At 33.0% G+C, this 72089-nt stretch overlaps 2 protein-coding genes across 2 annotated transcripts; one reads left to right on the top strand and one right to left on the bottom strand.

The window, feature by feature from the left end:
* Positions 1-2021: 2021 nt before the first annotated feature.
* LOC134680937 (26S proteasome non-ATPase regulatory subunit 10-like) lies at positions 2022-2945 on the bottom strand. The gene has a single exon (XM_063540251.1). It carries the CDS (start codon positions 2935-2937, stop codon positions 2269-2271), a length of 669 nt encoding a protein of 222 aa, XP_063396321.1. The 5' UTR covers positions 2938-2945; the 3' UTR covers positions 2022-2268.
* A 9297-nt stretch (positions 2946-12242) lies between these two features.
* Positions 12243-48160, top strand: LOC134680935 (tRNA (uracil-5-)-methyltransferase homolog A-like). Its single transcript, XM_063540249.1, has 22 exons — positions 12243-12329; positions 16252-16310; positions 17632-17752; positions 19106-19232; positions 19610-19698; positions 20659-20734; positions 21450-21504; positions 21958-22009; positions 23043-23097; positions 23448-23560; positions 24348-24396; positions 25095-25158; positions 26180-26286; positions 27003-27149; positions 27849-27952; positions 28702-28750; positions 29244-29304; positions 29892-30013; positions 40084-40159; positions 40809-40925; positions 41477-41573; positions 47971-48160. The coding sequence occupies exons 2-22, from the start codon at positions 16292-16294 to the stop codon at positions 48131-48133; spliced, it is 1863 nt and encodes a 620-aa protein (XP_063396319.1). The 5' UTR covers positions 12243-12329; positions 16252-16291; the 3' UTR covers positions 48134-48160.
* The last annotated feature ends 23929 nt before the right edge of the window (positions 48161-72089 follow it).

Below are 72089 nucleotides of genomic sequence, written 5' to 3'. Positions count from 1 at the left end.
AATGTATATTATTTTTCGAAAGGTGCGAGTCAAGTTCTGTCTCTCTGTGATATGGCTGATAAATAAACCCGGAGAAAATAACTAACAAAACACAATCTAGAGCTCCCCAATGATTTAAAAAAATCCTCCGTAAGGCAAGTTTGTAATGTGCTTTTTATCGACTGGTGCAAGTTCTGACTCTGTGTGACACGGATGCTCCAAGAAAGGAGTAATTTACAAAGGATAGAAGAGAACAATCTAATTATCAAACAAATCTCTCCGAGTTTGTTATATTTTGTTTTGTTTGAGTGGTGCAATTTTGATAAAGTGATGCAAGTTGTAATAATAAGTGAGAGTGTTTGAGTAGTGCGAATAGGTCGTGAACCGTGTCGTCATAAACTCAATACAAAACCATTTTCGCCTTCTTATAAAACTTTTAAAAAACCGGCTACTGAACTTTATCAGAGCGTTAATTAATTAAGCTACGCTAATCAAAACGATAACTACATGAAGTTATAACGATTATTACATACGCTAACTATTTATAACTGTACATTCAGAAATTATTTCGTGCATTTATTATTGCATTCATCTCAAAAGCTACCTTTAAAATATTGATTCACTTATAGGGCCCGGGTCTTTGCATCGGAAATATTCACATTTATTCCAAAACCAGTTGTTTGCATGATACGGGTTATGTTCTTCTCATATATTTTATGTTGGTATGATACTAAACCCCTATTGTGCAAGATAATCATATGATGAAGTAATACTCTTTCAATCAGTTTATTTGAGGTTAGAGGTGGCATGTCAGTAACTGCTAGTAGTCCTTTGTTAGTTTGAATTTCATTGTCATTGTGTTCAGTTTCTTTATTTACTTATTCTGACATAGGACTCGAACTTCTTTAAACTGATTTAACTGTGCTTATTTCTTTGTGTTGTGTTTTTTCTGCAGTGGCTAGATGTAAAGGGAGGGGAGGAGATCTCCAAAGTCAGGAGCCTGTGACCTTTGTAAATTTTGTATGTTTTTTAATATTGTTTTCGTTAATATATCTCGGTGTTTAGTATGACGTTCAATGTCACTTAACTTGTTCACATTATTTCACGCTTCCGGATGCGTGATTTTCTTGCTGTATTTAAGAACCGTTGGTGGGCATTCGGCTGTTTTCTGCTCTTTGGTCGGTTTGTTGTCTCTTTAATACTTTACCCGATTTCATTCTCAATTATACATTCTGATCTTCGTTTCTGGGATGAGATATTTGATGAAAATTTGAGATTATGTCTCTGATTCCAATGTCTTTTTTGTATAAGATTAAGATGTTAATCAGTTTGAACTACCAATGCTATATGTTTTAATCAAAACAAAAACAACTTCAGAATAACCAGCTCTACGTACTATATGTAATGGGGAAAGTTTCCTAATTGTGCGCTATTAATGTCCGCGCCAATTGTAATCAGAAACGATGCCATTTCTGTAAGATTATTATAACTTGCCAAATGCAGTGGCGTGGAACCATTCATATTGATATTGTGTTCAATCAATTATATTTTTGGTATAAAATTATATGAAAAAAGTGGGATTAATTATTTTTAATTTGTGAAAAAATCCTTCGATGTTTGAGATAAATTACGTGCATATGATGGTCCTTTTGAGTCAGTTGACAGTTTCTTCTACACTTCCACACAATCTCATCAAACACAAGTCTTTCTATGTAATTAATGGTTGTTCGGTTAATCTGGTTTGCATTTTTGTTTGCTGCAACTCATATCAAGATTTTTTTCTCTCTAATGAGTAAGGTATATATGATAATTATTCTTACTGAAGATGTGATGAAATAATTAGAGCACTTTATTTTCTCTTTGCCTACATTTATTTGCGTTTCGACAATTAGATTTAACGACAGAAAGTCAATGTTCATATGGGCACCAATGATAATAATGACAATAACACTGAAAACCTAAACAAAGACTCACAAATCCAAAAGACATTACATCAACAGTTATAAATAATGAATAAGAAACAACACGAACTCGGGAGTTAAATCAGGTTTTCCAGAAGGGTAAGTGTTTCCTGCACCATAACGGCACCGGTCGTAAAAAAAGGATAACGCATGTTTAACCTTTAGGATGTCATAGTTCAAAATTACAAGTTAACTGACGAAAATATTCAATGATAGATAAATATTTACAAAAATAGTGATGTAAAAGTAAGATATGACACAACGGCATATATAATTACAGCAAACGACAAAAGCATTAACACGTAATTTATAGTTTCATACTTTGTTTTTAAGAATGATCTATTGTCTTTAAAATTGAGATTATTTGTTCAAATTTATTTTCCTCTGCATACGATAACGGTGTTCGTCCACATTTATCTGGTAAATTTACCAATGCTTTATATTTACACAATAGACTTACAATTTCCGAGTTCCCATATCTACAAGCAACATGTAGTGGTGTACGTTTGTCTAATTTAGCTTTATTGACATCTGCTCCATTTTTTATTAGCAACTCAGCCATTTCCGTTAGATTATTAAAACTTGCCAAATGCAGTGGAGCGGAACCGTACTTATTGATGTCGTTGACTTTTGCGCCATTTTCGATCAGAATTCCAACAATATCAATGCGGTTTTCATGAGTTGCTAAATGTATCGGTCTCGATTTTATGATGTTTCCAACATGTACATCTGCTTCGTGCTGAAGCAAAATTCTTACAATGTCTGTATGGCCATTGTTGGATGCAAAATGTAATGGTCTTGATTCGGTAATTTGACCATTATTCACTACCGCAGTTGCCCCGTGACTTAGTAACAGTTCCACTATGTTTGTATGACCTTCCTTGGATGCTAAGTGAAGTGGTGTATTACCATACTCGTTTACCTCGTTTACTGGTAAACCTTTTTGTATCAACGAATGTACCGATTCGTAATTTCCAACACTACACAATTCATGCATTGCTGTTCCTAAGTCTGTATAATTAAAAAAAAAAAAGGACAGAATACTACATTCATTGTTTATTCAATTTATAAAATGTCTATATAAAATTGAGAATGGAAATGGGGAATGTGTCAAAGAGACAACAACCCGACCAAATAAAAAACAACAGCAGAAGGTCACCAACAGGTCTTCAATGTAGCGAGAAATTCCCGCACCCGGAGGCGTCCTTCAGCTGGCCCCTAAACAAATATATACTAGTTCAGTGATAATGAACGCCATACTAATTTCCAAATTGTACACAAGAAACTAATATAAAAATAATACAAGACTAACAAAGGCAAGAGGCTCCTGACTTGGGACAGGCGCAAAAATGCGGCGGGGTTAAACATGTTTGTGAGATCTCAACCCTCCCCCTATACCTCTAACCAATGTAGAAAAATAAACGCATAACAATCACTGTTTAATGTTTGGCGAATAATTCCTTTTTATGTTCTAGAAATGAATTGCACATGTTGGTGTTCGTAAAACCGTAGTATTGCATCTTAGGGTGTATTGTATGTACTGTATGTCTTTTTGTTTTACGATTATCGTTGTCTGCTGAAAATTAATTTAATTGATTTTGTTTAGTTTTGTTACACGCTTAAACTCATAGAGATAATAAACATATGTCAAATATCACCATTCTAGAAGTTGAAATTACAAGCAAAAAATACATATTTAATAGATGTGCGTTGAATTCACGAGATAAACATATATTTTGAAAAAAAATGATTTGTTCCTAATTTGCATATTTTTAATTAGTTGATATGCGTGTCAAGCAAACGAATAAAAATATTCTATAAATGACAACTAAAGCAAATGGTCCTCGGCGTAAACAGCTTCCCAAAACATTTAAATTACTTAATTATTAATTTGAAATCTATAATTGCTTATTAATCAATATTTCTGTATATAAATGAGGGGCGACAGATATCAGAGGGAAAGTCAAACTCAAATTCATGTGTGTAAGAACATTCGTATCAATATAGAAAACCTTGTGTTTTATCATAAACTCGGCTGTATTTTACATTTAATTTGATATATATTATTCCCATTGACACAGATTGACGATTTCGAAATTAAATCTATGAACGAATGTCAACTTTCAAATTTTCGGCAGAAACACATCTTAATTGAAGAAAGTTTACACATCTCAATTTATCGCTGATGTACTTCATTAATGATGATTCATTAGTGCACTAACCAAGCGAGTATTTTTATTCTATCTTCACGATAAAATTGTTTAAACTTACGTTCATCAAACGATCCATTCCTTATCAAATCACAATCCTTCCCTAGTGCTGGATTTAATTTAACAACGGCCTGAAACAATAATCCTGATAATTAGAAAAACAAGATCAAAACACACATTTCCATGTTAATTGAAGCCACAAAACTGGCAGACATTGCACACATTTCAATTAATAACATATATTTTCTCGTGTGATTATTTAATGATGTTTGTCCCATTTTATCTAAATGTAGGGAAATCGAACATGATGTTAAAAAAAACATTGTCATATATAAAAAAATATCTGAGATAAAAAAAAAAACCCAAACAATGTCATAAAGGTTTGACTGAGATACAGAAAGCTTTGTCATAAAGGTTTGACTGAGATACAGAAAGCTATGTCATAAAGGTTTGACTGAGATACAGAAAGCTATGTCATAAAGGTTTGACTGAGATACAGAAAGCTATGTCATAAGTCATAAAGGTTTGACTGAGATACAGAAAGCTATCTCATAAAGGTTTGACTGAGATACACAAATCTATCTCATAGAGGTTTGACTGAGACACAGAAAGCTATGTCATAAAGGTTTCACTGAGATACAGAAAGATATGTCATAAAGGTTTGACTGGGATGAAGAAAGCTATGTCATAAAGGTTTGACTGAGATGAAGAAAGCAATCTCATAAAGGTTTGACTGAGATACAAAAAGCAATCTCATAAAGGTTTGACTGAGATGAAGAAAGCTATATGTCATAAAGGTGTGACTGAGATGACGAAAGCAATCTCATAAAGGTTTGACTGAGATGAAGACAGCAATCTCAGAAAGATTTGACTGAGATGGGAAAAAAGCAATGTCATAAAGGTTTGGCTGCTGATTTGCCTATGTCAGTCTCCATGTAAATTAAATTCTTCTACATCACTGAATCTAGTTCAATGTGACAATGCCAGGATAATTATATTCGAGTAGGAGAATATGACAAATGTTTGAAGTTGTTTTGTTTGCAAAATCCAAAGAACAAATCAAAGTTATTCTTACCAATTAAACCTATATGCTTATTTCTGATTGACGTTCACCGATTTTTATTTGTACTTTCACGAACAAAGCTATAGTATTGCAATAGGCATGTTTTGGTGTGAATCAAATCATCATTTAAAAATCACTCCGGTCACATAATGTTTTGAAGAATTTCATCGCTACGTCCTATCACAGTTCATATTCACAATTTTTTTAGCTACCCTACCCATTAAAATCAATAAACTGAGTTGCATTCATTAAATAGATACCAACCTTAGTCAAGGCATCGATCGTTTCGTTGAACATAACATCTGAAACAGAGCTAGTGGGAAAATGCATAAATTTGTTTCTATAAAACCTTATTGTAGACATCGCAGTTTCATTGCTACAGTCAATGATGTTGACATATGGCAAACGTTCATCAACGGTAAGGTCTGCCAGATTTGTAAGCAGGCATATCATTAGTGTAATATCAAGATCAGCGGACTGCAGATCTGCAAAGAGTAAACAAAAACATTTTTATCGTAAGAATTTATTGAAAATAATCATATTTCAACTTGATGTACTAGTAGTTTTCATTTTGGTCACGACAAATCATAATTTGTACACAGTCGTTCTAATTGGATCTTATTAAAAAAAAACGAACACAATATATTAGGATTTTTATTGACAAAACGTGATGGAAATTAATGATGTTTTCACTAAACTGAGCACATTTTAACAAGTGTTTGCATATCATATGTTCCAGCGTTGATGTTAGGGTTGGTAATCAAATGTGTTAATCGCCCAGGTCTTTAGTGTTAGGGTTGGTAATCAAATGTGTTTATCGCACAGGTATTTACCCTATAAGAGTTTGTGCAATTAGTTTGTTTGCATAATGAATATACAAGTTTCTCTTTTTCCCTTAGTTTCTGACCCTTTATAGATACAGATGTTAGAGAAATTTACATCTTTATTCAAACGTTTACGTAGAAATAGTTCTGCCTTCATATAATTAATATTTAAGTTAAATTACTACATTCTTGATTAAAGTCATATGAAACGAGTGAGTGGTGAAAAATAATGTTTGTCCAATTCTTGAACCAATGCATGTATATACATCATAAACTTAGTTCTCTGTGCACGATTTTATCATTATTTTCGCAAATATATCATATAATCGTCATTTTTTTTCTCTCTGTTTGTTATGATTTAATAAATATGGCTGCTCATTAAATGCCGTGTTTTGAAGCCGAGTTTTACCGATTGTCACCTTATAGTAAACAAATCACAAAAAGCATGGGTATTGAGCACGTGTTTAATATGTATAATCAGATATTTGTTTATTTCAATGACAGATCCATGCGTATTGTGGTCACCGGATTTTTACGAGGAGTGTTACGCTCGGATCACTATGCATACGGAAAATATGTCGGCGAATTGCTTCCTGGAAGCAAGCAATTAAAAATAAGTAAACTTCTTCAAGTGTGGACAAATTAAAGAATTTTCCTCAGAAAAAAGTATATGTACATAAGTTGTATGATGAAAACTATCCATTTAGTTATAAAAAACATACCCATATTTTTTTTTTTAATTTGAGGTTTATTATGACTTTAAAAATTATCTTTTATTTATGTTTCCTTCAATTGCATTCAGAGATACATAACTGATTGTTTGCTCATTTCGTAAATGTCTGAAGTAATCAGAAATCAGGAATGAGATAATGTACTCGAAGGGAATTTGGGTCTTTGTCAAAAAGATTTTCATATTTGATAATTATTAGAGAAACTTATTTCTCATGCTTAACCCCGCCACACTCTGCATGTATGTGCTTGTCGTAAGCCAGGAGCCTGTAATTCAGTCGTTGTCGATTGTTGATATGTTATCAACTACGTCTTATATTATAGTTTAATATCTTCATGTCGTCTTTCTCTCAAAGCAAGGGACCTATTCCCGAATATGACTGGTATTTTGTACATCCAACTTCAATGTTTTTCTTTTAAATGTTTCTGTTATGGTTTCGGTTGGATAAAGTGTGACGTCTTATCGTATGTATTGAAAAATAATTAGGAAATTGCCTTCCAATAGGAACATAGTCAGGAACATTGTATTGACTGGTATTGGGAAAATAATTGTATAAAGTCCGATATTTCATGTTCGTAACGTTACGTAAGTACGTACGTCATTGTGTGTGGTGTAAGTCGTTGATGGAAGATGTCATACATGTAGTTGTTATTTTGTGTTTTACTATATTTTGTTCGTACGTTTCTCTGTGATGAGCGTTCTTGCGTGTGTTTGTACTGTACGTCCGACTCGTTGAGTTGTCATTTTAAAGATATTTTTTTAATATTGTCATTTAAATCGGAAGGTTTGCCTAGAATTAATACCAGGCTCAACCCAGTATTTTTTTCTTATTAAAAATGTAAGTTTGTTTTACTTCATTGGCGAAATCCTGCTCGGACACAGATGAAGTTAAAAAAATTCTGAGTACACTTACAAGAATGTATTCACACTTTTCTTTTACTTCTATACCCTGTTATAAATAAGTATTGAACAGATCAATCAAATAGATCAATCAAATTAACAATTTATTGCTTTTTATACCCCGGTATGGTGTGATTTTTCTTGTGAAAAATTCACGATTCAATAAGATACTGAAAAAACGGAGAGCAACATTCAACAGAAGTTAGCTATTTATATACTCGAGTTGAACACTGAAACCCTAGTATACTGATTCTCAATATGGATAAAATTGGTCCGTGAAACAAACTGAAAAAGACAGTACTGTAAAAAACGGTTGTTTGCAACCTGAGGTGCCGGGTAATATAGATTATATTCCGACAACTAAACCAATCATTCAACATTACAATATGACCATGTTTCTGTTCAGTAATTATTTACAAGAAGGTAGAAAAGCACTAGAAAAGTGTGAGTAAATGCTTGTTCATAAAGCAGCTACAGGGTCTCGAACATCAATTTTTTTTATATATATATATAGCTGCTAAGGTGAGGAACATTAATTATTTCAAAATTAAAATCGTATTGTATGTAACAGATACTAGTACTGAGGTAACTGATTTAGTCAAATTCACGGTTATTTGTCTAGAAATGAGACAGAATAAGCTTTATCCATGGATAACTTAATCTCCAGGAATATAACGGACCAACTCAGAAGTTGTGGATTTTTAATATAAAGAACATCATATGAACATATTTTTATGTGAAATGACATGATTTAACGTCTTTGTTTATATCAAAGTTTGTTCCATGTGATATCACTATTTTGTCTTATTGTTAAATATAAAATGCTGGTTACACTAAACATACTTGGTGACTTGAGTGATGTCAATTGTGATGCTGTGATCAATTTTTTCTCCCGTAATTCACACAGTTTTACCCATCTCGTCTTGATTTCGTTGTTTAGCATATCTGGACAAAACTCTTTGTCAAAAACAAATTTAATGGCCAATCGTGATGGATTATACAAATGAAAGATAAGCTTCAGAAAATTTTTGTCTTCCTTGGAACCAAGATGCCTAGATGCCATAATTCTGTTAAAAATGGAAAAAGAAAATATTATTAGATATACAGATGCATAAGTGACAAGTTGTCTCGACACTTACACACACAACCTTTACACATACAAATTATCAACCAAACCGACATAGCAATAGCATCAAAAGCCGTCATCAATTATTTCAAGGCCAAAACAACGACTATCATTTAAGAAATTGGGATGGTGATACTCGCGGGGACGAAACGTCCACCATCAGTGGCATCGACCCAGTGGTGTAAATATTTATCAAAGGTACCAGGATTATAATTGATCATAATTTAATACGTCAGACGCGCGTTTCGTCTACATAAGACTAATCAGTGACGCTCATATCAAAATAGGTATAAAGCCAAACAAGTAGAAAGTTGAAGAGCATTGGGGATTCAAAATTCCAAAAAGTTGTGCCAAATACGAGATGCAATAAAAATGTTATATTTCGTTTTGCAAAGGTATTATTCTTATTTCGGCTGACTGATATATTGCAAAGTTCAATTTCAGACAGAGACTGAGTCAATGCATTTTATCATGTTTATGAAACATATTCTACTAAAGTCCCTCATTATGTACTTCCTTAAACAAAGGCAATCTGGGATAAAAGTTTTAAAACATCAACAAGGTTCTCAAATATTCATGAATTTGATCAATTATAGCCAGCATCGCCATTGTGATCAAAAGACGGAAAAAATATTTTGAAACTATTTCTTTTATAAGTTTTAATATATATGTTACTTTACTGGCTACATTTTGTACCTGAACTTGTCTTCGTTCATTTTATTTTTTTATGGATTATCTGGTGTATAAGTATTTATGTTTAAACGTATTGACTTTTAAAATTTGTGTGTTCTCTAAAATATAAATAATCATAGAAGACAACTTTTGAAGTTCTGCAGATGCACTCAAAAGAATTACCTTGCAGTTCAGTATTCCACCACTGGTCTTAGTCAACAATGATATGGAAAATACACTCGATTCAATACCGTTCTTCCTGGTAACATGTATTTATTGACTTAGGCACAACACAAGCAATAAATCTTAGTGAAATCATACCACCACCCTGTTTATTGTAGACTATGAAAAAGTCGATCACATGTTTTTTGTATGAATACTTCATCAAAAAAAAATATTGATTTAAAATTGTCTACAGTTTTAAAACACAAATAGATAGGAAGTAAAAAAATGTCTGTTATACAAATGTTCACTACGTACTATACAATTGAACATCACATTAAAATGCTGCAAATCAAGATGCAGTATATTTATTATTATTATTCCTGCATATTACACTGTGTTTGACATCCAACCTTTTATGAAAAAATATCAAAACAGTTATAAATCCACAAACTACTCATAAAATTTATTAAATGTAAGACATCGGTATAAGGATATCATTCGTAAATAATCAATAAGCAGACATCTCATACAATCAGGTATGTCACATCCAACCTTTTATGGCTATATTGTTTACAAAGCACAAACACGTCGTCGTTCACCTCAAAGGCTAATTTGTGTTATTGAGAAGGGATATATAGTTATCAAAGGTCCAAGACTTATAAAGTATTTGCTACTGGACATTTTACAACCTCTAATCAAACAAACTTCTTTGCATATCAGTCAACTTTGAATCAATTTATCTAAAAACAAGGATGGTAATATGTGTCTCTTCACATGCACGGACTCACTATAAAATCCGGGAAATTATTAGTTTCTAGTCTTTCTTCATATAAATAAGAGATCATAATAAAGTAGTAACGACCCTCGGAGTATTTTTATGAGGTCGTTTTCTGAGTTTTTCGTTTCTGTTCTCCAACTTTAGTTTGCTTTTACAAAATGTTATAAAATTTATTCATAATGCTTTATAATGTTTCATGTTTATGTAAGAGGGGGCATCATCAGTTTCCCATGGACACATTATCCATTTATTCCAAGCACTCTAACATATTATTTCTTTGTGAAATGCATTATAATCGTAATAATATAACTGTGGTTGAAGAGAAGCCATGATCAATTTTGATTTGACGGTCGCAAATTTCTGTTTTACTGTCTTCCCTTCGCGTGGACAGTAAAACTGTATTTTCGAACATCAATGACGATGGGGATTCCTCAACTACAGTGCCGTTACTCCTGTGAACTTTATTGAACTGATTATAATTTATTAAAATGTGGAAGATTTTCATATTACAGGTCTACATAACTGCATTTCTTATTTTAAATATGAACAATACATATAGGGCTGGTCATTTGTATTCCAAGGCCATCGTCTGTTTCGTCTTTCATCATGCACAAGAGCATGTAGTTTGTTTGTTTGGTCAAAGACTCCAAATCTGAATATCATGTGTAACAATTAGACAAATCATACCAGTAATCTATCTTTCTCCTGCAAGGCTTTCCCCTGCTTAGTCATAAATATTTGATCATATTTGAATAACATTTGTTGATGTCTAGATTTAAATGAATGGAATAAAGACGGCTGCTGTAAATGACTTTACTATAGTAAAAACTGATGTCTTTTCATCCAATTGCTGCATACAAACAATTTACCAAACATGGTGCAATGAAGCAATTTTCATTATATTTTGGGCCTTTGGATAACATATTTCTAAAAAAAAAGTGTTATTGACAATGTATTATATGTCACCAGTAATTAATTTCGTGACCACTCGGATTATACCAGGAACATATATTTTGACGTATATTTTGATATACTGATCCCAGATTATATATTTATGCCATTATAAGTACATGTGCAATTTGGACTTTTGGACTTGAAGTTGTCAACAATAAAGATTGCATAAAAAGGATAACAAAAAGTCAACAAAAATACTGTCAAAAGTAAAATTATCATACAAGCTAGATGATCATACAATAGATCACCAACCACCACGACCTACGTTTTCAAGAAAAGTTTCAGTTTTTGACAACAGCATAAACAAAGTCGACATTTTTTTCATTGTTTCACTTTGATAAAGGATTTTTTTTTAAATTCACTGTATATATATATATGATGTATAGCACAAATCCAAATCCTTATTTTTTTTTGTCTAAATTTTAAATGCGCATCCAAAAGTGGACTTGACTGCAATAATCAACTTATTGGTGGTAGCCGCGCATTGGTAGACGTAAAAATAGAAGGATATATACAATATATGGTTTATGTCTATGGTATGATCATGGAAGAATTCTATTGACACTTTCATTGTATGATCTAAAGTCCCAGATTAAACAGAGCCCCCCCCCCCCCCCCCCCCATAAAAAAACAACAAAAACCAAACCCCAAACTGAAACGGATTGCAATGTGCACCTGCATGATTACCGTGACTTGTTGCTTTTATTTGGCGAGGATGGTATGTTTGTTTAGTCTTTCTATAATTGCAATAAGTTGTGTTATATTTTTTTTGTAAATATAATTGCATTTGATGTGTTTTTATGTTAAATTCGAAATGAGGTGCTCCATCGTGGGAAAAATATAAATCAACAGGGGAAATTTCATACACTTGTCACTAGTATCATTCCCCAATACCATATTGAACTCCTTCCCGTGCTTTCTTAGATAATTTTCAAACGTTTTATTCTGTTGGCCTTCATCGTTACAGGTAAGAATTTATTAAAGATTTCAGAAATCATCATACCTGCCATCTGTCACTATTTGCTGGGGATTTTACCCTTGAATGCTCCGGTAACAAGACATATCGGCACCCAGACAAATCGGCACCCAAGTCCGAAGACATTTCGGCATCGAATTTGGACATTTCGGTATCCGCACAAATCGGCACCAAGACAATCCGGCACCTTGTTTTTAAAAATAAATTTATTATAAAAAATTAAAGAATTGTTGCATAGATATTAATGATATTATAATTTGTATATAAAATATGCATCACAAAAAGAATAATCATCATTTAATTAAGCTCTTAAAGATTATGTATGAATAAACATAATCTAATTAAATCATAATTGATTGTTAGATATGTTGTTGATAGTTGTTGTTTGAATAAACATTATTAAATTGAATCATAATTAAATCATAATTAATTGTAGTTATGCATCAATCAGTATTTTATGTTTAAATCTAACAATTCCTCAATAGAGACTATATCTACAAGACATGGATACGTAACAGTGTGTTTGACGTAGACTACTGGTGTGTTTTCATGTCCTCCATCCGTACCAACAATGATGTCGAGGGGTGGCATAACAGTGTCAACATCAGAGTATGCACCAGAGTACCAGTGCCTTTCTATTCCTTGGTTACCGAGCTGTTTAAGGAAGCGTCCGATATTCCTCTACAGCTGAAGTTAGTGTCTGAAGGCAAGCTCCAAAGGTACCAGCACAAACAGAGTAGACAGACCCAGGGCCGTCTTTTTGCTTTGTGGGACGAGTATTGCAACAACAGCATCTCCGCGTCTAGACTACTTAATTAGTGTGCCAGTGTTTACGGACCACCACCAAAGTGACTTTGAGTGTTAAGACTTATAGTGCTATTATATATGTTATGTTATTATTTCAGTACTTAACCTTTGTGTTCATACCTATAGTATGCTATGACCTAGTTTATCATGCTTATTACAACCATGAACCATGCTTTTAGTGCTTCATTTAGTGCTGTGTATTATGTGTTGTATTGTTAAAAACGTTTTGTTTGTCGGTTAAAAATATACTTTGCCGACTCTAAATAAAGGTTATTTATTATTATTTATTATTATTTACTATTTATTACATTTATTACATGTATGCATAAACTGTTGAATATAATAGATATAATAAATAAATATTATTAATATCCTACATGTGTTTTATTGATTATGGATACAATGGTAACAGAATTAGGGATTACATTAAAACTAGTACATGCACATTCCAAGTACATGTGTGGTAAAATCTATAAAGTCAGAATGTTCATTTTTTCAGGAAAAAGAATTCACACAAATAATACACCTATCAAAATGACTAAGCTGCAGTACAGTCTTGTGTACAAACAAATAACTAAAAGGAATATTACCACTTAATAAGATACATATATTCAAAGATTTGTCTGAGTGCCGAACAAATAACTAAACGGAATTAACCTCTTAATAAGATACATATTTCGAAGAAACAAATTGATGTACAATATTGACAAATTAATAATGTTATAAATAGTGCAGGAGACAAATACATAACACTCAAACATAATTGCTGTCTATTAACACTGAACACCAAATTGAGTTCATGCCCTCATACATAAACAGTGCCAGGAAATTTTATTTTTTGGTTCACTATATACTGATCAAAGATAAATAATTTATAAGGTGTCGATTTGTCTATGTGAGGTGCCGATTTGTCTAGGTGCCGATTTGTCTGGGTGCCGATTTGTCTTTCACGGGTGCCGATTTGTCTATGGTAGGTGCCGATTTGTCCGGGTACCGATTTGTCTGGGTGACGAACGGTCTAGAATTCGAATGCTCCCAAATGTGCTTATAGTCACCGTCAGCTGAAATTCGTAGCGGTTATCGGTAAAAATAATCTTTACTATCAACCGCGTTCTCTCGAGATATAGTTTTTCTCATTCGATTCATAAATCGCGAAAAGAAAAACCACTACTGACCTACCTTTTAAGTGATCGCACTGTAATAATCCCAACCTTCACATTTTCCAGAATGTTTTCCGTTGTAATTATGCCATCTTCGTTTCTATGAGGATCATTTGTTTACATGTGAAATTCGTCATTTACGCAGTTTCCTGAAATGTTCTTTTCATTGATGTGATACGGTTTCCCGCGCTTTATGCAAATGTTATGAAATTGAAATCCAGGGGAACACTTCTGGAAAAAACAATGGCGGATTCCACCATTCAAAATAGTCTTGGAAAATGTGAAGGTCAGGATTATCACAGTGCAATCACTTAAAAGGTAGGTCAGTAGTGGTTTTTCTTTTTGCGATTTATGAATGGAATGTGAAAAACTATATCTCGAGTGAACGTGGTTGATAGTTTAGATTATTTTAATTGATAACTGCTACGAATTTCAGCTGACAGCGACTATAATGGAAATTTTAAAATAGCAATTAGGTCCATAATTTTAAACAAAACAGTTATTTTGACAATTATTATACATGTATGTTTTAAAAAGTAAGGAGAAACAAAAAAAAACACATTAAGATACATCCTTGGAGGTTTTTTCAAGACTGAAATAGCCATCTTGTCTTGTTTTATAGTAATTCCGTTTTATAGGACCACCTCCAGTAACCTGAGTAAATAACATGAATTATGGATTCACAAATTGTTCTCTTTAAAATGTTTTTTACAGATTTTTTTTTTTACAGAGGGGTGGCTGCCCTTAAACCCTTTCTATTGCTAATAGGCAAAGTGTTCAGAATGTTATTTCTGGCTTCGTGCAAAGAAAAGCATGGTCTACGGCTAAGTTGTTCTAGCAGGTTTAGTTTTTGCTTACAGTTACATTCACAATCACAACCACAAAATACAGCACTCAGGTTCAGATTAAATAGTGTATCTACTGTTTTATTATTGGTGGAGGACTTAGTCATGTTAGTACACACAGACATTTGGCCCGACAGCATGGACAATGAAATTAAATTGGATACTAATAGGTAGTGTCAACATGGTCAAGTCCTGTCAATGTATGTGTTCCTAGTCTTTCAGAAATGACAATATACACGTATTTAGTTTATTTTCTTCATTTGGTTTGGCATGTTTGGTAACTTTAGTTTGCTTACATTTCAAGTACATTGTATTCAATTTCTTGATTTGGACGCCCAATCTAGTTCAGATAATTACATGACATCTTGAAATGCTATTTTATTTTTTTCTGTGATGCCTTGGCTTCCTAGTTTATGTCATAGGAATGAAGGAAGGTGTTATCATGGTTGTAGAAAAAAATTGAAAAAGCCTTCTAAGACTTTTTTGTCTATCATGTCTATTTCAATGGGATTAATTATTTAAAAGTGTTTAATTTTGTGAGGTTCTATAAACCTTATATTTTTATTTCATATATTTTGGAGATTGATAAAAAAACAAAGAATGCAGAATGTGATGGGGTTAAACACGTTATTGGGATCCCAACCTCCCCTTAACCTGGGATTGTGGTGTAACAGCATGAACAGTCATTGTGACAGTACAACATATTAATGAAAAAATTATAAAAAATGAACTTTTGGGAAATTTTTTCTCATGGTTAAGTAGAACATGGTTTACAATCATGACAATCATGACAATGGTTTAAGTAAAAATTCATTTAAAAAATTGTATTCAGTATTCATTCTTATTATACATGTTATATGTATTACAAACTATTATGTCTGCAAAGTTGAAGATTTCTTTTCCAAATGATAATTTTAAAACCATGAAAACTGAAATTTCATCAACAGGCGTGATCCTTTTCTACAGCTCAAGTTAGCACATACTTGTGTATGTTGTGTATAGCAAGATTGAGCTCTTTTAGTTCAAACTATAGATATATGCATTGTCATGATTGTATTGAATCTTTTTTATTATTATTTAACTCTTTATTTTTCTTTACAGATAATCAGTGGGATACTGTAATTTTCTTATATAATAGAAAATGGAAACAGAAAATACAGGTAAAAGATATCTATTCGTTATTCTTAAATTAAACTAATCACTATTATACTACTTTCAACTCTCATTTATTACCATAACTTTTAGATCTCTCTTTTTAAGGATGATATCAAAATAGATTACAACAGTTAAGATAAATGATAATATCATACCTTAAATACAGTGTTTCCACTGATAAGCCATGTCTGCTGGTTCTATCATCAGGTGGTTTCCCTCTCCTTGACTGTTTCAGCACCCATACCCAACCAGAAGCTTCCTCTGCATGTTTTCCAACTTTTCCAACTAAGCTTCTTCTTACTGGTCCAGTTAGCCCTAAGGACCCTAAGGCTCTCCACAATGTTTACGAAACAAAGTCTCTACAGCCTACTTCCACTGGGAAATACCATGTCCTCCAATTCTTTTCTCATTACTTTTTCTGATTATTTCATTACCATATGATTTAGAAATGTAAGAAGATATCCAAATAATTCTACAGAACATTTGCAGAACAATTTCAGTTGGTGGTAAAAACAAGCAACAATTAATCTATCCAACGATAATATAAAAAAGAAGATGTGGTATGATTGTCAATGAGACAAATTTGTTGTATAAGTTTAAACCACTAAATTACACAAAAAGTATTCAAGAGCAAAAGCAGGATTCTTTTAGCCCATAAAATTTTCAATTCAGGTTGAGAGAATGCTTAATTTCAAAGTGTTTTAAGATTCTGTGGACTTCCAAAGAATTATCTCCCTTGAATTTTGTATACCTGAAAAATAGAATAAAATACATCATTTACATCAACTATATCTGAAAAATTGATATGATGAATGGAACTTTGAACTATCTCTTACATATTACTTATTAACTTTATTTGTGTATGAATGAAAGGAGGTTAGACGGAAATATTAGGTTAACAGATCTTGCACAACTTATAGTATTTAAAAGTTAATATCTTGAGGCCTCAAAGCCACCATCAACAATGAGCTAGGACAGTGTAGGACACACTTTCAAATCAACAGAAATTATCAATAGTTTCTAAAACAATCTTAGAGTATTTTACATATCTATCAATCAATCATAACAAAAAATAAAAAAAATAAACTATTTTTTCTGGAAATCTTAACCTAAACAAACAGTTTAGTGGATATTTGATTTCATGGTTTTTCAAAAGTCTGTATATATTCGTGCATACAGAAAACATGTTATTCATTCAACACTTAGCAGTTCTCCTGTACCTACAAAATCCACACAAGTTGATATCTTACGAATATAAATGAATCCACAGTTACCTTTGTGTTAAATGAATTATGCTGTGTAATGAATTGACATTACTTTTTCTAGCTGATGAGTTACCTGAAAGAAAACGGAAGACAGATGGAGATGGTTCACCTTCAGAAGTGAAATGTGAGGCACCTGAAAAGAAATTAAAGGCAGAAGGAGAAGATCCTCCTCCAAAAGAGGGGTAAAGTATCTCAACATAATATAATACACATATAATCAAAATGATAATGTAAATTGAATAAGTTAAAGCTTACTCTTGGTAGTATTAAATGAAAGGGGATTATTGATTGTGATTTGAGGTGTAAAATTTTGTGTCAGTCTTCACTATTGGCCACAGTCACAAACACAGGCTTCTTAAGTTTCTATTTATATAGTGGCCTGTTAAATGTCTGCTACAGACAAATAAAATCTTGAAATAATTACCAAAACTGGGTTAATTACATTGTTGGGGCTCCAACAGTTCACTGTGAAGACTGTTTGTTCATGTTTTTGCCAAACTGTGTATGAGATTTGTTGAATAGAAAGGGGGATATTAGAAGGAATCTTCCAACAATCACCAAAGTTTATTTTAGACTATATTGTAATTACCCCTAATAGGAGTTATTCCAAATATAATCGCAGTGGCAGATCCAGAAATTTTTTAAGAGTGCCCAACTGACTGCCTAAGACAATGAAAGAGTAGGCCTGCTCTATTCATATGCATTTTTCAGTGATTCCCTATATATACACCAAATTTTTTTTCCACAAAAGGGGAGGTCCAGGCCCCTGCCACCCCACAAATCTTCCTCTGAATCGCCTTGCATTTATAGTGACTGTGTACTTTTTGCCTAGTATCAAGAGGGTTAACAAATGTTTCAATTAAGAAAAACATAATTAAAAAGTTTAACAATTGAAGCATGGTCATGATAGTTAGCAGATGGATTCTTCTTTCAAGTTATTCAGGTAGCAAATTTAGTGTGTAACAACTTTTGTGGTTTAAGGGAGATCTTATTTTCCTGAATACTTGATAATAATAAGGTTTTACCAAAGTCTGATTTAAAGCTTATACAGAAAATTGGTACATATGTACTTTTATGTTCTCAAAAAAACATTATTTTTACAAAATTGGTATCCCGATAAATAATTTGCAATCCACATTTTAACAAAAAAAACAAAAAATTATTGAGATGTCCCAAAAAATCTAGTAAAAATTGATTATACCATTTATGTAAAACACTTATATTTTAACTGTACATTCTTTTGTCTTAACCAATTGAATGAGAAAAGGTTTGATAAAGAAAAGAAGAAAATACAAAGGTATAAAACATCCAGAGTCTAAGGAAGTTGTGAAAGAAATTCTTTATATACATGTATGCTTTAAGACTGAAGATTTAACGCCAACAGTGAACACAAAATTTCTCATCATCAAAGAAACTTAAAGAATAATCATTAATAATAAAAGACAACCTTTAACAACCTTTTAAATCAGCTTTGAAAATGTTAGAAATACAATACCATGTCTGCTATAATTGTATAATTATTTTTATTTTTATAGGGCAGCAGAAAATACAACAGAGGAAAAGGATGCTTCTACTGATCTATATGAGTACACAAAGAGAGAAGAATTTACATCAGAGATTTTTAAAATAGAAATCACCAACCTACCAAGATTTGGTTTTAAGGTAATTCTGAGTTTGAAAAAAAAACACAATTAAGGGAGACAACTCTGTATGAATTGACATAATACACTTTTCAAAGCAGACATCTCATATTTTTACAATTGAATATTTTTATGAACTGTTACATGTGTTAGTGACTCAAATTTGATTAAATTTAAAATTTGATTAAACAATCCCTGTTGATAAACTTAGGTGTCTTTTTTCAATTGAAGATCAGGAGAAATAGAAGAGAATATTTTTTGCAAAATTTATTTAGATTATGAGCTTCTCAAACTATGATTACCATTATTGTTGTCATAGAAGTGCTAGGTGAAAAAATGAAGTTATTAGAAATTGGAATTTTCTATACTCAAATTTAGCATTTCCCCCCCTTTTTTTAGCAATTGAAGAAAAGACTGAATGGACTAGATGTAAAACCTGTAAAAGTGAAGGCTGTTGACACACATACATTTGCATTTGCCACATTTAGGTATGTACTAGTTCTAGACTGTAAAATAATTACTTATAATGACAGTGTACATTCGCGGATCCAAGGGGGGGGGGGGAGGGTTCACAGGGTTGGAACCCCTCCCTTTTTGTTGGTAGATCAATGCATTTGAATGGGAACATATAGCTGGAACCCCCCTTTTTAAAATGACTGGATCCACCCCTGGTGTTAAATTGGGTCATCATGAGGTCATGGTTGAATTTAAACAAAACTGTCCATCACTTAAAAACCTGATTGTTCTCAATTTTTTGTTCAACCATTTCAGCAAGGTCTCCCCATACCTATACAAAATTGTCAGTTAGTTGGATATTTAAATTCATTGTTTATTTACTGTGGATTCATTATTATTCCTTGTATACTAATTTTCGTGGATTTCGTGAATATAGATGAACCATGAAATTAAATGTTAAACGAATGACAAATTTCCTAAAGGCTTGTATGAAGACTTTGGCAAAATCACAAATTAAATGTCCACTAACTTGCAAGTTTTCCTTCATCCATGAAAATTTATGCGAAAATAAATGAATCTACAGTATTTCTTTAAAATCCATGAACAATTGTTATCAAACAAATAATATATGCTGATTAGGATATACTTAATCCTTTTAGGTTATTTGACATCATTCTTAGTTATTTTTGAAATGATTATTTGGTCATTATTCATTGACTTTGAAAGTTATAAAGTTAAATTTTATATGATATTAAAAAAGGGAAATCATTTTTAGACCATATCATTTACAGATTTTCTGGTGGTACAAAACATCACGACTAAAATTTATTTGAATTGTTTAATTTTCATAAAACAATTATTTCTTTTTTTTGTTATACATGTAAGGTTTTAGCAAGAAACATTTTGTACAACAGGTCAGTAGAGATGATTTTTAATATTTTTTGTGCAAAATTTTTGATATTTTTTTGTACAAGATTTTTAATATTTTTCAGGAATGAGGAGGAAAGAGATGATGCAATAAAGAAGATTAAAGGACATGTATGGAAAGACAGAACATTAGATGCTAAGGTTTAAAATCCTATTTTACTTTAATCGTCTTATTTCCTCATTTTTATGCAGACATGTATTGTTTCAAAGACTGTTCAGAGTGGAATACGATACTCAGGGGGGAAATATGAAGTTTTGTTCAATGTCACGTGACAAAGTCTTGACCAATCAAATGTTGATATTTATCTACAGTGGAATGTATTATCCCTGTAAAATATAAATGACTAGCTATATATATATAGGGACCTCATTCATGCAATAGCTAGAACTGTATGTTTTTATGTTTTAGAGTTATAATCACTACCAACTTTTGGCAATGTAAAATATCTGAACAAAGTTTGCACAATGACCTTATTTTTTTAAGACATTAGATAATATGATCATTAATTTAAACATATTTATTTATAGTGGATTGGGAAACATGTTTTGCAACTTATATTAATTCCTTTCCACTTTGCGGGTGCGAGTGCTGCCTTGTAGCGGCATTAGCCTACTCTTTTTCGAAATCTACAAGGGTGTCTTTAACGTGCAAGAGATGTGGCTCTCTCGTCCTCTTCCGACGGACTATCATCGTTTCCTCAAGACCATACTCTCAAATGGTGTCAAGTGAGAGCCGAAAATTGAGTCCCTGAAATTTTCATCCCAGACGGGAATCGAACCATTGATCATTGATCATATTTGATATGATCATTGATATGATCATTGTTGATTTGATTTGATGATTTTTATTTGATAGCTAGCCAGTGCTGCAGCAGATCCATTCCAGAAGATAAGAAGTAAAGATAATAGAGGTGAGCCCCCTCATGGGTTTTTATGCCCCACCTATGATAGAAGAGGGGCATTATGTTTTCTGGTCTATTAGTCCATTCGTTCGTCCGTCCGTCTGTCCGGCTTCAGGTTAAAGTTTTTGATCAAGGTAGTTTTTGATGAAGTCCAATCAACTTGAAACTTAGTACACATGTTCCCTATGATATGATTTTTCTAATTTTAATACCAAATTAGAGTTTGTACCCCAATATCACAGTCCACTGAACACAGAAAATGATAGTGCGAGTGGGGTATCTGTATACTGGGGACACATTTTTATTAATATATGTTTCAAGAAATACTTTCAATTTTGCTTGTCACATCTGTTGTACTCGTTCTACATTCTGAACTTTCTAAATTGTTATCTTTTTGTGCAGAATTCTGTTGATTAAGATGAATACCCATAATTTTTTTTATTCAGTTCATCTTTTTTTCAGCTGAAAAATCAGCCAAACAAATAGCTGAAGAACAGTTACCAGTAGAAGAAAGGTAAGATACATATATTTAAAATTTGAACTTAATTATTTATTTTAAATTTGTAATCAAAGTTAACATCAATTGCAAAGCTTCCAATAATGTCATGTCCTTATGAATACCAGTAGTCTATAAACTACTACATGTATACTTAATTATATTACTAGTTTATTACATAAGATAAACAATTCCATATGTGATTTTTAATGCCCCACCTACTGTAGTAGAAGGGCATTATGTTTTCCAGTCTGTGCCTCTTCGTCCGTTCTTTCTTTCGTCCGTTGGTCCTGCTTCAGGTTTAAGTTTTTGGTCAAGGTAGTTTTTGATGAAGTTGAAGTCCAATTAACTTGAAACTTAGTACACATGTTCCTTATGATATGATATTTCTAATTTTAATGCTAAAAAAGAGTTTTTACCCCAATTTCACGGTCCACTGAACATAGAAAATGATAGTGCGAGTGGGGCATCGGTGTACTTTGGACACATTCTTGTTTCTTTTCTTAATTAAGTTTGTCCATTGTTCTCTATTCTTTACATATCAGCATCCAATTATTCTCTTTTCTAAAAAAATATTCTTCTGGTTTTGTTTACTCTTTATTCTGAACTGTTTGTCTCTTATTCAAGGTTATCTGAATACCATCAATGTTCTCTATAATGAATTAGCAGCAAATAATAGGACCTTAAACTATTTTCATGCCTGGTCATCTAAGGGACGACATCAAAAGTTCAATGTAGGATAAAAAAACTTAATTCACATATCAATAGGGATATATGTAAAAATCAATTTTAGATATACAAAACTTGTAGAATTTAAACGTTTCATTATATGTCATTCTGGTCATCTAAGCATTTTATTATATGCCATTGCTTGATGAAATTAATAAGATAGTTAAGCTTTTATGAATTTTATGGCTGTAAAATTTTAATATCATAGTTCAGTTTCCGCAATGGAGTCTTTTACCATATTTTCAAGTCATAATTTGTGGATCAACAGGAGACACACTTTGTTATTGTACATGTTTAGATGTTTATTGTTTGTCTATTTCAGATTGAAAAATTCTGTGACACCTTTATGGAATGTTCCTTATGAAGAGCAGTTAAAGGTATATAAAATAAGATATATAGTGAAACTTAATGATGAAAAATTACAAGGGTTTCTTCTTCAATAGTTTATATTGTAGATTAATATTTTATGACAATCTTCGTTAACTCTCCTTGTCTTGTTATATTAAAACATATATATATGAGGGTCTTTTTTGTCTGTTCCATTACCAGATTAGTCGCAGACCATCACTTTGAAATCTCAACTCTGTATGGGTGTCAAATACAGATAGAATGTAATAGAAATTTCAAAATAAAATATTTAACATTGTACAGAAAATGTTATGCAACCACAATAAATCTGAACAATTTTTATCATTAGAATTTTGTATGTACTTTGAATTACTTTCAGACTAAGTTTGAAGAAATGGAAGAAGCATTAAAAAATGTCTCCAGACAAGTTCTCAAAAATATACAGTATGATAAAACCAATACTGAAATGAAAGACTGGATAACTGGACAAAGGTAAATAATAAACAAGCACAAACTCTTAGCTTAGGCTGGAATAACAAATCAGTCACAGTTAAAATGATGTATATAGAAATAAATGATTTGCTTTGATCTAGAAGTAGGTCATATAACACTTAATTTTTTAAAGTGTATTTTGAAATAAATTAAACCTCTGTATATAAAAAAAAGAAGATGTGGTATGATTACCAATCAGACAACTTGTCCACAAAAGACCAAAATAACACAGACATTAACAACTATATGTTACCATACGGGCTTCAACAATGAGCAAAGCCCATACAGCATAGTCAGTCTGTAGTCTAGTTAAGAAGCATTATAAACAAGAAACAATTTTAGGGTTACAGATTCTTTATTTCAAAGTATATATATTGTAATCCAAAATATTACCCTGTAAGAACAATCCTTTATATAAATGAATGTAATCTAATTAAATAACAAAAATAAATGGTTAGATCAAATCAAAAGTAAAATCACAAAAATACTAAACTTAGAGGAAAATCAATTTCGGAAAGTCCATATTAACATGGAAAAATCAAATAACAAAACGCATCAAAACGGAAAGGACAAGAACTGTCATATTCCTGACTTAGTACAGGCATTTTCAAATGTAGAAAAAGACATTTCAGCATGTACACTCTTGTGTCTCTCATATATTCCTATAAGATATCATTTTAGTTTGAAATCAGAGCAATTTAAAAAGAGCAAAGCTAACAGCAAGCTAAGTATATTAAACATATTTTGTCTTAATCTTTTATAATCAAAAGATGATTTTACTTTGTAGAAAACTTTATGATGGGAAATGCTGTCCATTATTAGCTATAAAGCCTTCTGTAAGTTTTTCCATAGAAAATGTTTATTTCATGATGTATAATGAGAGCATGTGAAGTTTGACCACTACATTAATGTATATTTGATTTGGTGGTTTTGGGAAGGTGTGCACTTAAACGTATAGAAAAAGCTTTCCTCATTTGTTATTGAAATTTGTGGTTCACTTTTACCCATGAAATCTACAACTATCATTTCCCAGGGATAATAATAAATCTACATAAAACAGGATGTAAATCAAAGAGGATTGGGATTATTGAATAAATTACAAATAATGGGCATTAAGGTGGTACCTAACACTTTAGTTAAATTAATTTGGCTCGTTTAATTTTCTTAAAATTTTGACAAAGTTATTTCTTTGACCCTTTGACAAAAATTTAAAACCAACTGTTTAATCATAAAAATTACACTAGTTATATAGCAGTTTGACAAACACTTATTTTGATCATTGAGAAGCTTAACATTCCCTTATCAACACAACTGAGTTATCTCCCTTTAGTGTTAGGTACAACCTTAAGTGCAGAATAAAGGGTTGAAAAAAATAGACCCACAAATATCAAGAACTTAGAATACTTATAGCTGTAAAGCATTATGGGGTGTTAAAACAGAAAGAATAGAGAAGAATGCTCTAAAATGAATTAATGAGGAAATTGAAGGTCCCCCAATCAGACTCTCAACAAAGTATTTTTTTTTATATTTACAGCCTGTGAAAGAAGGGTACAGAAATAAATGTGAATTTACAATTGGCAAAGATGTTAATGGGCAAGGTAGGCAATAGATGTTAGAATGTTAGCTATCTTTTTCTAACGATTTATATATGAACATAGGCAAGTTCAGCAGCAGACATCACAGGCTTTTATATTGTTAAAGAGAGATAGAATGTACCAAAAAGATAATCAAAATCTTTAGGTGAAAACAAACTGACAACCCCATTGCAAAAAACTAAAAGAGACCAAAAGACAAACAACAGTATACCAAACACAACATAACTCAATCTAGTGAGGGCTATTCAAGAAAAAACGTTTATTTGTGGTTGGAAGGCACATTGTATTAATAATACATGGATGATGGGTATCAGTGCAACTTTTCGCACTGTAATGGACTATAATTCTCAATTACAATTGTATGGGTGGCGGGTGCTGACCAAAAATGCCTTCCCCCCCCCCCTCATACATTTTTTTCTGGAATAGCCCTGAATAAAATTCATTGTGTTCATTTCTGGTAGTGATACAAATAGATAATAAAAAAAACTGAGCAACATGAACCCCATTAAAAAGTTGTGATCTCAGGTGCTCCAGATGGGTAGCACATCCTGCTCAACATGCATGCCTCACCCTTTGTGCTACTCCTATTAGATGTGTTGATTAGTTATATCATGTGATGAGACATAACAAAATAGCAATCAAAATATGTTTTATGGTTTCTGACATGTGCTTTTATTTAACATAAAATTCTGATACTGGTTTAATCTAATCTAAAAATCTATACATGTAAATTTTTTAGTCATGTGAGCTTATTAATATTTGTTGTAAACAGTTTTATTTTAAAAATAATTACTCAAATATTAAAAAGAAGATGTGGTATGATTGCCAATGACACAACTATCCACAAAAGACCAAAATGACACAGACATTAACAATTATAGGTCACTGTACGGCCTTCAACAATGTACAAAGACCATACTGCATAGTCAGCTGTAAAAGGCTCTGATAAGACAATGTAAAACAATTCAAATGAGATAGCTTACACCCTTATTTATGTCAAATATACCTTTATACTATATTACAGAGAAAACGGTTGGATTTAGGTTTGGTATGTACAAAGATGGTACCAATTCAGTAGGAGAACCTTATGATTTACTTATTATACCAGAAAGTATGAAGAAAGTTGTTAAGGTATTACATTTTTTTAAACCGGTTAAAGAATGAAAATTCTGTTATTGATTGTGGATTGTATAGCTCCAGAAATTTCAATGCATCTTCTACTGTTAAGTTTGTTTCCATGCAGTAACTTTGGAACTATTCAACAAATATTTTAAAGTTTTAATATGTTTTTACTTCTGAATCTTGTTAGCAATTATATGTCATGTCAAGTTTTATAAAATTTTGGCAGAAGTTTTTTAATGATTAATATTAAGAGATAAAGTCTGAAGCAAACATTTGAAAATATCTTTTTCATTTTCAGTATTTCTGTGAAAGATTGACTTGGTGTTTTACTGTTAAAATTTACATACAGTCTAAAATTAAATACTTTTTGATGTGAAAATTTGGTAAACCTATGTTGATTGTTATGAAACTTCGACAAAAGCCAATCTTCAAGACCAAAAAAATAGAATCAAAGACAAAAATAGATATTTTTTTTTAATTCTGTATTCTACAGATAAATGGACCCACTATTTAAGTCCACATTACACTAGTACTTTTACACTGACAGCAGTAATCTCAATAACTTTGAAAATGTTTATTGTTTATGCTGTGTAAAAGTGCAAAATTCCAGAAATGGTGAAAGGATTTGTTTCCAATAAGATGTCCACATACATAAAGTAACTGTGGCCATCAAATTTGGAAATGTTAAGAATAATATTTTCTACAATTTTATTCAAATTTTTCAGTGTTTTCAAGATTATATAAGAAGCAGACCACTTACATCTTATGACCCTGAAAATCATCAAGGTTATTGGAGGTTGTTGACAGTTCGTTCATGTCTCCTTGGTGATCTGATGTTAACGGTAGACTTCCATCCACAACAGCTAACCAAGGTACTTATTGATAATACACCTTATTATATTTGACTTCACCTATATCACCCTGCTAGATTGCTCCATAAACTTTGTATTTTAGCTTTGAAACATAGGGTTCAAATCATCAGCTTTTATTATATCAATACACATGATAGCCAAGTTGAAAATTTTTGTCACATTTTTCTCAGAAACTACAATACAAGGATTTCTGAAATTTTGTATCAGGGTTTATAAGTCAGCTATACTTTGTGATGTGTTTTCAGATTCATCACACAACGACTTCCTGTTGACTGAAAAATTTATGCGGTGCATGCATGGTATCATCAATGAGCAGTAGCTCATAGTTTCACTTGTTTATACCATTTATCTTATGTTCCTTTAAATTATTGTTTTTTTTAGAAATAAAGCAGAAAGAAAAGTTCAATTGAACGATACTGTACAAAAATACACTGATTTTAGTTTTTCTGTCTCTGTTATAATCTTAACAACTGTCCAGTCTTGACATTCAATTTTAGAAAAGATGGGTTAATCGAATTGGTTAACCTTTGTTCCTTATTTATCTATGACAGCATAGCAAGTCATAAGTATTAGCATGGTACCAAGTTTCATCTGGCTATACCATGAAGTGTGACAGGTTCTTTGATATTTTACTTCCTGTTTGTTGAATTCTTATATTACATGAGGTTGATAATAAATGTTACTTTTGAAACCATTTAGGCTGCTGTTGATGAAGAGAAGAATAAGCTACAAGAATTTTTCACATCTGGGGATGGCAAAGGCTGTAAAGTTAGCAGTTTATACTGGAGAACATACAGTAGTGTGTAAGTTAACTACATCCCTCTAGATCTCTTACATTTATAAATAGAAACACTATGATAACAGTAATAATAGTAAAACTTTATAAAAATAGAATAACAAAAGAACAGAACTCTGAGGAACATTCAAAACGGAAATTCCCCTAAACAAATGGCAAAATCAAAAGATAACACATTAAAAATACAAGTGGATAACAACTGTCATAAACCTGATCATGACTTAGTATAAGCTTAAAGTTGCTGCCATTTATAAAGTTAGCCAAATATATCCTGAATGTTTAATGCCAACACATAAAATATAATACACATATTCAACATATTAATTTTATATACTACACTCTCCTCTATGCCAAAAAAAAATTATACAGTTATTTCTAATGTTTTTTCAACTGATTGGGCGGAGCTTACATTTTAATTTGCATAAGGACAGTCTAATTGAAGATGTGTATGATAAGGATGATTGCCGTTATAATTATGACTGTTTTCCAATCACCTATCAGTGTCATCAAAGGAATTTACAAAAGAATGACTGGACACTTCATTGATGAGTGTATCCTAAAACACCTATTTATAGATGGACTGGTTTATTATGAACGAACCAGTTAAACTCCGAACAGTCAAGTGAAACAAATCTAGTAATACTTAAGTTGATTTTTATTTCGCTTTATTTTTAGATTCTAGGTTTTTAGTTACAAAGGAAATCTGATTACTTACAAATTGTGTGTATGTTTTATGCATTTTTATTTTTTTTACAGGCAAACAGGATCCCATGAAGCTGAGTATGAACATGTTATTGGTAGTAAGGTATACATCTGATATAGATATCATTAGTCACAAAGAATTATCTACCTCAATATTATTTTACTTCACTTTAGAAGACAAGCTTTATGATGCATTTCCCTGTTTGGTCCATCCATCAATCTGCCCATGTGACCATCTGAGTTTAAATGTTCAGGAACTATATATGAATTAATTCATAATTGTTCAGTAGTTTTCACTGAATTTGTGAAACTAATAAGTCTTTGTATGTAATTTGCACTTACTACATAAATGGCATACCCACAGCAACTTTTTACTTTCGTATCATGAGTCCATGATACAGATTAAAATTTGGAGCCAACAAACTTCTTTTAAAATATGTATTTAAAAAAATAATTGTTTATGGATTTTTATAAAAATGGATTCTAAATGTAGAAATTTTTAATATGGTACTTATGTAAACAAAACAATTTCTATTATATCATCTATCGTTTTACTGATACATAATGTTACATATATGTTTTTTTTTATATTGCAGTACATTGAAGAGAAATTGTTTGATTTAAAATTTAGAGTTTCACCAGATGCATTCTTTCAAGGTATGTTTAAACCACCATGGTGGTCTTTAAGTAGCATGCTAGTTCATGGTTTGAAATTTATTTCTTGAAAGTAAATATTTAAATGGATCCAAATATCATGTCAATTTTCTCTCTTTTTAATACTAAAATACAGTCAGATTTAAGAAATCTACTATTACGCCTGGTAACACAATTATCGTCCCTTGATTTCGTTGTCTACAGATATAGTTCCTTGTATGGACAGTGTGTTACTTGCCATTTTTTATGCCCTTTCCAAATTTATTTCATGTTTTATGTGTCAAATAGGAAGTATTTCAGAAGCTGTCAAAAGAATTCAGGACTCCCTTAACATAAAATTGTCAATATTTTTAGGTAGAGGTGATAATGGTTTTTTTTTGTTTTCTTTCCTATAGTTTTGATATAGTTTGACCCAAAAGTAGTACACCAAACTGTAAAAGTTTTATTGAGAAAGTACTTGTGGGATAGTTATTGATTTTCATTTTTTTTTGTCAACCAATGCACTACTTAACAATTGTCATGTGGTCACATAATTGTAATGGAAATAATTGTTTACAGTGCCATAATATTGAGTTCATTCTATATTTCAGTTAATACACTAGGGGCAGAGGTTCTATACAGTCAGGTTGCTGATTGGTGCAATGTTTCTCCAACCACAACCGTTTTAGATATTTGCTGCGGTACTGGTACTATTGGAATTTCAATGGCAAATGTAAGATTATCATTATGACTGTAATGAAAACATGTAACTGTAAATTTTTGTATTTTTGTGTGTATGTTGACTTTTGTTGATAAAGGGACAAAAAATGAAATTAATTATCTTAAGGGCGGGTCTAAATCATTTTTTTTTTCCTAATATAAGATTTTGCTATATTTTTCTATAAATGAACTTTTATCTTATACTTAATACAAAAATAAAGTAAAGGAATGGGGTCACCTATTATTTTCACTCAAAATCTGCCTTCGAAAAACGCATACATTTCTGTAAATGTACTTTTTTTTCTGTTATACTAATAGGAGAAATAATAGAAATATCGAAATAGAAAAAATAATAATTACAGAAATTGCTCAATTTTTACAAGAGTTTAGATTAAGTACAGCCAATTTGAAAATAATAATAAAAAATATAGGTCACTGATGATTTAAAAAAGATATTTCAATTTCAATGCTAAAAAATGGCATTTTTGCACCAAAGGGAGTTAATTTGGAGCTTTTCAATGATATTTTAATTAAGTCATCTGGGGCCAAAGCAAATTGACTTTAAGCTCACCTGGCCTAAAAGGCCAAGTGAGCTTTTCTCATCACTTGGCGTCGGTCGTCCGTCGTCGTCCATCGTCTGTCATCGTCCATCGTCGTTAACTTTTACAAAAATCTTCTCCTCTAAAACTACTGGGCCAAATTAAACCAAACTTAGCCACAATCATCATTGATGTATGTAGTTTAAAATTTGTGTTTTTTGACCCGGCCAACCAACCAAGATGGCCGCCATGGCTAAAAATAGAACAAAGGGGTAAAATGCAGTTTTTGGCTTATAACTCAAACCAAAGCATTTAGAGCAAATCTGACAAGGGGTGAAATTGTTTATCAGGTCAAAATCTATCTGCCCTGAAATTTTCAGATGAATCAGACAACCCATTGTTGGGTTGCTGCCCCTAAATTGGTAATTTTAAGGAAATTTTACTGTTTTTGGTTATTATCTTCAAAATTATTATAGATGGAGATAAACTGTAAACAGCAATAATGTTCAGCAAAGAAAGATTTACAAATAAGTCAACATGACCAAAATGGTCAGTTGACCCCTTTAGGAGTTATTGCCCTTTATAGTCATTTTTGTCGAGCCTTCGACTTTAGTCGAAATAGCGAGACTAAGCGATCCTACATTCCGTCGTCGTCGGCGGCGTCAACAAATATTCACTCTGTGGTTAAAGTTTTTAAAATTTTAATAACTTTCTTAAACTATACTGGATTTCTACCAAACTTTGACAGAAGCTTGTTTATGATCATAAGATAATATCCAGAAGTAAATTTTGAAAAAATAAAATTCCATTTTTTCCATATTTTACTATAAATGGACTTAGTTTTTTCTGGGGGGAAACAAAACATTCACTCTGTGGTTAAAGTTTTTAGAATTTAAATAACTTTCTCAAACTATCCTGGGTTTGTACCAAACTTGGACAGATGCTTGTTTATGATCATAAGATAATATCCAGAAGTAAATTTTGAAAAAATAAAATTCCATTTTTTCCATATTTTACTTATAAATGGACTTAGTTTTTTCTGCGGGGAAACAAAACATTCACTCTGTGGTTAAAGTTTTTAGAACTTTCTTAAACTATCCTTGGTTTGTACCAAACTTGGACAGAAGCTTGTTTATGATCATAAGATAGTATCCAGAAGTAAATTTTGTAAATAAATAAATCCTTTTTTTCCATATTTTACTTTTAAATGGACTTAGTTTTTCTCCAGGGAACCATTACATTCACTCTGTGGTTAAAGTTTTAAATATTTTAATAACTTTCTTAAACTATCCTGGGTTTGTACCAAACTTGGACAGAAGCTTATTTATGATCATAATATTGTATCCAGAAGTAAAGTTTGTAAAAAGATTACTCCGTTCTTTCTGTAATTTACTTTTAAATAGTAACAAGAGGAATATTTTTATTGATTTTTTTCCTCATTGTTGTTGAGCCTGCAATTTACAGCAAAAATAGGCGAGAAACTGGGTTCCGCGGAACCCTTACAAATTTTTTAACCATTTTTCGTAAATCTCCATGATCTTTTACAAAAATCTTCTTCTCTGCAACTACCTGGCCAAATTAATCCAAACTTGGCCACAATCATCATTGATGTATCTAGTTTAAAAATTGTGTTTTTTGACCCGGCCAACTAACCAAGATGGCCGACAGAGCTAAAAATAGAACATGGAGGTTAAATGCAGTTTTTGGTTATTACTCAAAGACCAAAGCATTTAGAGGAAATTTGACAATGGGTAAATTGTTAATCTGGTCAAGATCTATCTTCCCTGTAATTTTAAGATGAATCGGACAATCCGTTGTTGGGTTGCTGCTCCTAAATTTGTAATTTTTAAGGAAATTTTGCTGTTTTTGGATATTATCTTGAATATTATTATGGATAGAGATAAACTGTAAACAGCCAAATTGTTCAGCAAAGTAAGATTTACAAATAAGTCAGGGGAACTAAAATGGTCAGTTGACCCCTTTAGGAGTTATTGCCCTTTATAGTCCATTTTTAACCAATTTTCCTAAATCTTAGTTAACTTTTACAAAAATATTCTTCTCTGAAACTACTGGGCCAAATTTTACCAAACATAGCCAGAATCATTATTAGGCTATCTAGTTTAAAAATTGTGTTTTTTGACCGGGCTAACCATCCAATTGCAAGATGGCCGCTACGGTTAAAAATAGAACATAGGGGTAAAATGCAGTTTTTGGCTTATAACTCAAAAACCAAAGCATTAAGAGCAAATCTGACAAGAGGTCAAATTGTTTATCTCGTCAAGATCTATCTGCCCTGAAATTTTTAGATGAATTGGACAACTCGTTGTTAGGTTGCTGCCCCTAAATTGGTAATTTTAAGGAAATTTTGCTGTTTTGGGTTATTATCTTGAATATTATAATAGATAGAGATTAACTGTAAACAGCAATAATGTACTGCAATTTAAGACTAAAAAATAAGTCAAAATTACCAAAATGGAAGTTATTGTCCTTTATAATCAATTTTTAACAATTTTCATAAAATTTGTAAAATTTTACTAACATTTTCCACTGAAACTACATGGACAAGTTCATTATAGACAGAGATAATTGTAAGCAGCAAGAATGTTCAGTAAAGTAAGATGTACAAACACATCACAATCACCTTAACACAATTTTGTCATGAACTGTCTGCTTCCTGTGTTTAATTCACATATACCAAGGTGAGCGACACAGGCTCTTTAGAGCCTCTAGATTGGAATGATTTTTCTAACATATAATTAAGTAATAAATAAAATTTGTAATGAAAATAACAATGTTTAATTTTTTTCTAAAATTTTTATACCCGCAAGCCTCCTTAATTTAAATAAATGCTGCAAACAAATAATAGAATCAAATATTACAATAAAAGTTTTCATTCAGATCCCTATTTTAAACTATTTGAAATGTTAGCAATAATTAAAGTGTTGCCTATTTTCCTGAATTTCCCTTCTTAAAAAAGCAATTTGCCATTTTTTGCAGAATTGTTTTTACAACAATACATCTGACATTAATTTTGGCATTTTTAGGTTAAATTTTATGTACACTGATAGTATTAAAATACTTTTAAAACCAATGTTAACCAAGTATTCATATTGCATGTTTTTTAATAGTCCTGATTTATATACATGTATATCGAATTGTTTTTTTTGGGGGGAGGGGGATATTATATATGCCTTCATCTTTTGGTAAACATAGTCAGCTGAATAGGTAAGGAAGGGTTGGGATCCCGCTATCATGTTTAACCCGCCACATTCTTTATGTATGTGCCTATCCCAAGTCAGGAGCCTGTAATTCAGTGTTTGTCCTTTGTTTATGTGTTACATATTTGTTGTTCGTTCATTTTTTTACATAAATAAGGCTGTTAGTTTTCTCGTTTGAATTGTTTTACATTGTCTTATCGGGGCCTGTAATAGCTGACTATGAGGTATGGGCTTTGCTCATTGTTGAAGGCCATATGGTTACCTATAGTTGTTAATGTCTGTGTCATTTTGGTCTTTTGTGGATAGTTGTCTCATTGGCAATCATACCACATCTTCTGTTTAGCTCACTTGGCGTCCTTCGTCGTCTGTCGTTAGCTTTTACAAAAATCTTCTCCTCTGAAACTACTGGGCCAAATTAATCCAAACTTGGCCTCAATCCTCATTGGGGTATCTAGTTTAAAAAATGTGTTCGGTGACCCTGCCAACCAACCAAGATGGCCGCCATGGCTAAAAATAGAACAAAGGGGTAAAATGCAGTTTTTGGCTTATAACTCAAAAACCAAAGCATTTAGAGAAAATATGGCATGGGGGGTAAAATTGTTTATCAGGTCAAGATCTATTTGCCCTGAAATTTTCAGATGAATGGGACAACTCATTGTTAGGTTGCTGCCCCTAAATTGGTAATTTTAAGAAAATTTTACCGTTTTTGGTTATTATCTTGAATATTGTTATAGATAGAGATAAACTGTTAACTGCAATAATGTTCAGCAAAGTAAGATTTACAAATAATTCAACATGACCGAAATGGTCAGTTGACCCCTTTAGGAGTTATTGCTCTTTATAGTCCATTTTTAATCATTTTACGTAAATCTTAGTAGTCTTTTACTCCTCTTAAACTACTGGGCCAAATTAAGCCAAACTTGGCCACAATCATAATTGGGGTATTTAGTTGAAAAATGTGTCCGATGACCTTGCCAACCAACCAAGATGGCCGCCATGGCTAAAAACAGAACATAGGGGTAAAATGCAGTTTTTGGCTTATAACTCTAAAATCAAAGCACTTAGAGAAAATCTGACAAGGGGTAAATTTGTTTATCTCGTCAAGATTTATCTGCTTTTTAATTTCAGATGAATTGGACAACCTGTTGTTGGGTTGCTGCACCTGAATTGGTAATTTTAAGGAAATTTTACTGTTTTGATTATTATCTTGAATATTATTATAGATAGAGATAAACTGTATACAGCAATCATGTTCAGCAAAGTAAGATTTACAAATAAGTCTGCATGACCGAAATGGTCAGTGGACCCCTTCAGGAGTTATTGCCCTTTATAGTAAATTTTTTACCATTTTTGGTAAATCTTAGTAATTTTTTACCAAAAACTTCTCCTCTGAAACTACCGGGTCAAATTAATCCAAACTTGGCAACAATCATCTTTGGGGAATCTAGTTTAAAAATGTGTCACATGACCCAGCCATCCAACCAAGATGGCCACCAAGGCAAACTAGAGGCTCTAAAGAGCCTGTGTCGCTCACCTTGGTCTATGTGAATATTAAACAAAGGAAGCAGATTGAAAATTGACTACAAAGGTCAATAACTCCTACAGGGGTCAATTGACCATTTTTTTTTTTTTTTTTTGAACATTATTGCTGTTTACAGTTTACCTATATCTATAATAATATTCAATATAAAACAGCAAAATTTCCTTAAAATTACCAATTCAGGGGCCGCAACCTAAAAACAGGTTGTCTAATTCATCTGAAAATTTCAGGGCAGATAGATCTTGACCTGATTAACAATTTTACTTCATGTCAGATTTTCTCTAAATTATTTGGTTTTTGAGTTATAAGCCAAAAACTGCATTTTACCCCTATGTTCTATTTTTAGCCGTGGCGGCCATCTTTATTTGATGGCCAGGTCACCGGACACATTTTTTAAACAAGAAACCCCAAAGATGATTGTGGCCAAGTTTGGATCAATTTGGCACAGCAGTTTCAGAGAAGAAGATTTTAGTAAAAGATTTATAAAATTTACGAAAAATGGTTAAAAATTGACTTTAAAGGGCAATAACTCCTAAAGAGGTCAACTGACCATTTTGGTCATGTTGACTTATTTGTAAATCTGACCTTGCTGAACATTATTGCTGTTTACAGTTTACCTATATCTATAATAATATTCAATATAATAACCAAAAACAGCAAAATTTCCTTAAAATTACCAATTCAGGGGCTGCAACCCAAAAACCGGTTGTCCAATTCATCTGAAAATTTCAGGGCAGATAGATCTTCACCTGATTAACAATTTTACCAATGTCAGATTTGCTCTAAATGCTTTGGTTTTTGAGTTATAAGCCAAAAACTGCATTTTACCCCTATGTTCTATTTATAGCCATGGCGGTCATTTTGGTTAGTTGGCGGGGTCACCGGACACAATTTTTAAACTAGATACCCCAATGATAATTGTGGCCAAGTTTCAAATAATTTGGCCCAGCAGTTTCAGAGGAGAAGATTTTTCTAAAAGATTACTAAGATTTACGAAAAATGGTTAAAAATTGACTATAAAGGGCAATAACTCCTAAAGTGGTCAACTGATCATTTTGGTCATGTTGACTTATTTGTAGATCTTACTTTGCTGAACATTATTGCTTTTTACAGTTTATCTCTATCTGAAATAATATTCAAGATAATAACCAAAAACAACAAAATTTCCTTAAAATTACCAATTCAGGGGCAGCAACCTAACAACGGAATGTCAGATTCATCTGAAAATTTCAGGGCAGATAGATCTTCACCTGATTAACAATATTACCCCATGTCAGATTTGCCATAAATGCTTTGGTTTTTGAGTTATAAGCCAAAAACTGCATTTTACCCCTATGTTCTATTTATAGCCATGGCGGCCATCTTGGTTAGTTGGCGGGGTCACCGGACACAATTTTTTAACTAGATACCCCAATGATGATTGTGGCCAAGTTTGGTTAAATTTGGCCCAGTAGTTTCAGAGGAGAAGATTTTTGTAAAAGTTAACGCCGGACGACGACGACGGACGACGACGACGGACGCCAAGTGATGAGAAAAGCTCACTTGGCCCTTCGGGCCAGGTGAGCTAAAAAAGAACATAGGGGTAAAATGCAGTTTTTGGCTTATAATTAAAAAAAACAAAGCATTTCAAGGAAATCTAACATGGTGTAAAATTGTTTATCAGGTCAAGATCTATCTGCCCTGAAATTTTCAGATGAATGGGACATCCCGTTGCTGGGTTGCTGCCCTTATATTGGTAATTTTAAGGAAATTTTACCGTTTTTGGTTATTATCTTGAATATTGTTATAGATAGAGATAAACTGTTAACTGCAATAATGTTCAGCAAAGTAAGATTTACAAATAATTCAACATGACCGAAATGGTCAGTTGACCCCTTTAGGAGTTATTGCTCTTTATAGTCCATTTTTAATCATTTTACGTAAATCTTAGTAGTCTTTTACTCCTCTTAAACTACTGGGCCAAATTAAGCCAAACTTGGCCACAATCATAATTGGGGTATTTAGTTGAAAAATGTGTCCGATGACCTTGCCAACCAACCAAGATGGCCGCCATGGCTAAAAACAGAACATAGGGGTAAAATGCAGTTTTTGGCTTATAACTCTAAAATCAAAGCACTTAGAGAAAATCTGACAAGGGGTAAATTTGTTTATCTCGTCAAGATTTATCTGCTTTTTAATTTCAGATGAATTGGACAACCTGTTGTTGGGTTGCTGCACCTGAATTGGTAATTTTAAGGAAATTTTACTGTTTTGATTATTATCTTGAATATTATTATAGATAGAGATAAACTGTATACAGCAATCATGTTCAGCAAAGTAAGATTTACAAATAAGTCTGCATGACCGAAATGGTCAGTGGACCCCTTCAGGAGTTATTGCCCTTTATAGTAAATTTTTTACCATTTTTGGTAAATCTTAGTAATTTTTTACCAAAAACTTCTCCTCTGAAACTACCGGGTCAAATTAATCCAAACTTGGCAACAATCATCTTTGGGGAATCTAGTTTAAAAATGTGTCACATGACCCAGCCATCCAACCAAGATGGCCACCAAGGCAAACTAGAGGCTCTAAAGAGCCTGTGTCGCTCACCTTGGTCTATGTGAATATTAAACAAAGGAAGCAGATTGAAAATTGACTACAAAGGTCAATAACTCCTACAGGGGTCAATTGACCATTTTGTTTTGTTTTTTTTGAACATTATTGCTGTTTACAGTTTACCTATATCTATAATAATATTCAATATAAAACAGCAAAATTTCCTTAAAATTACCAATTCAGGGGCCGCAACCTAAAAACAGGTTGTCTAATTCATCTGAAAATTTCAGGGCAGATAGATCTTGACCTGATTAACAATTTTACTTCATGTCAGATTTTCTCTAAATTATTTGGTTTTTGAGTTATAAGCCAAAAACTGCATTTTACCCCTATGTTCTATTTTTAGCCGTGGCGGCCATCTTTATTTGATGGCCAGGTCACCGGACACATTTTTTAAACAAGAAACCCCAAAGATGATTGTGGCCAAGTTTGGATCAATTTGGCACAGCAGTTTCAGAGAAGAAGATTTTAGTAAAAGATTTATAAAATTTACGAAAAATGGTTTAAAATTGACTTTAAAGGGCAATAACTCCTAAAGAGGTCAACTGACCATTTTGGTCATGTTGACTTATTTGTAAATCTGACCTTGCTGAACATTATTGCTGTTTACAGTTTACCTATATCTATAATAATATTCAATATAATAACCAAAAACAGCAAAATTTCCTTAAAATTACCAATTCAGGGGCTGCAACCCAAAAACCGGTTGTCCAATTCATCTGAAAATTTCAGGGCAGATAGATCTTCACCTGATTAACAATTTTACCAATGTCAGATTTGCTCTAAATGCTTTGGTTTTTGAGTTATAAGCCAAAAACTGCATTTTACCCCTATGTTCTATTTATAGCCATGGCGGTCATCTTGGTTAGTTGGCGGGGTCACCGGACACAATTTTTAAACTAGATACCCCAATGATAATTGTGGCCAAGTTTCAAATAATTTGGCCCAGCAGTTTCAGAGGAGAAGATTTTTCTAAAAGATTACTAAGATTTACGAAAAATGGTTAAAAATTGACTATAAAGGGCAATAACTCCTAAAGTGGTCAACTGATCATTTTGGTCATGTTGACTTATTTGTAGATCTTACTTTGCTGAACATTATTGCTTTTTACAGTTTATCTCTATCTGAAATAATATTCAAGATAATAACCAAAAACAACAAAATTTCCTTAAAATTACCAATTCAGGGGCAGCAACCTAACAACGGAATGTCAGATTCATCTGAAAATTTCAGGGCAGATAGATCTTCACCTGATTAACAATATTACCCCATGTCAGATTTGCCATAAATGCTTTGGTTTTTGAGTTATAAGCCAAAAACTGCATTTTACCCCTATGTTCTATTTATAGCCATGGCGGCCATCTTGGTTAGTTGGCGGGGTCACCGGACACAATTTTTTAACTAGATACCCCAATGATGATTGTGGCCAAGTTTGGTTAAATTTGGCCCAGTAGTTTCAGAGGAGAAGATTTTTGTAAAAGTTAACGCCGGACGACGACGACGGACGACGACGACGGACGCCAAGTGATGAGAAAAGCTCACTTGGCCCTTCGGGCCAGGTGAGCTAAAAAAGAACATAGGGGTAAAATGCAGTTTTTGGCTTATAATTAAAAAAAACAAAGCATTTCAAGGAAATCTAACATGGTGTAAAATTGTTTATCAGGTCAAGATCTATCTGCCCTGAAATTTTCAGATGAATGGGACATCCCGTTGCTGGGTTGCTGCCCTTATATTGGTAATTTTAAGGAAATTTTGCTGTTTTTGGTTATCATCTTGAATATTATTATAGATAAAGATAAACTGTAAATGGCAATAATTTACAGCAAAGTAACCCCTTAAAATAAGTCAACATGACCAAAATGGTCAATTGACCCCCTAAGGAGTTATTGTCCTTTATAGTCAATTTAAACAATTTTCATAAAATTTGTACATTTTTACTAACATTTTCCACTGAAACTACTGTCCCAAGTTTATTATAGATCGAGATAATTATAAGCAGCAAGAATGTTCAGTAAAGTAAGATGTACAAACACATCCCATCACTAAAACACAATTTTGTCATGAATCCATATGCTTCCTTTCTTTAATATTTACATAGACCAAGGTGAGCAACACAGGCTTTTTAGAGCCTCTAGTTTTATATATAGCCATCAGCTATTGAAGATGTTATATATTTACTTCTATATTGTAGAAAGTTGAGCAAGTTATAGGAATTGAGCTATGTGAACAAGCTGTTGAAGATGCTAAACAGAATGCAAAATTAAATGGTATGGATCTGAAAATGAAAGAGTTCACTATCTTTTCCTTATGTTATATCTGCATATTTTGAAAAAAAGGGATTTATCATACTTCAAGTAATATAATGTCATTAAGGTTTAAAATTGGGTTCAAATGGTTGCTTATGAAATGCATTTATACATTTCCTGCTTAATTAATTTAATTTAAAGCTATCTACTAGATATTTATATTTTGAATAGAGGCTTACTGTGACCTATTGCTGTTAATGTCTGTGTCATTTTGGTCTCTTGTGGACAGTCTTCTCATTGGCAATCTTACCACATCTTCTTTTTTATATTAGATATAATAAAATTTTGAAATTAAATATTTTCTTTAATGTGGTAAGTATATATTGAAAATAGTCATTTTTCAGATGGCAGGAAAATGTGACAAATGTTATTTAGAATTTGCATTTTTTTTTTCAAAGCCTAAGTTTTGATCAAAGGGAAATAATCTGTCGCTTTTATTATATGCATATATTAATTTATGAGTAAGTACAGGTCAAATCAGTATTTTACCTTACCTTATCCATGAACATAGTCTCAAAATGAGCTTTTTCCTCCTTATTCACTGCTATAAACCGAATGACCAAGAATCTAAGAAAAAAAATGAACAGTAAATAATGATTTCTGTTTGTAGGTATATACAACTGTAGATACCAATGTGGGAAGGCTGAAGATTTAATAACACGTGTCATGAAATCATTACATACAAAAGATGTGGTGGCCATATTGGATCCACCACGAGCAGGCATACGTGAGTAGAAATTTGACCTGAATTGTATGTTCAAAGCATTCCTTTGTTATATGATTATTTTTTTGTATTGTTTCAAATGAATCTAAGACAATAGTCACCCTCCAAGGATATAAGCACCAATTGGAAACTCTTCCCAATGCCACCAAAGCTCCAACCACATATCTGATATATAATATATAATGGGGGAGGCGCTTTTTCTTTTACTCTGTCTTGCATTCAACTATAATTGATAATTTCCTATAATTGTTCAGGTCTCCTCAACTCTGCCACAATTTTGTTGTTTTTTCAAGTGATCATGGTTTGCAAATTATTTTGTGAATTGCAGAATCTTTTTGTTGAAGCAGTTTGATAGATAGCATTCTGTAACATATTCAAAGTATTGGAAACAATTCATTTCTTTCTCATAAACTAAAAAAAATTGAGAAAGTTATGATCTTTTTAAAAATCTATTCAAGAAATGTATGGGAGGCACTTCTATTAAAATTAATTTGTTTGTGGTAATTGTAGAAAGGAGACCTTGTATTAATGTTCTCTTTTTTTTCTTCTTGTAGATCCCAAAGTGATCCATGCGATCAGGAAATGTCCAGTTTTAACCAGATTGATCTATGTGTCATGTAGTCCAAAATCAGCTACCAATAACTTTGTGGAGTAAGTATTGTATGATTTGTTTAGGATATCCCATATCCTCAGAAAGACATGGTAAATCAGGGGCGGATCCAGCCATTTGAAAAAGGGGGGGTTCCCAACCCAGAGTAAAAAGGGGGGGGGGGGGGGGGAGGGGGGGGGGGGGTGTTCCAACCATATGCTCCCATTCAAATGCATTGATCGCCACATAAAAGGGGGGTTCCAACCCCCCAAACCCCCCTGGATCCGCCAATGTTAATTCTTTTCTCCTTTCCATTTGATATTTTCTATTTTAGAAACCTAGCATTCTGGGAAATACTTACAAAAGTATTCACAAGAGCATTGTTATTTGTTATTAACACCCTAAACAATGGAAATTCAACTGTCAGATGACATAAATACCTTTAAAATATATTATACAACGATGAAATATCAGAAATTTTATATTTTTATATTTTGGGGTTGACGCACACCTTTAATAATATTTTTTTATCAAATTCACCAACGTGAGATTTTGTCAAAGGCTGCATGATGGGTAAAATACCTAATGAATACCTCTTGAAGGTGTTTGAATGGTGATCTCCCCTTAACAGATTTTCATTGGCTTAATATTTGTGTGTTTGAATGAACATTATGAATATTTCTCTTTAACAGTTTTTCATTTGCAGAGTATTTGTGTGACAAACTTTTTCACACATTATTTATTATTAAAACTATTTTAAGTATATTATTTATTATTGCATAATGGCTTGTAAATATATCAAAACTACATTTCTAAAGCAAGCTTATCATCTCCCAAAATTAGTTACTAGTTAAAATAAAATCCCTGAATGCTTTTATAGGTGACTTTTTTAATATAAACTATTTCATTTTTAGCTCACCTGGCCCATCATTGGGGTTTCCCGCCAAACCAACCAAGATGGCCGCCAAGGCTAAAAATAGAACAAAGGGGTGAAATGCAGCTTTTGGCTTATAACTCAAAAACCAAAGCATTAAGAGCAAATCTGACAGGTCAAGATCTATCTGCCCTGAAATTTTCAGATTAATCGGACAACCCGTTGTTGGGTTGCTGCCCCTGAATTGGTAATTTTATGGAAATTTTGCTGTTTTTGGTTATTCTCTTGAATATTATTATAGATAGAGATAAACTGTAAACAGCGATAATGTTCAGCAAAGTAAGATTTACAAATAAGTCAACATGACCAAAATGGTCAGTTGACCTCTTTAGGAGTTATTGCCCTTGAAAGTCAATTTTTAACCATTTTTCGTAAATTTTATATATCTTTTACAAAAATCTTTTCTTCTGAAACTGCTGGGCCAAATTAATCCAAACTTGGCCACAAACATCGCTGGGGTATGTTATTTAAAAAATGTGTGGCGTGACCCCCCAAACCAACCAAGATGGCCGCCATGGCTAAAAATAGATCATAGGGGTGAAATGCAGCTTTTGGCTTATAACTCAAAAACCAAAGCATTTAGAGCAAATCTGACATGGGGTAAAATTGTTAATCAGGTCAAGATCTATCTGCCCTGAAATTTTCAGATGAATCAGAGAACCTGAATTGGTAATTTTATGGAAATTTTGCTGTTTTAGGTTATTATCTTGAATATTATTATAGATAGAGATAAACTGTTAACAGCAATAATGTTCAGCAAAGTAAGATTTACAAATAAGTCAAACATGACCAAAATGGTCAATTAACCCTGTAAGGAGTTATTGTCCTTTATATTCAATTTTAAACAATTTTCATAAAATTTGTAAATTTTTACTACCGGTAACATTTTTCACAGAAACTACTGGGCCAAGTTCCTTATAGATAGTGATAATTGTAAGCAGCAAGAATGTTCAGTAAAGTAAGATGTACAAATGTACAAACACATCACCATCACCAAAACACAATTTTGTCATGAATACATCTGCTTCCTTTTTTAGCTCACCTGGCCCAAAGAGCCAAGTGAGCTTTTCTCATCACTTGGCGTCGGGCGTTGTTAACTTTTACAAAAATCTTCTCCTCTGAAACTGCTGAGCCAAATTTAACCAAACATTGCCAAAATCTTTATTAGGGTATCTAGTTTAAAAATTGTGTCCGGTGACCCGGTCAACCAACCAAGATGGCCGCCTAGGCTAAAAAAAGAACATAGGGATAAAATGCAGTTTTTGGCTATTAACTCAAAAAACAAAGCTTTTAGAGCAAATCTGACGTGAATCATATTGTTTACCAGGTCAAGATCTATCTGCCCTGAAATTTTCAGATGAATCGGACAACCCGTTGTTGGGTTGCTGCCCCTGAATTGGTAATTTTAAGGAAATTTTACTGTTTTTGGGTTATTATCTTGAATATTATTATAGATAGAGATAAACTGTAAACAGCAATAATGTTCAGCAAAGTAAGTTTACAAATAAGTCAGCATGACTGAAATGGTCAGTTGACCCCTTTAGGAGTTATTGCCCTTTATAGTCAATTTTTAACCATTTTTCATAAATCTTAGGAATCTTTTACAAAAATCTTCTCCTCTAAAACAACTTGGCCAAATCAAACCAAATTCGGCAACAACTATTATTGGGGTATTTAGTTTAATAAATGTGTGGCGTGACATAGCAAACCAACCAAGATGGCTGCCACAGCTAAAAATAGAACATAGGTGTAAAATGCAGTTTTTGGCTTATAACTAAAAAACCAAAGCATTTAGAGCAAATCTGACAAGGTAAAATTGTTCATCAGGTCAAGATCTATCTGCCCTGAAATTCTCAGATGAATTGGACAACAGGTTGTTGGGTTGCTGCCCCTGAATTGGTAATTTTAAGGAAATTTTGCTGTTTTTGGTTATTATCTTGAATATTATTATAGATAGAATTAAACTGTAAACAGCAATAATGTTCAGCAAAGTAAGATGTACAAATAAGTCAACATGACCGAAATGGTCAGTTGACCCCTTTAGGAGTTATTGCCCTTTATAGTCAAGTTTTAACAATTTTTGCTCACCTGGCCCAAAGGGCCAAGTGAGCTTTTCTCATCACTTGGCGTCCGTCGTCGTCTTCCCTCGTCATCCTGCGTCCGGCGTTAACTTTTACAAAAATCTTCTCCTCTGAATCTACTGGGCCAAATTTAACCAAACTTGGCCACAATCATCATTAGGGTATCTAGTTTATAAATTGTGTCCGGTGACCCGGCCAACCAACCAAGATGGCCGCCATGGCTAAAAATAGAACATAGGGGTAAAATGCAGTTTTTGGCTTATAACTCAAAAACCAAAGCATTTAGAGCAAATCTGACATGGGGTAAAATTGCTTATCAGGTTAAGATCTATGCCCTGAAATTTTCAAATGAATCTGACATTCCGTTGTTAGGTTGCTGCCCCTGAATTGGTAATTTTAAGGAAATTTTGCTGTTTTTGGTTATTATCTTGAATATTATTATAGATAGAGATAAACTGTAAACAGCAATAATGTTCAGCAAAGTAAGATCTACAAATAAGTCCAAAGCATTTAAAGCAAATCTGACATGAAGTAAAATTGTTTATCAGGTCAAAATCTATCTGCCCTGAAATTTTCAGATGAATCTTGAATATTATTATAGATAGAGATAAACTTTAAAATACAATAAATGTTTGCAAAGTAAGATCTATAAATAAGTCAACATGACTGAAATTGTCAGTTGACCCCTTTAGGAGTTATTGACCTTTATAGTCAAGTTTTAACCATTTTTTTGTAAATCTTAGTAATTAATCTTTTACAAAAATCTTCTCCTCTGAAATTACTGTTAATTATAGATAGAGATAATTGTCAGCAGCTAGAATGTTCAGTAAATTAAGATGTACAAACACATCACCATCACCAAAACACAATTTTGTCATGAATCCATCTGCGTCTTTTGTTTAATATTCACATAGACCAAGGTGAGCGAAACAGGCTCTTTAGAGCCTCTAGTTATACATCTTAAAGTGACGAATTTACAATAAATATGTATATGATATAGCTATACTATGAACATTTTACAATAAATATGCATATTATATAGCTATACTATGAACATTTTACAATAAATATGCATATTATATAGCTATACTATGAACATTTTACAATAAATATGTATATTATATTTAGCTATACTATGAATATTTTACAATAAATATGTATATTATATTTAGCTATACTATGAACATTTTACAATAAATATTATGTATATTATATTTAGCTATACTATGAACATTTTATCAGCCTTGATTACTGATTTATAGCTAAAAGAGGGGGGAATAGTTTTTTGTGTTAACCTGTTATGGGCCTTTTCAAGGTGTTGTTAACTGTTATCTAAGATCAATTTAAGCTGTTTTAACTGTTTTCAACCCACTTTGTTAACTGTTATCAGCATTTTTGCTTTTTTTGTTAACTGTTTTTCCAAAATCGAGGTGTTAACATGTTAACACACACCCTATTGCCCCCCCTCCTAAAAATGTAATCATTTTGCAATGGGATTGATTTCCCGAATGTTGTAGATTTTAACCTTCTTCAGAAGAGACATTAATTATGAGGGGTGATTTATCAATAAGGAATAAGGAACACAGCAGATAGACTTTTAAGAGATTGTTATTCTCCCGGTGGCAAAAATTATGATTGGAGGAAAATTATTGGATATTTGAATTCATGATTTCAGATTTTGCATATACCAGGAAAAAAAAGAGAGAAAATTGTTGTTTACAGACTGTTGTTTTAAAAGTGAATTGAAATTTTCTGTATAAAAGTTTATACTATTTTACACCAAACCATGCATGAGTATTACTGTACCTGGCCAAAAGTATTCTTTTCCTGCATTTTTTTGCTATTATTTCATATAAAAATATATTTTGGGGTCAGTTTTTGGTCTGATTTAAGAAACTTGGTACTGATAGAAGCAGAATTGTCACAGGTTTATTTGGTTACATATTTTTAGTGGATTATTTACATTTTTTCACAAGATAAACACAAATATTATTTTTTGTTCAGAAATTCGCTATGTATTCAACCAAATTAAATTAAACAAATGTATGGTATGTGTTCTTAAGGCCTTGTTGATAAAAATGCAACCAAAAATGCCCTCAAAATAATACAAAAAAAAAATGTGATTATGTATGAAATAATAGTTATAAAATGCAGGTGACAAATACTTTTGTCCAGGTACTGTATATAACATTTTTATAAACTGGTAGAAAACATTTGATTGTCATCTAAATAACTGAATACTTTTTGGATACATTTACTAAATATCAACCCCACCCCTTCCTCCTCTCCTCCTTTCAAAGTGCCAAAAACAATTGTGTGTACTGATTACCGTCCAAACAACTAAGTTTATCACATTCAGTAGAAATAATTTTGTCAGGTAAATATATTTCTGGTTTCATTAATCAATAAAATCAATAACAATTTGTAAGTAACAGATATTTATGTAATTAGTAACTTGTGCAAACTGTAAACTTTTTTATAAAGTTAAACGAATGTTTGCGACAGGTGTTTTATTTATGAATATTAATATATTTTGTTCAGGTTGTTCTGCTCAATGCTCTGACCATTTTTATGTCAATAAGGGGGAATTATTGTTTTCTAGTCTGTTCAGCCGTCTGTCTGTTTGTACTTTAGTCCATCTTTAAGCTCATCCTATAAAAGATTAAAGTTTAAGATAGTTTTCCATTATGTTGTTTAAGATTGATTGACTTATATATGATCAATATTTATCATGTCATTACACAGGGAAATTTCAATTGCATCAATTTCACATGGATTTCAGCTCAAATCAGCTTATATTGAAAAACTCACTTGAATAAGTGACCGGGGTAATGCAAGTTTCTTTCGAATCTTGTGTAAAACTCACGTGAAATTTTTCATGTTAAAATCACAAGAATTTCTAAAATAAATTCATTCAAATAACATCTAAATTTTCAAATTTAATCATGAAAAATACCATTCTTTTATTTGTAAAGTTCATGTGAATTTCACATTAAATTCAGATGAAAATTTGCATGTGAGTTTTATGTTTAATGTGAATCTCAAATGAGTTTCATGTGAAATTCCCGTGAGCAAATTTTGCCTGTATATTCATTACAATTTTGATATCATTTCTTAAGCGCTTAAATTATGTTTCCTTAGAGAATATTGTCTAATCCTTGTAAAGAAGTCATGGAAAGAGGAATCGGTATTTTCATTAGATATTTTAAGGGCTATTCCATTAAAATGTGGATAGGAAGGATAGTTTAATTATTGAATTAAGGTCATGGGTCTTTTTCAGTATGTGTCTATTACCATTATGCAAAATTTTATTATTTAAAAAATGGTTGTTGCTTGTAGGGATATTTTGAAAGTCCCTTCCTACCCTCCCCTCTCCTTTTTTTTAATGGAATAGCCCTTAAGTTGTATAAATGTTGACAGTTATTGAGATTAATATGATTTCAGTTTGATGAAAAATCCTTCCAAGAAGACGAAAGGAATTCCATACAAGCCAGTCAAAGCTATTCCTGTTGATCTGTTTCCTTATACTAAACATTGTGAGATGGTGATTTTATTTGAACGTAAACTTCCTGTAAATCAGGAACCAGAAAAAGAAGACAGTTCATAATGATTTTAATTAAAATACACCTCATTTTTAAAAGTTGTTTGTATTAGATTTTAACAGAATCCACACAAAGTTCTGTGGATTCACCTTTATTATTGATATACCAATGTTCATGGATTTTGTGGGTACATGTATATGTACACAACTAATTTAGATAATCAACAAAGTACAGATTTCAATAGGCTGGTATTCAGACTTTGGTGGAAAAACAAAAAAATCAAATTTCCACAAAACTATAATTTGTCCTCAATCTACGAAAAATGGTATCTAAGAAAATACATAAATCCGCAGTATTATAACCTAAAAAGGTTGACATGGTTAAAGAAACATGATAATATCTGAACATCTCACAGCTGAGAGAAATACCATGCAAAAAAGAATCGTTGGTTTGGCAGTGCAGGATGTGTAAATACGCAGTCAGAAACAGTTGGAATAGAGATGTTTAAACTCATGTTTATTATACCCCTGCTTTTTACCCCCGCTTTAAAAAAGTGGGGGTATACCTCTGTCTCTCCGTCCATCTGTAAGTTCGTCTGCCCCATGAATATTTTTCGTCACATCTTTCTCAGGAACTACAATACAAGGATATCTGAAATTTGCTTTCAGGGTTTATATAACTCAGCTTTACTGTGCGATGTGTTTTAAGATTCATAACTCAAAAACTTCCTGTTTACCTAACACTTACATCCTTTTACACATGAGTAGCCAAGTTGAAAATTTTCGTCACAACACATTTTTCTCAGTAATTACAATACAAGGATTTCTGAAATTTGGTTTTAGGGTTTATATAAGTCAGCTATACTGTGTGATGTGTTTTCAGATTCATCACTCAACAGCTTCCTGTTTCCGAACACTTACATCATTTTAGACATCAGTAGCCAAGTTGAAAATTTTCGTCACATTTTTCTCAAGAATAACAATACAAGGATTTCTGAAATTTGGTTTCAGGGTTTATATAAGTCAGCTATACTGTGTGATGCGTTTTTAGATTCATCACTCAACAACTTCCTGTTTACCAAAATATTTGGACTGGGATATCATCAGTGAGCAGTAGGTCACCGTTTCACTTGTTTATTGAGATGTTTAAACTCACGCCTCCTTGTGGATTGCATCTTTAAACTTTCAAATTTATCTTTTGCATCTGCTAATTACTTTGGGATCAATTGCTTTAATAAGCTGCCAAAGCTTATTTGACTGATAATTAATTTCTTACTCACCTTCTAAAGGTGATAAAAACAATTTCACAACTTTATCCTAATCCCTAATTGAGTGTTATTTCTAATTCACTGGTGGTAAGCGGATCCGGAGATGGGAGACAACCCTAGGGATAAGTTTTTCTTTTCCGATTTTCTTGCACTAAAAGGTTCATTTGAACCAAATCGCTTGTCTCGTACATACTATTCGGCAGTCCGGTGATATTAAAACCAAATTTGATGCAATAAAACGTTTCAATTTTCGTAAAAAAGTCATTAAAAAATTCAAGCATGATGGTCGTAACTTAAAATGTGTGATGGTCGTAACTTCAACTATAGTATTTTGGATGATGGTCGTAACCGACACAAGATGGTCGTAACTTTGAAAGATGACCGTAACTCGAATATTTAGACAAACTTTTATTAATATATTTTAATTGTTAAGGTAATAATCTCAGATGTAATATATGATTTTCTACAAACAATATAATTTGTTACTCTAGAGATCTGGTAATGTTATGCAGAAATTAAGCTAGAGATTTATTCAACATACACATTTCTGATGGATTTCAAACGCTCATCATTTAGGAGCAACAGTGAAAACTAATCAACTCGCATTAATCCAAAAAGTATGTTAGGGTTGAGAATTAATATATTTTTTACTGTACGTTAAGACATGAAATTATTAAATGCACGTGTATTCCCTTGTATTTTCATTATAAAACTGTATTCTGATTGGCTAACTGCAAATCACATGTTATTCCTCAAGCAATTGCATCACTCAATAAAACTTTTCGTTCATGATAACACGTGCTCCCACAATAAAGTGCCCAGGTGAATTGAATAAAAAAGTTATAAAATTCGTGTTTTCATGATCATAGCTTAAAAAATGTAATTATAAGTATTGAATGCTTCTTTTTGTAACTTCATAGGGTTGTAAAAGCGTTGATCGTGCGCATATTTTTTAGAATGAAGCGCTTCCGCGCTTCATACAAAATGTACTTCGGTCAACGCTTTTACACCCCAATATATTTACAAAAAGAAGCATTCAATTCTTAAATATTTGTTTCTAGTGTTTTTTTATTTACGATTTTTTTGTTATCTGCAATCATGTCGGCAGATGAAATTATTAAACGTACAATTCTGAACAATCATCTTTAAATCATCTATTGCAGTTCTTATAAGTCTTTGAGTCTTTGTTTACTCCTTGGCTTTAAATTGTTATTGTCTTATAAACTATTGACCTTCAAATATTCGTCTTTTGGTCGTTAATGAGGAAATAGAATCCACAAATGCACTTCTCAGTCAGGGTTGAGTTCAATATCGTAGCTGCTATGTAGTGCTACGTAGATTTGCCGATTGAACATGTAGCTATAGACTAGTTGTTACATAGATATTGATAGCGGCTACGTAGCTGCTACGATTTTGAACTCAACCCAGGATTTTATAAAGTGTTGTCGTTATCTTTTATCGATTACATAATGATTTTATTGCTGTATATCATTGATATTGAAAACCGAATCCATGGTGTCGCAATGAACATCGTGTTAACCTCGAAAGTAGGAATATAGTTGATATATTTTTTACACTGCTACATGCACTGAATTTAAGAGTAAGATAAAATGCTAGTTTGTAGTCAGGCTTAAGCTTGTAGCCAGGATAATGTTACAAGGACTAAGTCAAACTAAATGGACTGCGGCAACTATTACATACAAATCCCGGTATGCAGGTTGAAAATCATGTGTAAGTTATATGTTTACATTGTATGTATGGCTACAAGCTACTCATGGGCTTCGTCATTGGACATTTCTGTGCACCTGATTATCAGCTTGATTTCACCAAACAACAATATGACGTCTAAACATCCAGGCTACAAATAAAGTGTATGTTCTTTAACTCAGGTACGGACCTGCGAATTCGCGGGTATGCTCTAGTCTCGATAACGACCTTCATAACCTATCATATGTTAAGCTTATTTTGACTCCTTATTAATGCTCTTTCGACAGTATCATTCTTCAATTGAAGATTTAAAAAAAAATCAACTAGTAGGTACATCCTCAAATATATGTTTTCAATAGATGCGAATTCCAAAGAAAAAAATCAGAATACTGTTATTTCATGTGATGTCCAATTTGTTAAAAATGCCTTTTCTTAAACTCATTTATTTTGTAATTAAAACAATTAGTTGATACATTTCGTGTTTTTTATTTCTAAATCAGAATTATCATAACAAGAGCTGTGTTTCTTGTTTTAAAATGAATAGTCAACTTTTGAGAAATTTACATTGTTAATGAATTTAACCGCTTACATTAATTCAACTATTTGCGTCTTTGTTAATTTTATACATTATATTTTCAGAATAAATGACTGTTCATTTCATTTTGAATTGTTTCGTTCGATTCGTTCCAATTTTCGTCTTTACAGGTATCCCTCTCTCTATTTAGTTTTTAATATTTGGTGAAAACAACTTCACAAATATATAATATGATATATGATATATTCCTATAACAAAAGACACGTTGACTGGTTCGGTCCAAGACATTTGAAAATTTTGGAATTTTAAATCGAACTTTGATCAAAATTCCCCCAAAACTAATATTTGAAAACTTTTAAAAGTTTTGAATTGATAAGTGTTACTCGCATTGAAATTGCTTTATTTTACATTGTATGTAAAAAATGAAAAAAATTCTTTAGAAAAACATCACATAAAATACTAGTATGCATATAATAAAGACATGTTTAAAACTTTTGACTTGCCTTATTCGGTCTTATTTAAAACAGAGTTACGACCATCACAAATTTACGTTACGACCATCCTCAATATTTTTGTTTTTAAAGTTACGACCATCATGCTTGAATTTTTGAATGACTATTTTACGAAAATTGGAATGTTTTAATGCATCAAATTTGGTTTTAATATCACCGGACTGCCGAATAGTATGTACGAGACGAGCGGTTTGGTTCAAATGAACCTTTTAGTGCACGAAAATCGGAAAAGAAAAACTTATCCCTAGGGTTGTCTCCCATCTCCGGATGGTCGTAACTTTTTACGACCATCCGCTTACCACCAGTGTAATTGAATACCTAATTATTATTACATTATTGATACATGTAATATTTGTAACAAGTTTTTTTGACATCCATAACATTAAGATTATAATGCATCTCGATTTTGACATATGAATCTCAATCCAAACAATTTAGCATTATATACTTAGGAAAAATACAGATTTATTAAAAACAATTATTATATTAAATACAATCATATAAAATTATTGCCAATGAAAAATACATCATTTTTATATGACCGCAAACAATTTTTTTGGTCGTATATTGGTATCACGTTGGCGTCTGCGTCGTCGTCGTCCGAATACTTTCGGGTTTCGCACTATAACTTTAGTTGAAGTAAATAGAAATTTATGAAATTTAAACACAAGGTTTATGACCATCAAAGGAGGGTTGGGATTGATTTTGTAAGTTTTGGTCCCAACAGTTTAGGAATTAGGGGCCAAAAAGGGCCCAAATAAGCATTTTCTTGGTTTTCGCACTATAGCTTTAGTATGTAAATAGAAATCTATGAAATTTTGACACAAGGGTTATGACCACAAAAGACAGGTTGGGATTGATTCTGGGAGTTTTGGTTTTAACTGTTTAGGAATTAGGGGTTAAAAAGGACCCAAATAAGCATTATTCTTGGTTTTTGCACACTAACTTAGTATAAGTGAATAGAAATCAATGAAATTTAAACACAAGGTTTATGAACACAAAAGAAAGGTTGGGATTGATTTTGGGAGTTGAGATCCTAACAGCTTAGGAAAAAGGGGCCAACAAGGGGCCCAAATAAGCATTTTTCTTGGTTTTGGCACCATAACTTTAGTATAGGTAAATAGAAATCTATGAAATTTAAACACAAGGTTTATGACCATAAAAGGAATGTTGGGATTGATTTTGGGAGTTTTGGTTCCAACAGTTTGGGAATAAGGGGCCCAAAGGGTCCAAAACTAAACTTTTGTTTGATTTCATCAAAAATTGAATAATTGGGATTCTTTGATATGCCGAATCTAACTGTGTATGTTAATTCTTAATTTTTGGTCCCATTTTCAAATTGGTCTACATTAAGGTCCAAAGGGTCCAAAATTAAACTTAGTTTGATTTTAACAAAAATTGAATCCTTGGGGTTCTTTAGTATGCTGAATCTAAAAATGTACTTATATTTATGATTATTGACCCAGTTTTCAAGTTGGTCCAAATCGCCAAAATGAAACTTTTTTTGATTTTATCAAAATTGAATAATTGGGGTTCTTTAATATGCCACAATCTAACTGTGTATGTAGATTCTTAATTTTTGGTCCTGTTTTCAAATTGGTCTACATTAAGGTCCAAAGGGTCCAAAACTAAACTAAGTTTGATTTTAACAAAAATTAAGTTCTTGGGCTTCTTTGATATGCTGAATTTAAACATGTACTTAGATTTTTGATTATGGGCCCAGTTTTCAAGTTGGTCCAAATCAGGATTCAAAATTATTATATTAAGTATTGTGCAATAGCAAGAAATTTTCAATTGCACAGTATTCAGCAATAGCAAGAAATCTTCAACTGTACAGTATTGTGCAATAGCAAGACATTTTCAATTGCACAGTATTGTTCAATAGCAACAAATCTTCAATTGCACAGTATTGTGCAATAGCAAGTATTTTCAATTGCACAGTATTGCGCAATAGCAAGCAATATCTAATTGCACAATATTGTGCAATAGCAAGAAATTTTCAATTGGAGTTATCTTTCTTTGTCCAGAATAGTAGTTGAATCAACTTAAATCATTATTGTTGAGCCTGCAACTTTTGTTGCAGAAAGCTCGACATAGGGATAGTGATCCGGCTGCGGCGGCGTTAGCTCACTTCTTAAAAGCTTTATATTTTAGAAGGTGGAAGACTTGGATGCTTCATACTTTGTATATAGATGCTTCATGTTACGAAGTTTCCGTCAGTCACATGTCCAATGTCCTTGACCTCATTTTCATGGTTCAGTGACCACTTGAAAAAAAAGTTCAGATTTTTTGTTATGTTGAATTCTCTCTTATTATGAGTAATAGGAAAACTATATTTGATATGTGCGTACCTTGCAAGGTCCTCATGTCTGTCAGACAGTTTTCACTTGACCTCGACCTCATTTCATGGACCAGTGAACAAGATTAAGTTTTGGTGGTCAAGTCCATATCTCAGATACTATAAGCAATAGGGCTTGTTTATTCGGTGTATGGAAGGACTGTAAGGTGTACATGGCACATGTCCAACTGGCAGGTGTCATCTGACCTTGACCTCATTTTAATGGTTCAGTGGTTATAGTTAAGTTTTTGTGTTTTGGTGTGTTCTTCTCATACTAAATGCAACAGGTCTACTATATTTGTTGTATGGAATGATTGTAAGGTGTACATGTCTAGCGGGCAGATGTCATGGGACCTTCACCTCATTTTCATGGTTCAGTGGTCAAAGTTAAGTTTTTGAGTTTTGGTCTTTTTATCTAATACTATATGCCATAGGTCAACTATATTTGATGTATGGAAATATTTTATGATCTTTATGTCAGTCGCGCAGGTTTTATTTGACCGTGACCTTATTTTCACGGTTCATTGCACAGTGTTAAGTTTTTGTGTTTTGGTCTATTTTTCTTCCACTATAAGTAATAGGTCAACTATATATGTTGTATAGAATTAGACCGTTGGTTTTCCCGTTTGAATGGTTTTACACTAGTAATTTTGGGGCCCTTTATAGCTTGTTGTTCGGTGTGAGCCAAGGCTCCGTGTTGAAGGCCGTACTTTAACCTATAATGGTTTAATTTTTAAATTGTTATTTGGATGGAGAGTTGTCTCATTGGCACTCACACCACATCTTCCTATATCTATTAGCTGTACATGTCTGCCTGGCATGGTTCATCTGACCTTGACCTCATTTTCAAGGTTCATTGGTCTTTGTTTAGTTATCTTGATTAATGTTAAGTTTATGTGACAGTTGTAATAAAGCTTTATACTTAGGACTATCAACATAATATATATCAATGATTAGTACAGAAGGCGAGACATTTCGGCGTGTGCACTCTTGTTTTATACAATATACAATGTATTTTCACTTTTACTACCAACTGATAAATTAAAACAATCTTTACCATTCAGTGATAACAAGCACTTTTTTTTTACATTTTAATATTTTATGATGTATTTAAATGAACAGTTATTGTTGCAAACTCCATTATATAGAAAATTGAATTGAGATCAGTTTTGAAATAAGGGAAAGGGGGATGTGGAAAAAAAATTGGGGGGTGGTCAATTTTTCTCATTTCAGATTTCATAAAAAAAAGAAAATTTCTTCAAACATTTTCTTGCGAGAATTAATATTCAACAGCATAGTGAATTGCTCAAAGGCAAAAAAAAATTTAAGTTCATTAGACCACAATAATTCTGTGTCAGAAACATATGCTGTGTCAACTATTTAATCACAATCCAAATTTAGAGCTGAATCCAGCTTGAATGTTGTGTCCATACTTGCCCCAACCGTTCAGGGTTTAACCTTTGCGATCGTATAAAGCTGCGCCCTGCGGAGCATCTGGTTCATTGGTGATATACATTTAAGCACAATCCCGTCCTCCCTTTCCTCAAATGTGACCTACCGAATTAGACATGTCAATAGGTTTATACTTACATGAACAATACGACGGGTGTCACATCTGGAACAGGATCTGCTTACCCTTCCGGAGCACCTGAGATCTTCACCGGCTTGTGGTGGAGTTCGTGTTACTCAGTTTTAAGGTTTCTGTGTTATGTTTTGTATAATGTTGCAATTCTTCTGATCGTTTTTCCTATTTTGTCATGGCATTGTCACCGTTTATTTTAGACTTATGAGTTTGCCGAATGTCTTTTTGGTATCGTTCTATAATAACTTTTAAACAATTAAATCCATTCTTTAAGTATGTTTGCTCAGGTAAATTGCAATCCGAAGTGATGAATATACTTTCTGGCTTTGAAAGACATTTGTAACATTACACAGTGCCGAACAAAATTTATGGATGTATAGGCTGTTTCCAGTCTGTACTATAACATTTTCACACAATCCTATTTGTATTAAAACTAATATGAAGTGGCTATTAGTATTTTGCTAAATATTTGCCGAGGGTATTGTAATTAGTTGAAGCTTATATATGGCAGTAATTGTAATTTGCAGTTCTTGATTACAATTTTTATAAGATCTATTTCTTGCTGCTTGCATATTGAAAATTTAGTTCGGGTTCAGGTTTTTGTAATATCCTTTTGGCGTGGCTCGGTATCTATACATCCCGCCATTGTTTTTTTTGTTGTTGTATTCTTGTCTTTCATTTTTGCTTATGTGACTTGTCTATAATAGAGAGTCTACAAGCCATTTTGTTTTTCTTTGTTGACAAAGTTGTTTGTTTCTACAGTGATTAAGATTATAACGCAATGTCGACTGCTGTACTCCAAATATTCTGACGCAGTCAGTAATTATTTTAGTTTGTGACCTAAGGACGCTTAACTACCAGACTACGGTAACGGCATGGATGATGGCACCAATCTTTTTTCTGAGTGGACGAGATTATGGAATTGAACAAAAACCAACAACAAAAAGATTTTTGCTGCAATAAAAAGAAAACATTACGGTCATACACATGATACAATCCAACTTAACAATGGAATTGTCCAGATAAATAAACAAAAATCAGGTAAAGAATGTGTTTTTACCACCACTGTCAAATTGTTTGGATTTTGTAGAGTCAGTCTCTAATAAACAAGCAGGTAAAAATCACTGACAGGTTCATGAGATTTACCGTGGATTGTAGCTAATGTAGATTGAATAGGATAGTAATAGCTACCTCTCCATGCATCCAATTCACAATGTGTAAAAAGTAAACATTTTTAGGTCAAAATACGGCCTACAAACAGGGAGACTTGGATCACACCGAACAGCAATTTATAAAGGGCCAAAAATGACTAGTGTAAAACAATTCAAACAGGAAAACCAATGGTTTAATCTATAATTTTTATAATAACCGAGAAACGAGAAATACTAATTAGCCACACCAACAAACTACAACCACTGGACAACAGACTCATGAGTTAGAACATGTGTAAACAAATGCAGCGGGTTTAAACGTTTTAACTGGCGCCAACCTTCACCCTAATCTGTCCCGGACACTCGATCGATCAAAACTTACGGACTCGTATGCAATTTTTATACATTGATATTATCATTAATATATAAACTATCTGTCGATAACTGTAACTTGGCATTGCACAAAGTCATGTTTTTCTCTGGCTGTTTATGACGTCTTTACACTAAATCCATTGGATGTTGGATGTGTACGGATTGATAGTTTAGTCTTAGATGCATTTTTTATTTATTAGTTGTTAGTGGCTTTGAACTTGCTGTCAGATAACTGCGAGTACTCTCATATCTGTTCATTGTGTCTTTTTGCGTCGGGATGTGTAAGTACCCGGCCACGTTCACTTGTATTTTTGTCCATCTGATCAGCTAATACTTTTTCAACTGACTTTTATAGTTTGTTCTTATGTTGTACTGTTCTACCACTTCCCAGGTTAGGGGGAGGGTTGGGTTCCCGCCAACATGTTTAACCCCGCCACATTATTTATGTATGTGCCTGTCCCAAGTCAAGAGCCTGTATATTCAGCGGTTGTCGTTTGTTTATGTGTTACATATTTGTTTTTCGTTCATTTTTTTACATAAATAAGGCCGTTAGTTTTCTCGTTTGAATTGTTTTACGTTGTCTTATCGGGGCCTTTTATAGCTGACTATGCGGTATGGGCTTTGCTCATTGTTGAAGGCCGTACGGTGACCCATAGGTGTTAATGTCTGTGTCTTTTGTGGATAGTTGTCTCATTGGCAACCATTTCATATCTTCTTTTTTATACACAGAATGAAGCAAAATTAAACACAATTAAAGAAGATATTTTTGTATTGATTTTAAAGAACTTCGTAATTAAAAAAAACCCAACCGAAACGATAAATAAATAACTACATCATCAATAATCAAAGTATTGAATGCTTCTTTTTGTTTGTTTGTTGTTGGTTGTTGTTGTTTGTTTGTTAGGGTTTTTTTATTTGGGGGGAGTCTGGGGTGTAAAAACGTTGACCGAAGCGCATTCTATAGGAAGCGTAAAAACACTTCATATTTAGAATGTGCGCACAACCAACGCTTTTACACTCTATAGAATTACAAAATCTTATATTAATATTTGTATACAACTATGAGATTACGAGATACATCAAGGTTTTCGTTTGATTTCGTATGCATTGTCGTAACGTTGTCATCGGAAGCACGTGCAGTTATTAATGTTTCTTATATTCAGAAATAAAATTTAATTTTGGATTGTCATACAATCAAAAGTATGTATCATTATGATATTATAATGAAATTATATACCAATGAATATACTGAGGTTCTAAATTTACCAAGACAAGACAAGACAAGACAATATTTTATTTAAGTCTCGCCTCTTCATTATATAAAACATACAAACAGTTTATAAAACAACATCATAAAACATACAAGAGCCACTCAAAAAAGAGTTATGAGAGACAGTATCGAAAATGTATATACAGTATTTTCACTAAAATTAGCTAAATAAAATACAAATCATTGCAGATTTTGGCAATATAAAGTACATATTTTCATCTGTGAATAAAAATATAAACTTTTCGTCATCAGACAATTGCATAAAATTAACATTAAATAGAGATGCTTGATAACACAAATAACAACGCAAATCTTCATACACAGGACAATTCATTAATACATGTTTTTCATCTTCAATTAAAGATTTTCATTACAAATACTGTTATAAAAAATTCTATTTTCAACTAAAAGACCTTCATACCTTCCAGTCTCAATATTCAAAGGAGCAGTACCACTTCTAAATTTGGCATAGGCACTCTTATATTTACCAGGTATAATTTTTAATAAATAATTTTCTTCACCAAATTCATTTTTGAACAGTCTGTAAGGACGTAGTTTACTACGCTCGTTTGACATTAAATCAATATACCACTGCTCTTTAAAACTTTTGAAACAGATATTCTCAATATGTTTTATAACATGTTTATCAATAATCAAATTAGTATTACAAAAATGTTCCATATCAATATTCTTTAAACTTTGTGTGTACTCTGAAATTCCAATTTTTCAGTCTATTATTGCATATATTATTTGCCCATATAAAAACTTTTTTGTTTATTCTATTATCACACATTTCGTAAATCTACTAAAAGTTCAAAAAATACATGTCCATTGTTTTACAATACATGGCAGCTTCCAGGTCATTCAGTTTTAATAATATACTGATATTATCAATGATTTTCTCTTAAAATATTTTTGACAATTTTTGCCAGACTTGTTTTATAGATATAGGAAGATGTGGTACGAGTGCCAATGAGACAACTCTCCATCCAAATAACAATTTATAAAAGTAAACCATTATAGGTCAAGGTACGGCCTTCAACACGGAGCCTTGGCTCACACCGAACAACAAGCTATAAAGGGCCCCAAAATTACTAGTGTAAAACCATTCAAACGGGAAAACCAACGGTCTAATCTATATAAACAAAACTATTTTTTTTTCATTTGTTGCAAATGCATTTATCACATAATTCTACAATAAAAAGGGCCCAAGAAATTAGTAAGGTTAATTAAACCATGCATTCAAACGGGAAACCAACAGTCTAATCTGTATAAAAACGAGAAACGAGAAACACGCATGGACTACACTACATAAACAAACGACAACTACTGTACATCAGATTCCTGACTTAGGACAGGTGCAAAAATTTAGAAAATATTGTCTAAAATTTTCTCTTAATTTTTTTAAAAGTTTTATCAGAGTTGCTTTATATATTGGCAGTAGCAGGAAAGTCACAATGTGATTAATCAATGGAAAGTAACCATTAGAAAATATTGTCTATAATTTTCTCTTAAAATATTTTTTACAACGTTTTGCCAGACTTGTTTTATATACTGGTAGTAGCAGTAAAGTCCGAATGGGATTAATTTTGATCAATGGAAAGTAACATTAGAAAATATTGTCTATAATTTGCTCTCAAAATATTTTACAACGTTTTGCCAGACTTGTTTAATATACTGGCAGTAGCATGCAGTAAAGTCGCAATGGGATTGATCAATGGAAAGTAACAATTGAAAAATATTGTCTATAATTTTTTCTTAAAATATTTTTTACAAAGTTTTGTCAGAGTTGTTTTATAGATTGGCAGTAGCAATAAAGTAACAGTAGGATTAAACAGCGAAGTTAAACACAGTGACATATAGCAGACGAACCTCACTCCTCTGTCGTGGAGATAATACACTGATAAATGTGTGTTTTGTGTAAACATGGTTATTGGGAGTGTAGTTAATAATTGGAATCCCACATTCATGAGAACTATTAAGTATCCCTTAAAACTTTTGGATTTTGTTAAATAGTATTTATTGTTTCCTGATTTGTTCGGATATTTCCATCTTGTTACTTTTTCATTTGAAATGATTTCTTTTGTTTTTTCTTTCTGTTCATAGCTTGGTCTTCCAAACTTATTGCTAACTTCTTTCAAATTTGTCACGTCTGGTTTTCGTGATGTAAAAACGTTTTGTTCATCCTTCAAAGTACGTGTATCAGGTTGAGGAACAGATGACCTTGTATCTAGTTGTCTTTTTGAATTCCCAAACTGACGGTTTCTTAGGAATAGTTTAACAACAATTAAAAAATTCAATATTAAACAACCGGCAACGATTATTACAGTAATGCATGTGCCTAACATCTTCCATTGTTTTAGTTTGTCATGAAACACCATAAGTAAATCGCATTCTTCTTCAGGTACGTACACAGCATCCCGGGCCCAGAAGAAAAAAGGAACTATCGAAATACTATACGTGAAAATCCACACTCCAACTGACGATCTAATGGCCATTTGACGGGTGACAAATATAAGACTTTGCAACGGGCAGATAATCGAAAAACATTTCACAATTAAAATCCACAAAAGTAAATATCCAGTTGTAGTCAGCTGAGTTTTTGCAAACCCGACTACAGATACACATATGTAGTAGTAATGGAACAATTCAGCGTCCTTAAAGTAGAAAGTGATTGAATCTAACAGTAGAATTCCACCATTTAGTAAGTCAGACACTGCAAGAAAAGCATTAAATATACGCAGTTGATTTCTGGCGGCAATTGGAATCTTCCACGTAACAACTAAAACAACTAAATTCAAAATAATGATTCCTAACCCTTCAAAAATTGATGTAGTAAAAATTGAAATTCTGTTTCCAAGTAAATTTCCTGTGTTGTTATTAACCATTTTGCATTGCGATCATTGACTGCAATTTTGACATTGTAAATGAACGTGACAAATTTATTCGAATGCTAACGACTTGTCACACCCATTTGTCAAACATACTCACTTGTCACACCCCATGTGTCAAACAGATCAAACGAAGGACAATACATGTAACTTTGTATTTTCTGTATTAATTAACGCGCATATCTGTTGTTAGATTAATCGTAAGTGTCAATCAAATCTGTTGTCAATTACTGATTTCATGTTTGTATCAAACTAATACATGTACTACACGTTATACAGTACACTTTAGGAGTTGTAATGGAATAAAATGTAGGGGGCGGCGTGGAAATATTGCGTTGCGCATGCGACCAAAATATTTCCACGCCCCTGCATTGTCAATCTCTGACAATTCTCAAAGTGTGCTGTAAATGTTTTGTTTTATATTCATGCACATATTCACGAACTTTTCCTCGCGGTCCGTGCAAAAAGATTTTGTATATTCTATTGCTGAAAGATCTTAGCATACATGTAGTTAAAATGATGATTGGGGAAAGCTGTTGGAGATTCTTTAGAATGTGGATTGAGCCAAATGGATATGACTCTCAACTTTAGAATATTTTATGGCATGGAACTCAAACTCGGTATACTTTTTTAAGAATCAAATGTTTGTCTTGAATATAACACATGAAATATTTGTCACTGCGCTTACGCCAAAAATGCATCGGACCAATTCTGCAATACACTGAAAAATGTACCATTTTCATTCAATATTATGCCGCATATGAAAATATGGAGAAATTATTGGGAAATCCCTTTTAAAGCAAAACTTTGCTCTACTTGGTTTTAACAACTGACATTCGGGATTTAATCACGTGACTGGGTGAAACATATTCAGGGAAACCGTCATGCACCGTTTAATAAAAAAAAAATCTGCTCGAAAACAAGACCGCCATGATCATTAAAAAATAAATTTTTAAGAGGATTTTCTTACAGCGGGCCGGGGGACGGGGTCTCGGTTGGCTAAAGCTTTTCTGCTTAATAGATTAAGAATTCCGTTCAAACTGCATGCTTTTCAAAAGTTGATATTTGACAAACTGGTTTACCGATGTCAAGTTTGAGTTTAGAGATTTATCCAGGTTTGCTTAAGTTTTCAGCCTCTTCTTTTGAAAAAATGATAAAAGATGTAATTATAAGTGATCATTGCTAATTTTCATAATTTGCAAAATATTATGGATTTTTTTTTGCAGTTGAACGTTGTTCTGGATACCTGTATTGGTTGTCTTATTGTTATAAAAGAACAAATTATATCAAAATTATAGAAAACTTTATCGTCTCTAACTCAAAATATGGACAATTTTATGTTTAGGGCGTCTTGAAATCTTTCGACAGCTTCCGAAGAGCTAACATTAAACCCTTTTCAGCTGGACCAAATCACTACTTTCCTTTAAAATTCTGGACCCAAATTTTTTTAGTGTAATTTCACCCCCTACTTCCAATTTGAGGCATAAAACATGGAGAAATAAATTTGGAAGTGGTATGAAAAATATTGGCAAGTAACCCACTGTTTACACTAGGGACTATATTTGTTTAATGGCAATAAAGATTTGAATTAACATATATCAATAATATCAAATAAGGAAAAAACTGTGAAAAGAGTTGCTTCAATGTCGTAAACAGTTTGAATGCTTTAATGATTGGTGGTTGCTAAAGTTCCAACGGCAAGCATGCATCTTCGGTCGGATTAAATGTCAATTTCATATAATTAAATTACATATAAAAAAAGAAGATGTGGTATGATTGCCAATGAGAAAACTGAGAAATTAAAAATTACAGGTCACCGTACGACCTTCAACAATGAGCAAAGCCAATACAGCCTAGTCAGCTATAAACAAACTTCCATAGGAATTCGTATTTTTTATCTACTGGAAGCAATCGGTAGTCATTTCAATATCAAATTGTATTTTAAAATTAACTCAACATTCATGTCAGCACGTTCTTCTCATGACAGCTTCGCAACAACACATAAGAAAACAAACGACGACTTTGCTTCAACTCGTTAAATCATGGTTGTGTCATGCAACTCTCCCCTATACTGTTTCTCGGAAAAGTGTCCAAGTAATAACCTTTTTTTCCCCTTCAAAATGTTTGGTACTTCCTCTGATTAGACCAAAGCCATCCGTTTTCGTGTAGTAATAGTAATTTCCCTTTCGGTGTTTGACATGAGTGAATCTATACCCTGATAAGTCATATAAACTTAGATATTTAGGATAAGAAGTCCATGGTCAATAAGGAGAAACTTGAGGTCAACTTAGTCTTCCAAAGGTTTTTGGCAATTGTAAGTTGTAACAGGAAGCTACACCATTACCAGTGGTTATATTCAAGTGACTTTTAAAAAGAGTTGTTTTCACTTAAATATTCAAAATAAGCTGTTTGATAGGATAACTTCTCAACTATACATATTACGAACCTGTGGTCTTTTATCGCACCGCGGGTAAATTATGACGTTGTGATTGGTTTAACCCCGTCACGTGGTGACTCCCCTTTTGATCCGTACGGGGTTAGTAATTTAAATAGAGGGTTCATGAGGTCATGTCTACTGTTAATGGTCACGTCATCTATTGATGTTGTTGTAATTCATTGTTTATTTTTCTACAAAATGCGACAGAAAAAGTCTTGCGTGCGATAAATTCGTTATACTGTTCACTACTGACCCCTTCGAACCATAGAGGGCGAGTAAAATACATAGCAGATTCGGGCTTCGGCCTAACCCCTATGGATTGTACATCATCATGACCCTTTATGGATCCATAAGGGGTCAGTATCGGAACCATATAATTTATATTGGTACGAGATTAGTGACCTTTGAAGTTAAATTTGACGTTCTAGATTTTGACTTTCCTACTAATATATGATGTAGTCATTAGGTCTTTTGCATTAGGATGAACGACATATTACTCTTATGATGATTCATGGTCAACCGAAAATTACCATTTTTAAACCGGAGGTAGCATGTTTTGTTTTAATTCAAGTAAAAGGACATAGAAACCATATGTTTTCAGAATCCGAGTGAATCCATGATATGAACCGGGATAGATTTTTTTTAAACCAGCAAATAATCTCCTTTATTTTACCCAAAAGTACACAGAAATTGTATAGTTTTTGAATCAATATAATGAAAGCTATCGTACAACACTTAAAGTGACATTTTGTACACCGGAAGAAGTGAATATTATCTTTCTAATGTTTGTAAAATATTGAAAACAACACGTTATTAATTTCTTGCGTCCGAAGCGCTTTTCTGGATTTACCTTCATCAGGAACGCTCAAAGCCAAACATTTGAAATCCGAAGATGTATAAATACCGAAACCGTTGAAGAGCTGGATGTCAAAAATACCTAAAATAAATAGCCAAATTCATCTAAAGCCAACTTTGCCTGAGGGAGTTGAAACCTTAGTTTCTTAATAATTTATAAATTTATAAACGGACAAATTTTAGTAAAGTTTGTTAAATCATGTCAGTACCGAAATACTGACTACTCAGCTGATGATACCCTCGGGGACTGATAGGCCACCAGCAGAGGTATCGACCCAGTGATGTAAATTATTGAAAACAACATGTTCTTAATTTCTTGCGTCCGAAGCGCTTTTCTGGATTTACCTTCATCAGGAACGCTGTAAGGGATACAAAGAAACCGTATACTTTTCGAAGCCGTGTAATGAAATCAATCATATCAGGTAGAGAATTCTTTCCCTTATTTCAAAGGAATATATGCTGTTGGAGAGTTTACAGATATCTAAGACATTGCATAGGTAAGATGGTTTCGGATGGGCATACACATATCAAAGACATTGGATAGGTAATGCTTATGCTGTCGGAGGGGCCTGTAGATATCCAAGATATTGGATAGGTGAGAATGATGTCGGTGGGGCTGACATATATATCTTAGACATTGGATAGGTAATGCTTATACTGTCGGAGGGGCCTGTAGATATCCAAGAGATTGGATAGGTAAGAATGATGTCGCTGGGGCTGACATATATCTTAGACATTGTATAGGTAATACTTATGCTGTCGGAGGGGCCTGCAGATATCCAAGATATTGGATAGGTGAGAATGATGTCGGTGGGGCTGACATATATATCTTAGACATTGGATAGGTAATGCTTATGCTGTCGGAGGGGCCTGTAGATATCCAAGAGATTGGATAGGTAAGAATGATGTCGCTGGGGCTGACATATATCTTAGACATTGTATAGGTAATACTTATGCTGTCGGAGGGGCCTGTAGATATCCAAGATATTGGATAGGTAAGAATGATGTCGGTGGGGCTGGCATATATCTTAGACATTGGATAGGTAATGCTTATGCTGTCGGAGGGGCTTGTAGATATCCAAGAGATTGGATAGGTAAGAATGATGTCGGAGGGGCTGACATATATCTTAGACATTGGATAGGTAATGCTTATGCTGTCGGAGGGGCCTGTAGATATCCAAGATATTGGATAGGTAAGAATGATATCGGTGGGGCTGACATATATCTTAGACATTGTATAGGTAATACTTATGCTGTCGGAGGGGCCTGTAGATATCCAAGAGATTGGATAGGTAAGAATGATGTCGCTGGGGCTGACATATATCTTAGACATTGTATAGGTAATACTTATGCTGTCGGAGGGGCCTGTAGATATCCAAGATATTGGATAGGTAAGAATGATGTCGGTGGGGCTGGCATATATCTTAGACATTGGATAGGTAATGCTTATGCTGTCGGAGGGGCTTGTAGATATCCAAGAGATTGGATAGGTAAGAATGATGTCGGAGGGGCTGACATATATCTTAGACATTGGATAGGTAATGCTTATGCTGTCGGAGGGGCCTGTAGATATCCAAGATATTGGATAGGTAAGAATGATGTCGGTGGGGCTGACATATATCTTAGACATTGGATAGGTAATGCTTATGCTGTCGGAGGGGCCTGTAGATATCCAAGATATTGGATAGGTAAGAATGATGTCGCTGGGGCTGACATATATCTTAGACATTGGATAGGTAATACTTATGCTGTCGGAGGGGCCTGTAGATATCCAAGATATTGGATAGGTAAGAATGATGTCGGTGGGGCTGACATATATCTTAGACATTGGATAGGTAATGCTTATGCTGTCGGAGGGGCCTGTAGATATCCAAGATATTGGATAGGTAAGAATGATGTCGCTGGGGCTGACATATATCTTAGACATTGGATAGGTAGTACTTATGCTGTCGGAGGGGCCTGTAGATATCCAAGATATTGGATAGGTAAGAATGATGTCGGTGGGGCTGACATATATCTTAGACATTGGATAGGTAATGCTTATGCTGTCGGAGGGGCCTGTAGATATCCAAGATATTGGATAGGTAAGAATGATGTCGCTGGGGCTGACATATATCTTAGACATTGGATAGGTAATACTTATGCTGTCGGAGGGGCCTGTAGATATCCAAGATATTGGATAGGTAAGAATGATGTCGCTGGGGCTGACATATATCTTAGACATTGGATAGGTAATACTTATGCTGTCGGAGGGGCCTGTAGATATCCAAGATATTGGATAGGTGAGAATGATGTCGGTGGGGCTGACATATATATCTTAGACATTGGATAGGTAATGCTTATGCTGTCGGAGGGGCCTGTTGATATCCAAGATATTGGATAGGTAAGAATGATGTCGGTGGGGCTGGCATATATATCTTAGACATTGGATAGGAAATACTTATGCTGTCGGAGGGGTCTGTAGATATCCAAGAGATTGGATAGGTGAGAATGATGTCGGTGGGGCTGGCATATATCTTAGACATTGGATAGGTAATACTTATGCTGTCGGAGGGGCCTGTAGATATCCAAGATATTGGATAGGTAAGAATGATGTCGGTGGGGCTGACATATATCTTAGACATTGGATAGGTAATACTTTTGATGTCGGAGGGGCTTGTAGATATCCAAGAGATTGGATAGGTAAGAATGATGTCGGTGGGGCTGGCATATATCTTAGACATTGGATAGGTAATACTTATGCTGTCGAAGGGGCCTGTATATATATATAAGAGATTGGATAGGTAAGAATGAAGTCGGTAGGGCTGGCATATATCTTAGACATTGTATAGGTAATACTTATGCTGTCGGAGGGGCTTGTAGATATCCAAGAGATTGGATAGGTAAGAATGATGTCGATGGGGCTGACATATATCTTAGACATTGGATAGGTAATACTTATGCTGTCGGAGGGGCCTGTAGATATCCAAGATATTGGATAGGTAAGAATGATGTCGGTGGGGCTGACATATATCTTAGACATTGTATAGGTAATACTTATGCTGTCGAAGGGGCCTGTAGATATCCAAGATATTGGATAGGTAAGAATGATGTCGGTGGGGCTGGCATATATCTTAGACATTGAATAGGTAATGCTTATGCTGTCGGAGGGGCCTGTAGATATCCAAGATATTGGATAGGTAAGAATGATGTCGATGGGGCTGACATATATCTTAGACATTGGATAGGTAATACTTATGCTGTCGGAGGGGCCTGTAGATATCCAAGATATTGGATAGGTAAGAATGATGTCGATGGGGCTGACATATATCTTAGACATTGGATAGGTAATGCTTATGCTGTCGGAGGGGCCTGTAGATATCCAAGATATTGGATAGGTAAGAATGATGTCGATGGGGCTGACATATATCTTAGACATTGGATAGGTAATGCTTATGCTGTCGGAGGGGGCCTGTAGATATCCAAGATATTGGATAGGTAAGAATGATGTCGATGGGGCTGACATATATCTTAGACATTGGATAGGTAATGCTTATGCTGTCGGAGGGGGCCTGTAGATATCCAAGATATTGGATAGGTGAGAATGATGTCGGTGGGGCTGGCATATATCTTAGACATTGGATAGGTAATACTTATGCTGTCGGAGGGGCCTGTAGATATCCAAGATATTGGATAGGTGAGAAAGATGTCGGTGGGGCTGGCATATATCTTAGACATTGGATAGGTAATGCTTATGCTGTCGGAGGGGCCTGTAGATATCCAAGAGATTGGATAGGTAAGAATGATGTCGGAGGGGCCTACAGATATATGCAACTAAGAGATCGGGTTGGTAATACAATTAAATTCCCTACACTCGGTACAAACGACTAAACTATAGGGAAGCAAATTAAAAAACTTTGGAAATTGATATATGAGAATAACAGCTATACTATCACACTTTGTAGGAAAGGCCAACACTGTTTAAAGGACCAATGCATGTTAGAGTGATAAGATGTTAAAACAGAATGTTTTTTTTGGTTCGCTTTTTTTTCGCAATTTGCCTTATTCGTCTTTTCGTGTCTACTCAATCAAGCGTACAAATGCAGTGTTGAGTTTGTTGAAAAGATTGTGAAAATTGAACGTTATTCATATCAAACAATTTCAGGTTTTTTAAATTATTTTTGTTGTTGTGTAGAACGCCCATACAACAACCCATATTGCCTGATAGGATAAGACACATTTGAAATGTCGGCAGTTAGAACTTGTGATGGTAAATGCTAGATAGACAACTTTAATATCTCTGGAAATATATAAATCATTCACATATATTAATATGTTCATTATTAAATTCTTCATCAATATATAATATGACATATCTGCGATCAACAGACCCAATTATCACATTAATATGAGAGTCAATAATTTTGATTTAGTTAGCATGTCACCAGATCTTCTACAAGATTTATTCTCATTTATCCAACTTTTTAAAATTCTAGGCAGTACAGGTAACAAAGTTGGATAGATGAGATCAAAGGTAACCAAGAACAAAGGGTTTTTCAATTAGAGTTTGGGTTGAATGACAGGTGAAAAATAAGCCTGAAAATTATACCCTGTAGTATTATTTAGCATGTTAAAATGTGCAACTGACATTTAGTTAATGTAATGTAAATCATTTGAAATATTTTCAAGTTTTGTACAGTAGATTCACACAACATACATTGACAGTAACGAAATGTTCAGTAGATACACACATCATACATTGACAGTAACGAAATGTTCAGTAGATACACACATCATACATTGACAGTAACGAAATGTTCAGTAGATACACACATCATACATTGACAGTAACGAAATGTTCAGTAGATTCACACAACATACATTGACAGTAACGAAATGTTCAGTAGATACACACATCATACATTGACAGTAACGAAATGTTCAGTAGATACACACATCATACATTGACAGTAACGAAATGTACAGTAGATTCACACAACATACATTGACAGTAACGAAATGTTCAGTAGATACACACAACATACATTGACAGTAACGAAATGTACAGTAGATTCACACAACATACATTGACAGTAACGAAATGTTCAGTAGATACACACATCATACATTGACAGTAACGAAATGTTCAGTAGATACACACAACATACATTGACAGTAACGAAATGTACAGTAAATACACACAACATACATTGACAGTAACGAAATGTTCAGTAGATTCACACATCATACATTGACAGTAACGAAATGTTCAGTAGATACACACAACATACATTGACAGTAACGAAATGTTCAGTAGATACACACAACATACATTGACAGTAACGAAATGTTCAGTAGATACACACAACATACATTGACAGTAACGAAATGTACAGTAGATTCACACAACATACATTGACAGTAACGAAGTGTTCAGTAGATACACACAACATACATTGACAGTAACGAAATGTTCAGTAGATACACACAACATACATTGACAGTAACGAAATGTTCAGTAGATTCACACAACATACATTGACAGTAACGAAATGTTCAGTAGATACACACATCATACATTGGCAGTAACGAAATGTTCAGTAGATTCACACAACATACATTGACAGTAACGAAATGTTCAGTAGATACACACATCATACATTGACAGTAACGAAATGTTCAGTAGATACACACAACATACATTGACAGTAACGAAATGTACAGTAGATTCACACAACATACATTGACAGTAACGAAATGTTCAGTAGATACACACATCATACATTGACAGTAACGAAATGTTCAGTAGATACACACAACATACATTGACAGTAACGAAATGTACAGTAGATTCACACAACATACATTGACAGTAACGAAATGTTCAGTAGATACACACAACATACATTGACAGTAACGAAATGTACAGTAGATACACACATCATACATTGACAGTAACGAAATGTACAGTAGATACACACATCATACATTGACAGTAACGAAATGTACAGTAGATACACACATCATACATTGACAGTAACGAAATGTACAGTAGATACACACAACATACATTGACAGTAACGAAATGTACAGTAGATTCACACAACATACATTGACAGTAACGAAATGTTCAGTAGATACACACATCATACATTGACAGTAACGAAATGTTCAGTAGATACACACAACATACATTGACAGTAACGAAATGTACAGTAGATTCACACAACATACATTGACAGTAACGAAATGTTCAGTAGATACACACATCATACATTGACAGTAACGAAATGTACAGTAGATACACACATCATACATTGACAGTAACGAAATGTTCAGTAGATTCACACATCATACATTGACAGTAACGAAATGTACAGTAAATACACACATCATACATTGACAGTAACGAAATGTTCAGTAGATACACACATCATACATTGACAGTAACGAAATGTACAGTAGATTCACACAACATACATTGACAGTAACGAAATGTTCAGTAGATACACACAACATACATTGACAGTAACGAAATGTTCAGTAGATACACACAACATACATTGACAGTAACGAAATGTTCAGTAGATACACACATCATACATTGACAGTAACGAAGTGTTCAGTAGATACACACAACATACATTGACAGTAACGAAATGTTCAGTAGATACACACATCATACATTGACAGTAACGAAGTGTTCAGTAGATACACACAACATACATTGACAGTAACGAAATGTTCAGTAGATTCACACATCATACATTGACAGTAACGAAATGTTCAGTAGATACACACAACATACATTGACAGTAACGAAATGTTCAGTAGATACACACATCATACATTGACAGTAACGAAATGTACAGTAGATTCACACAACATACATTGACAGTAACGAAATGTTCAGTAGATACACACAACATACATTGACAGTAACGAAATGTTCAGTAGATACACACAACATACATTGACAGTAACGAAATGTACAGTAGATTCACACAACATACATTGACAGTAACGAAATGTTCAGTAGATACACACAACATACATTGACAGTAACGAAATGTTCAGTAGATACACACAACATACATTGACAGTAACGAAATGTACAGTAGATTC

This window comes from Mytilus trossulus, chromosome 8 (assembly GCF_036588685.1).
Source record: "Mytilus trossulus isolate FHL-02 chromosome 8, PNRI_Mtr1.1.1.hap1, whole genome shotgun sequence".
NCBI lineage: Eukaryota > Metazoa > Mollusca > Bivalvia > Mytilida > Mytilidae > Mytilus > Mytilus trossulus.
The sequence above is the reverse complement of the archived record's forward strand: the minus strand, read 5'-3'. Positions and strand labels throughout refer to the sequence as shown.

Coding starts and splice junctions, on each gene's coding strand:
- LOC134680937 (XM_063540251.1), bottom strand. CDS start 2,937: ATGCATGAATTGTGTAGTGTTGGAAATTACGAATCGGTACATTCGTTG.
- LOC134680935 (XM_063540249.1), top strand. Junction 27,953..28,701: donor TGGAGAACATACAGTAGTGT/GTAAGTTAACTA, acceptor TTTTTTTTACAG/GCAAACAGGATCCCATGAAG. Junction 29,305..29,891: donor ACCAGATGCATTCTTTCAAG/GTATGTTTAAAC, acceptor TCTATATTTCAG/TTAATACACTAGGGGCAGAG.